Genomic DNA, 72,089 nt, shown 5'->3' with positions numbered 1-72,089 from the left:
GGGCTTACACTGTTGGCAATTCTGTCCTCTGCCATTGTGATGGAAATATGACAACAGAACATGTTCATACTGCACAATTGTGGCTCTCAGTTGCTATTAGGTTGCTGAGAGCCACATGAACTCCTGCCACTCTGCTGATACCTCAAGACGTAAGGGGGGGGGTTCTACTTCTCCCTCCTACTTCTATGTTTTTCTTTTACATTAAATATAGGATAATAATGTGTGTGTTCATTCATGAATGGTTTAATTTAAGCTGAATAGTCTTTAGGTCTCTGGATGATTCCTAACCTACTGGTATGCATTATTGCCCAATCAGAAAACAATTTAGCAGAATGTGTATTATTTAATCACAGGTGCCAACTCACTTTTAGCTAATGCCCATTGTGAAGGCAGGAGCAGGAGGATCAAATGGCAAATTTAATCTTGGGGGGAGACAGAAGGAAAGCTGATTGTGGAGCCTAGGATGGTAGTGAAGGTAGAGAAGGACATGGTCACAGTTGTGGCTTAAGGGTCAATAACTGATAATGGAACATTGGGAAAGCATTTAGAGGAGCACAGGTACAGGAGAGAAAAGATGTAACTGACCACGGAACATTTAGAGATGAAGCAGAATAGTAGCAAATAATAGATGGAAGTCAGATGAAAGGCTGAACAGTAGCTGATTGTGGACTAGGGGGTTGGAGTTGATTATGAACCACTGGGAGAAGAAAGTAGGAGATGACTGTGGTCAAGAAGCAGAGTAGTAGATGATAAAGTGGGTGGAGAGCAGAATCCGAGGGGAGAGAGATGTTGCAGTAGACCATGTACTATTGGGAGAGGTTTCAAAGTGGGAGCTAGCCATTGACTAGGGTTAGGTTTCAGGCTTCGTTCACACAGCTGGAAAGGGGGCATTAAAAAAAAAAACTGATCCGCCTTTTTTTTTCTTCAACAGTTTAGTGTCACTTTAAGGAGAAAGGGGGTAGAGGGGAAGCTCGTTGTATACAGCTTTCCTATTAAAATGACTCCTGACAACAGAATCTTCCAGCAGTGCAAGTGAAATGTTCCAAAGTTTTCATACTATAGAAAAGGCTGGTACTGACCAGTTTATCAGTGATGAGACTTGCATATGCTGGAAGCAGATGATTTGGGTGAAGTGCTAAAATCCAAGCTCTGTTGTGCGATAAGCAAAGGAAACAGGATGTAGATGGATTGAAAACAGCAAGATGCAGTTTGGCTTTATATTACATACTAGTGTGTTTGTTATCTGGAATATTATATACAGTATGCGTTTTTACTGTCTCACTCTTAGGTGGCTGATATCTGTCTCTTTTACAAAGAAGCTGGTGGTTTATTTCCTCAGCATCCAAGTACCTTAGAAGAATGCTTAACAAAACAACTTAACATGCCATTGTCACAGATCTCTTTCTTATCACACTCACAGAGAATTATGAAGGTAAACATAAGCTTCAAATACAATACTAGCTACCACAATATCATAGTATATTGTGCACCAAAAACAATTTTTTTTTTTTACTATTCATTGGGGGACACAGAATCACACCTGAAAATATGCCCTGCCAACAGGACGTGGATAATAAGGAAAGATGTTCTTTCTCTGTTGGTTATACTGTTGCAGAAGGATCTGCATCTTTAGTCTTCAAAAGAGTTGCAAGAAAAATTGAGAAGAATTAAAAAAAAAAAAAAAAAATGTCCTCAAGTAAAATAATAAGGGTGGTATCTGTGTCCCCAAGAAATTCAGCTAATAAATGATTTCATAGTGAGTACAAAATAAATCATACTTATAAGGCTCATTCTTGTATTTTATACCAGTATTTGTCATTACGCTTGATATTCTATCATTGTAACACATGGTTTTGTGTCTTTCAATAAACAGGATACTAATTTTGTGTTCCCAATACCTCCACCTCTGCAGAAAGCTTTGGCTTTGGAGGCATCCTATGTTTTGTCATTGCACACACCCATGATAAATGCCATGATGGCAGATTTTTCTGCTTTGGTCAATAGTTATATCAAGGTGTACACTCAAAGCAATACGAATGTACCAAACTGGACCCAGGTAAGCCAGCAATAACCTCACCTTAACAGTTTGTATATCTGCTTTGTTGACACGAGGATCGCTCCCAGCTTCTAAAGCATCCTTGCAAACCTACCTAGAAAGCAGCAAAGGCAAGCAGACAAATTAAAGCGATAATAAACCCCAAAACAAAAATGTAATATATTGTGGCTAACAGGTCCTTCCATTTAGTGGCTTGGTTTTAGGTTTTTTTTTCCTTTATTTTCACCTGGTGATCCAGCCAGTAACACAATCCCTGTTCCGTTTTGTGGAGAAGCAACAGAGACACTCTTGGACAGCAGCATTGTCAGTCTGGGAAGAGGGTAGTGTTAAGACTAGCAGATTTAGATGAATTTGCATTAACAAATTAAAGCAGAGCTCCAGCTGCCATTGCTTTAACAGATCCCCAAAATTGTTACTTTCAAGGCATGCAATGAATGACGACTGTCAAAGTTGCTTGTGCTCTCAACTGAGCTGTCAAGCCATCAAGTGGCAACTAATGTGCAGTACCATGGCAACTGCAGATCAACCAAGGCTTAAGATGGCAGCTTCCTTGGTGTGAAGGATGGGACGGTATAGTTCAGTTTTAAATGGTTTGTCTTATGCTTCTAATTGCCACCTTTGCTGGACAGGTTGGTTCTTTTACAGCGGAACTAAACTCCCAGAAATTCACACTTTCTCATTCCAGTGATGCAGCAGTTAAATCCCTCTCTAGCAACAGTCATCTTCTCCCTGTCTACTTTCAAGTGTGGAGTTTTCTGCTTCATAATTGGCCGGTCTGGGAATTACATCATCCCATGCATGCTCACGTGAGTCTGTCATTCTGGCACAGTTGGAGTGTGCTGAGAATGCACGCTGAGCTGCACATGCTCAGTTCAGTGTGCATTTGATAGAAGACTGCGAGCAGAAAACAAAGTATTTGTTATTGAAGAAGAGACATAGCATGTGTCTTCTGCAATAGAGATCTGCCTACTTGCATTTGTTCTAATTAGTAAAGTTTAGTTCCACATTAAAGCAGAGCTCCAGTCTCCTCTGAAAACATAAAGGACTTTTAGAAAAACAGCCACTCACCTGTCCTATGATCCAGCAGTGTATTCACACCAGCGGGGTTCACCGGCTGTCCTCTATCCCCTGCACCAGCATCTTAAGTGTAGGCATGTGGCTGTGACATCTTGCGGCTTCTCAGCTGTGTGCTCACTGCGAGTGGTGCTGTGCATTGTGAATGGTCCCATGTCCCAGAAGACTGCAGGGAGGGAGAACTTCCACCTCCGATCACCTAGTCAGAAGAGAAGTGGGAGAGGGAACCTGTCAAAATAGGGTGCCCATATAAACATAAAAAAGACCGAACTTTAACTACTTCCAGTCCGGACACTTTTCCCTTCTTCCTGTCCAGGCCAATTTTCAGTTTTCAGCACTATCGCACTTTGAATGACAATTGCGCGGTCATGCAACACTATACCAATATGAATTTTTTTAGCATTTATTTGAGACAGATAAAGCTTTATTTTGGTGGTATTTATTCACCTCTGGGATTTGTAAATGAAAAAGTCCAAAAATTTTGAAAAAAAGTGTTTTTCTTATAAAATTGTGCAAATAAATAGTATTTCATCATAAATCTTGGCCAAAATGTATTCCGTTATCTTTTTAGTAAAAAAAAAATTAACCCAAATTAGTTTATAACCAAAAATTATAATTTTTAAACTTTTTTTTAAATTGTTTTCCATTTTTTTTTGTTTTCTTTTTTTTACATATTGTCACCCTAGCAGTACAGTGTCACCATGGTGACACTGTACTACTTGTGGGGGGTGATGAAGATTTTTTTTTTTACACTGATTGCTTTTACACCCATAAAGGCTGTAAAAGCAATAATTTCTCATTCTCTCTAGCTGCATTCTTGCAGCCATTGAGAACTACTGTGTGAGCTGTGATTGGTCACAGCTTGTCACATGTTACAAGGCTGTTGTGAATAGCCTTGTACCATGTGTCCTCTGTGATCATTCACAGATTTCACATGTAGTAAAATGATGTCAGAAGTGACATCTTGCTTACTACTCTGCATGTGATCACTGATTGGCCAATCAGTGATCACATGTTCGGGACCTTGCACAGAGGTCCCGTCCAACGATCGGTGTTCCACTGCGTCCGGAGGACACAGCGTGCACCGGATCATGGTGCTGCGCGCTCCTAGGGAGCGCGCACAAGCAGGGTGCGGGGAGGCCGTTTATAAACAGCCACCCAACCCTGCACTGCCATCGTCCGGCCATTTATATACATGGGCCGGATGGGAGGTGGTTAAATAAAAACATATTTTTTACTTTCTGGTATAAAAATTATATAGTAAACTCAAAGTTAGTCATAAATTTAGGCCAAAACGTATTCTGCTACATGTCTTTGGTAAAAAAAAAAAAAAAAATCCTAATTCATGTGTTAATTGGTTTGTCTACAATCTATGGTATACTGTATATATTAGAAATTTACGCAGCTTTCACTTTTTGACTGCCTATCACATATCTTTAGGTGCTAAAATGCCAGGGCAGTACAACCTAATAACCCCCCACCCCCCAAATGACCCTTTTTTGGAAAGTAGACACCCCAAGGAATTTGCTAAGAGGCATGTTGAGTTCATGAAACATTTTATTTTTTTCCACAAATTTTTGGAAAATAACATTTTTTTTTTTTTACACAAAGTTGTCAGTTAAATGATATATTGCTCACGCATGCCATGGGTATATGTGGAATAACACCCCAAAACACGTTCTGCCACTTCTCCAGAGTATGCGGATACCACATGTCAGAGATTTTTTGGCGGCCTAGCCACATACAGGCCCCCAAAATCCGATAATCACCTCCAGGCTTTCAAAGGGCATATTTCCTCATGTCACTTCCTCACTACTTATCAGAGTTTCAGAGGCCCCAAAATGCCAGGATAGTACAGACACTCCCCCATATGACCTTTTTTGGAAAGTAGATACCCCAAGTTTTCTTTCTTTGTTTTTCAAAAACTTGTGACAACAAATGAGATCTGCAAAATACTCGCCATGCCTCTTAGCAAATACCTTGGAGTGTCTACTTTTCCAAAAAGGGGTCATTTTGGGGGGGTGCTTCTACTATCCTATCATTTCAGGGCCAATATTAGAAGCTTATGTCAGACATCACTCACTTTTCTAACTAATTGAAGACCAAGCCTTTTCTGACACTGTTTACTTGGAAAAAAAACTGTTTGCTATAAAATCACTTTGAACCCCCAAACATTATATATTTTTTTAAAGCAGAGGCCCTAGAGAATAAAGCGCTGGGTGTTGACAATTTTTTATGTCACACAGTATTTGTGCAGCGAATTTTCCTAGTTTGTCCTAAATTGCACTAAAACCTGACGGGATTGTAATTCTTCCCTACTCTAGCCCAGAGAAACCTACAGCAAAACAATAAAAAGCTCACAGAGGTTCTAGCCATTTCCTCCTTAAAGCCGGACTTCACTCTGTCAGTTAACATGGACTATTTTTTATCCTTATGCTGCTAGAATTAGTACATAAGTAGGAAAATATATCATTTATTTGTTTTAAACTTTTTTTTGTTTACATTTCTTCAGTTACTTCCTGGTTTCCATCCCTAGGCAAATGATGTCTTACATCCCAGCAGTCTTCAGGAGGTGAGGGAGGGTTCTCAGCTCAGCCTATGCCTGAGCTAGGGGCAGATGGACTCCAGGAACTAAATGCAACATGAATCATCTGCCCTTAAGATAGCCACTCCCAGAAATGCCAGGGGGTGTTTTTCAAAATGATTTTTCAGCAAAATAAACCATGGAGTCATGGATGGATGGGGGGGGGGGGTTTGTTTTAAATATTAAAAATGAATGAAATTGTTTGTTTGTGATGCTCAGATGCAGTTCAGTTCCACTTTAAAGGTTTAGTTCACCTGTATCTAACACCCCCACTTCCTCCCGGTCCCCACTACAGCCATGGTGTGGTGAGTGGTGGAGCGGCTGTGGCAGCCCTAACAGCTGAGGATTGTTGTAGTAAGTAGAGCAGGGACCAAGGGGATGGGGAGGGGGTCTGGAGTTAGACAGTTAAACCAGTTTTTCCGTGAAGGTTAACTAAGCCTTTAAATTAAAAAAGATTTTTTTCTAATGTCTGTTGCTGTTGACTTCCTGACTTCCTTTCTGGTAAAATGGTATCACCAGAACAAGAAGTGAGGGGGAAATCTTTCTAACTGAGCCCCAAATAGCAGCAATCCTTCCCCACACCATTCAAATCTAGAAAACAATTGTTTATAGATAACACTTTAAGTAAAGGAATGTAAATATACTGTATATGCATTTGTGTCCTAAAACATGTAATGTATCATATTTTATAGCTGTCCAATTCCTGGCTTCCTGAAGATTTTCAGATGCTGAAAGACCTGCAAGAAAAACGCAGAGAGAAGGCTCTGAAAAAGTATGTTGTAGGCGAAAGTGGTTTGCTGCTTTCGCCTGGAAACCAACAGGAACTCTATAAATCTCCTGATTACCTTCAAACAAAAGAGAAATCTGTCCACCCCATATCTGATAAGGAGATATCTGCAGCCTGCACAGAGAGAGTGCAAGTCCAAACTGATCTTTCTGTGGATCATGAGCCTGGATTCCAAGCCACCCTTGTTTGGCAAAGGTTTCCTTCTCCTCCAGGTTTGGCCTCTCTTAATTCGAGGGCTTTGTGCTTTCCCACTCTACAAGTACCAAGACCACCGATGCCCGTTACTTCCATTGCACCATTTGCCTTGCCACGTTTTCGCATGTCGGCTCCTCAGCTTGCAACTAATATTTCCAACTGAAGATTTTTATTTTGCCTATTTCAGTTCAATATGGTATTTACATCTGTAATGGCAAAGTACAATACCCCTGCCAGTGTTCCCAGGGAGGAAGTATAATGCTTGGGATTTCTGTTTAACTTTCACTGTTTTAATAATTTAAAAGGAGTTAAACAATGGAGCTCAACAAGAATTAGACTAGCAGCCAGTCAGGTTTTCTTTTATAATGAAAGGCACACGGGGAAATTACTCCTACTTCCTCTTGGTTGCTATAGGCATTGTCTTCTATTTGATAAAGTTTTAAAGTTAACTGAAATAAAAACATGGCCAGATATGACCCTCCACCCGCAGATCTCGAAGTGCATATACAGATCTATGCATGTGCATTGAGCTGCATTTTTTGTAGCACTGGATAGGTTCAGTGGTATAGGTCAGTGTGCATTTCTTTTTGTGTTTTTTTAAATTGATGGTTAGTATGTCCTTTTATATATGTTTTCTTTCTCATCCATTGAAGAACACAGGAGGTCTTCCAGCTTTGTGTCATACTGCTGCCTACAGCAGGATTGGATACTGACAAATAAAAACACTCTAGGTGAGCCCAAGCTATCCCACTCTATTCCCAGCTTGCCTCTGTTTTTTGCTAGTGTCCTTGGCGGAAAGACATATTTTCTTTAGCTCTGCTGGGAAAGGACTAACCTATTTTTCCCTTTATGTGATTTCAGATATAAGATCTTGCATCTTTTTTGTGTCTGTGTTTTTTGTGTGATTGATGTTTTAACTTGACATATAAATATTTTATTGATACTAGAGTGTGGCAGTAATGCCAGTTATTGGACCTCTTACACTACACTCTATTCAAAATATGTAACAGTATGTTTAAATTTATACAAAGTTTTGTTTGTACATCTTTATAATAAAGTTATTTTTATTATTTGTTTGTTTACAAACGGTTTTATTTTTCAAGGGTAGACTGTAGAACAACAGTACAGTTTCAAGTAATGTGTACATTAATAACAAGGCACATTTGAAAAGTACATTTCAGAGGAGTACATATACGTAAAAAAGATAGATAGGGAGGAAAAAGAGAAAAAATTTTAAGTACATGAGGAATGTAAACGATAAAGTGGGTTGAAAGATACATCTGTCAATAGCATATGCCAAATAACCTTCAAACGGAATGCTTTTCAGTCATGTAATGAATGTCTATGAACCCTCCATGTTTCCCATTTTTTATCAAACAAGCGCATCGTGTCCAGCAAAGTATAATGAATATGCTCCATGAGCATCACAGCGTCAACTCTATGTAAAACAGAGGCCAAGGGTACCGTGGTGGATTTCCAATGTAGGGCAATAGCCCATAAAGTGGTAATACAAATGGTATGTATCAATCTCATAACAGCATCAGAGGCCCCCGGGATATGAGTGCCCAGTAAACAGGACTGTATAGTCAGACGTACTGGGGCACCTACCAAGGAAGCAGCTACCTCCGATATCCTATGCCAAACCAACGATATAGTTGGGCAAGCCCAAAACATGTGAACCAATGTACCTGTGAGGCCACAGCCCTGGAAACATAAAGGGGATGTTTGTGGGTACAGTACATGTAGTCTTGACGGGGTATAATACCATCTGGTCAATACCTTGAGGGCAGTCTCATGTACAGAAAGGGATCTCGAACTCTTACATATGTTATCCACCATGGAATCCCACTCCTCCTCTGAGAAAGTGATACCACTATCATCCTCCCATCTTTGTCTATATAAAGGGGGTGTGGGAGAGAAACTGATCAAAAATTGATGATAAAGATCTGAGATAAGACCCCTACCCCTAGGAGAGTCACGGCTAATACGTTCAAAGAATGAGATCGGAGAGGAGGGTATGAGGCCAAAATGTAACTGAAAAAAATGTCTAATCTGTCGATAACGATGGTACTCGAGAAGCGGAACCTCAAAAAGTACTCGCAGCATATCAAAAGTAATATAAGATCCTTCTCTTTGAAAATTAGATAATCTAATAAGAGATCTATCATACCACCAATGAAACGTTTGAGGGGAAGAAAATGCTGTAATAAAGTTTGGATCACCAAAAAATGAAACACCGGAGAAACAGAAGAGACTAGATTTAATTTAAGTGTATATTTGGACCAAAGTGTCAATGAATGGGTAACTATAGAGTTGTGAAAAGTGAACGATCAAGGGGGGATTTTGGACCACAAAATACCCGGTAAATAAAATGGGCGTATAGACTGAGATTCAAATCTAATCCACGGGATCTGAGAATTTACAGTCGCCCATTGTGATAATTGTGCAAAACGGGCTGAGAGGTAATATAGTCAAAAATTGGGAAGACCTAGACCTCCCGTCCGTTGTGAGCGGTACAGAACAGATGTGGTAAAGTGTGGATGTTTATTACACCAGATAAAATTATTAATAACCCGCTGAAAGTGATCCAGAAATGTTTTCGAGACCAGGACTGGAAGTGCTCTAAATAGATAAAGTAGTTTGGGCAAAATATTCATCTTGACCGCCGTGACTCAACCCAGAAAGGAAATGGGGTAACCATGTCAAACCTTCAGTAGAGTAGAAAGGCGCGACACACATGGTGGGTAATTAGCAGCAAATATATCTGAGTATCTGGGAGTGAGATTGTTACCTAAATAGGAAATCCAATCCATGGCCCAACGAAATGGAAAAGAACTACGGAGAGATGCACTTAGGGAATCAGGAATATTAACAGGCATAATCACTTATTTGGTAAAATTAACATTAAGACCTGACACTTTAGCAAAGTCATTCAATACTGCGCATAAATTAGGCAATGAAGTTAACGGGTTAGTGAGAAAAAGCATTACATCATCAGCATACATGCATATTTTGAAATGTGAGACTAATAATAGGTAACCAGAGATACCTGAGTGTGATCTGATTGCAATTGCCAAAGGTTCCAACACCAGTGCAAACAATAGGGGTGAGAGAGGACAACCTTGACGGGTACCTCTACCCAATGTAAAAAAGTCAGTTACAACCGGGAAGCCTTATTCTCGTTTTAGGTGAGTCGTATAGGGCGTGTATACCAGACAAAAACTCATCACTGAAGCCCATTCTCTGCAGCAATGTAAACAAGGCCAAAGGACACTATCAAAGGCCTTATTAATGTCCAGACTTAGCAACAAAACCTCTTTAGAATGCAAATTGACATCTTGAATAACATTTAAAGTGAGGCAAATATCAGTGATAAATCTGTCCGGGATAAAACCTGACTGGTCTGGAGAGACCAAAGAGGAGATGACAGGGGCCAACCTGTCTGCCAAAATGCGACTGAATATTTTCAGATCGTTATTCATTACTGAAATTGGCTTGTAGTTTTGTGGTAGATGGTGGTCTTTCTGTGGTTTGGGTAATAGACATATTAGCCAGCAGCATCTCCTCAGGAAATTTTACCTCCCTGCAACACATCATTAAATAAAGTTATCAGATAGGGAGCCAACGTTGAGGCAAAGTGTTTATAATAATGAGCAGTAAATCCGTCAGGACCCGGTGCAGTGGAGCTTTTTAGCGCGCTAATCGCACGGGTTATTTCCTCCAAGGTACAAGGGGCATTAAGAGAGGCTAACTGAGAAGGTGAGAGAGCAGGGAGGGGTATAGAATCCAGCCACGAGTTGGGTGGTAGAACAGAATTCGACTGTGGAGGGGCTAATAGATTGGAATAAAAATTTTAAAAAATACCCATAACTTCTTGAGGAAGAGACGATACAGCGCCAGAGTTAGTGCGTAACTTATAGATATGTGGGGGGGCGCAAAGAGTGATTCAATTTCCTTGCAAACATAGTAGACGCTGAGTTGCTGTGTAATAAAAATGAGGCCTTCGACCAGCGGAGAGCTTTTTCGGTCTTTTGAGAAAGTAGAGTATTCAATTCTAAACGCTTTTGAGATAATAGCTGTTTATTGAGGAGAGATGGGTTCCCAATGTGACTTCTGTAATGTGCTTCTAATTCTCGGGTAAGTTGTAGAATTTGCTGCCATCATTTTCTATTTCTGGAAGAAGCCATGGAGATTAGGCGGCCACGTAGGACCGCCTTATGTGCTACCCATAGTGTGGCTGGAGATATATCAGGAGTAGAATTAGATTGAAAATATTCTTGAATAGAAGTAACCACCTCTTGGCGAGAGTTAATATCGGTGAGCATAGAGTCATTAAGTCTCCAAGAGTAGGGGATAGGTGCCAACCCTATAGACGTGATAGATAAGGCTATTTTATTGTGATCCGACCAGGGACTCAAGTGAATGCAAGCTGTGCTAGAATTAGCTAGTAAAATGGGGGTACAGTAGATATAATCTAATGTAGCATAAGAGTCATGTGGGTGAGAATAAAATGAATAATCCCTGGCTCCCACATTATGTGCCCTCCAGGTATCAACCAACTGGGGGGCATCCAGTTTTTTAGTGAGGGATTTTGGGAAAGCTTGGGAAGATTGCAAGGGGGAGCTACGGTCCAAAAGCGGGTTTGCTACCAGGTTAAAATCACCACCCACCAATAGATGGGGGGATAAAAACCTATCCAGAATGTTAAACTGAGAAAAAAAGGAAGCTTGTGCCGAATTAGGCGCATAGATATTAGCGATCGTAAGTTCACGACCCGAAAGGGTGCCTTTAAGAATGATAAACCTACTGTCCGGATCACGGTACACATGTTGAACCTCAAACGGGAATGAATTATGCAAAAAAATGGCTACACCTCTGCTTTTAGAGGAATGTAAAGTGTAATATCCCTGCCTATACGATTTATGAAAATATGTCGGGTGTTTTGCGGCTACAAAGTGGGTCTCCTGTAGTAAAATAATTTTAGCCCCTAATCGCTTATATTGAAGAAAGGCTGTTTTGCGCTTGTTTGGTGAATTGAAACCCTGGACATTATGCGAAATACATTGCATAACCATGGCAAATGGAAATAATAGCTATCAGCATAAAAGTACATATTGACAGGACATCCCTTAGAACTATTGGGCTAGACATTAGAATCTGAAGATCCACAACAGACAAAGCAATAATCTGTAGTGACAATTTAAGGAACATCCAGACCCCAGTGTGGGCGCCAGGACATCCACAAATCAGCACAAAACCAATATCGTACCAAAGCTTTATAAAGAGGAAAGATAGAAAGCAATAGAGGTGAGGTTTTAAGAGCTTCTACAATTAAAAGGATAGCTAGAAACCATGGATCAGGTGGGCCTTTTGCCATACCTGAAAAAACAGAAAAATCAAATATCAAAAGGGCCAATCAGGCCCAAACCCTGACGCTGTAAAGCATGGAAACCAGAGCCGCCACCCCACAATCAGGCGGTGACATCTCCGGCCATGCCAAGCGGCAGGGTGGGGTCACGTATCCAAGAGTCTTAAGATCATGAACATACGGGCAGTGTAATATAGGTCCGAAGACCATAGTTAAACACATCCAGATATAAATGCCAAAAACGCAAACATAACATGCCGGGATATAGAGACATCTCAGCAGTGAACAAGAAAAACATCCAAAGGATGTATGAGACACAAACGAGCAAAATCTATCTATAACTGTTCATCCTGGTTCTTGTCTGACTCTCCTCCGTTCTCTTCTTGGAGATGGAGTGTGCCATAGTGGAGATACCTGAGGAGTGGAAGGAGGGCGTCGAGGAGAAGGAGGATCAACCAAGCCCAATTTGGCCAAAATATCCTGGCCCTCAGGGAGAGATGTAGCTGTATATGTGCTTCCAATATGGGGGACTATCAACTTAAAGGGGAAGCCCCATTTATAGTGGATCCGAGCTGAAAAAAGGGTGGACGTAATTTCCTTCATTTTTCTGCGTCTCTCCAACGTAGCCAGAGAGATATCTGGGAATATTTGCAAAGCGGAGCCTTCAAAAGTGATTATTGGGATATTGCGGGCAGCCTTGAGTATATTTTCTTTAATCAGGAAATCCTTCATACAAAGGACAATATCATAAGGTGGTTTATCGTTAGGAGGTTTTGGGCGCAGGGTTTTGTGAATGGCTTGGTCATGGCTTTTGAAAGGTCATTCACAGACTCCGGGACTCCTCTGACTCGCAAATTATTCCTGCGGTTACGATTATCAAGATTCTCAACCTGTGCCTGCAATTGTGCAAAGGCTGTCTGTAAATGATCATGAGCCCTGGAAAGCTCACCATAAGCCAGGCTGAGTTCATCATGTTTGGTTTCCAAGCGGTCGGTTCTGGAGCCCAATGCCACTATTTCCTGGGATAGAACATTCGTGCTCTTGTGGAGTTCTGATTGGAATTTAGCAGCTAGCTTAGTGTACATAGTTTCCAGGCAAGATTACAAGTCCCCCTTGGTAAGTTGCTGTGCACATTCATTGTCCTGAGTTAATGGATGAACTACGGTATCCTGCGTGAGACCGGATGGAGATGCTCGTTCTGTATTATCTTGAGACATGTTGCTTATCTTGTGCGTTTTAAGTAGGTATGTCGTAAGGGACTTTTGAGCTTGTCTCTTCTTTTTCTTGGTGGATGGCATATAGGAAGTCCCTGAAAATTAGATGGCCAAGGAAGATAACCCTAGGAGACCTATAACGCCCTAAGTAGGTACATGATGATCGTTACATGGATGCGGTCAGGCACATCAGCAGGATCGTTATATTGTAAAAATTATTATTAAGCCGCAGAAATGCAGAGTGGACATAGGCTGCAACAGGCTCCCCTAACAAGGCCAAGGATCCAAGAGCTTGCTCCAAATTCCCACCACAGGAGGCCTTTGGGCCCAGCAGGGGTCACATTCACAGGGGGAGGAGCACGCGGACCAGAGAGTGGGAGCCACGGACCACCGAACGTTGGAGGGGAACCAGATAACCAGCACCCGCCCCCCCCTATACTGCTTGTACTCACTGCGATCCAGATGGGACAGGATCAGGGCTGGGCGGAGCAGGCCACACTAGGCCTACGCCGCAGAGGAGGGAAATAAGGTCCAGCGCGCCCCCCCCCCCAGATATAGGGAATGGTCAAGGTGCCTCCGATGCCCCGGATGGGTCCACCTCCACCCGGATGGCCGCGGATTCTGTGCTGGGGCTCCGCAGTCGCACCAGGCCGCGGAACTCTGCGGTCGCAGAGAGGGGTAATTCAGTCTGAACCCTCTCTCCCAAATGCAGAGGATAGTGAGGGAGCCCCCCTGTGCCTCGGATGGGTCCGCGGCCGCCAGATGGCAGCGGAGATGAGGCCGAGGCGCCAAGGCTCCGCAACCGCACTAAGCCGCGGATGTCTGCAATCGCGGAGATGGGCAATACAGCCCAGATCCCCTCCCCCAGATGCAGGGGACAGTACAGCAGCCTCCGGCACCCCGTACGATGCCCCCGCTGCCCGGATGACAGCGGATTACAATCCTGGGCGCCGGAACTCTGGATTAGGCGGCTGCTCCGGTCGCCATCTTGGACACGCCCCTATTTTTATTATTTTAAAGCTTAATAATCTAAAATTACTTGGTCTGGCACTCATACAAGCAGACATTGTTATGGTCTGATAGATGCTGCAGGTATTAAAGTAGAACCAAAGTCAAGGTCATAACCCCTGTGAAATACTTTTATGTAGTGGCTCCTCTTTTTAGAGTTCCTGCTCTTAACCTCCCTGGCGGTAATTCTGAGTGTGGCTCGGGGTTTATTTTCAGTACCAAAAGCGGTAACCCCGAGCCACACTCAGGATTACAATGTAGTGTGTGTGTGTAGTGTAATTTACCTTGTCCTGCGATCCCCCGATATCCTCCCACTGTGTCATCCGGTCGATGCTGACATCCGTCTTCTGGGTTCCCTTCCCTGCGAGTGCCGTGACGCAGGGGGGCGGAACCGGCGGGAGATTAAAAAGAAGTAAAAACATGACATACACAATACATTGTAATCTGATAGGATTACATTACTGTATCAAACCATTTCACCTCAGTTATGTCCCGAGTGCTTTGTCCTGTGCCCTGCCTGTACTTTTACCGTTCTTTCTGCCTGGAAACTTGAGAACATTCATGGCGTCCAAAAAGCGTCCCTTTAGGTCAAAAGTGGTTTTAGACCGGCTAGAAAATAGCGACAGTGAATTAGAATCATTTGCAGAATTGAGTGATAATGATTTGTGGGGAAATTCATCATCAGACATTGAAATTTCCACTCAAAACAATGTACCGCTTTGACATTCAAAAATATTGACATAATCAGACCGCCAGGGAGGTTAAAGAGACACTGTCACCTTGCATGCATACGGCAAATTGACCATATCTCTGCAAACCCCCCACTGATCCCCCACCCTATACTCAACTTACCTGTGTGTCTTTCTTCTCCTCAGATGCCAACAATACCCAGCACATTCCAGTATGGCGGAGTATGCAGCCTCCTTTTTGTGGCAGTGGTCGGATATGGCAGCCAGTCACCAGGCCCAAGCACTGAACAATGGGAGTGATGTCACTGCTCCCCCAGATTGCTGGCACTAGTCATTTTGGTGCCAGCTGAAGCAGGGAAGGAAGGAGCAGTGAGGGATTGCTGGTAATGTGTGTATAGGGGACCGGAGGTTGCTCTTTGTAGTGACACTGTCATTTTTACCTGCATGGGCATGGAGGTTATGTGAAAAAAAAATTGTACATAATACTTCCAGTGCTGAAGGTTCTAGTGTTTTCTTAACATTTCCTGTTTAGGACCTACTCCAGCTTTGTGTACCTTGTATACTTCAGCATCTGTTAGTCATTGATTGTGTATGGTGTCATTAGTTTGGTGCTGCCCTCTTTTGGGAGGTTATGAGGAATGGCCCTCCCCAAACAGGATTTTGTGCTAAACCTGTAGATACATAAGAGAGCCAGAATCTAATCAAAGTAATTGGGAGCAGAGGAACTACTGCAACCAGCATACAACAGTAACTGTAAGTATATACTGTAGATGCACTCCGATATAGAAATAATACAAGTGTTTTATAAGGAAAGATTCAAATAGTACATCCAATGTACAAACAGGTATTATCAGCAAAGGGCCCAACCGTAATTAAGCACCAGGTATATATAGTAACTATTAAAGATACCTCCATATCAATGTTGCAGCTAAGTCACTTAACCACTTGCCTACTGGGCACTTGTACCCCTTTCCTTCCCAGGCCTTCAGCTTTGTTGCACTTTGAATGACAATTGTGCGGTCATGCAACACTGTGTCTATATGACATTTATAACATTTGTTTCACACAAATAGAGCTTTCTTTTGGTGGAATTTAATCACCACTGGGTGTTTTATTTTTTGCACTGTAAATTAAAAAAAGAGTGAAAAGTTTGCAAAGTTTTATAATAGAAACAAAGAAAACCTTCAAACAGGTAATTTTTGTCCTTCATTGATGTGCGTTGATGAGGCTGCACTGATGGGCACTGATGAGGCAGCACTGGTGGGCATTGATGAGGCAGCACTGGTGGGCATTGATGAGGAGGCACTGATGATGCTGCACTGATATGCGGTACTGATGGGGCACTGATAGGTGGCACTAATAGGTAGCACTGAAGGTCACTCACTGGCAGCACTGACTGGCGGCACAGATTGGCAGCACTATTGGGCACTAATAGACAGCACTGTTGGACACTTTTGGGGCTGCACTGATAATCAGTGCCCCGATTATCAGTGCAGATGTCTGCTTTGACAATGTGAGGAAAGTATTGCCAGTAACGAACAAGTGTCGAAGTACTGCTGATAACCGGCAAGTGTATTTACATAGTGGTCAGTCGTGATTGGACACAGCTGATCAAGTGGCAAAAGGCTGCTGTGATTGTCCTTTACCATGTCATGTGATCAGCTGTATCCAAAGAACACAGTAATCACAGATAGTGCCGGGTGCACACCACTGCGGGGGCGGGGGAGGATGTCATATGGCGCCCTCCCAGAACTCAACTACCGCACTGTAGCCATCATTTGGCTGTAGCGCGGTAGTAAAGTGGTTACTTGCTGCCCTTAGGATGCTTGTGAGATAATAACAATATGATAAAGACACGTCTGTCTCAAGGATTTAGATTCATGCTCACAAAGCTATGGGCAGCTGCAGTTAAACTATTAGAACAATGGAATATTGTTAAACTATTAGAATTGGAATATTTGCCTAATAGTCTCTGCTTCTGGCCTGGGTGAAATACATCAGCAACAGCAGCTCCTGTGTCTATAAGGTCATGAGGCTCAGTTCTCTGCACCTTCTTCCTGCAAACTCCCCTTTATATACCATCACAGTCCAATGGGGGTTTTGGACCCAACTAGCAGGGTCAGGAAGCACCTGTCTAACACCTGGTTCACACTGATGTGTTTTATAATGGGGTTCAGATTGCATTAAAGAGTAACTCCACTTTTGTTGAGAAAAAGACATTCCCCTCTGCATGACCAATGTACATTGCAGGGGTTTTACAAACTTTGTTGCAGATTCCTACCTTTTGTTATTCTGAAGAAATGGCTGTTTGTTTATGTCCATGTGCAGAGTTAATCTATATGGGAGTGGTTCTATATTTATCAATCAGCTACTGCACTTGCAAGGCTCTAATGAGGAAATTGGCAGGGTCTGCGTCCCTTTAGATGTGATTTCCCTCTGGCAACATCTCACTTAAAATGACATTTTTGTTGCAGGGAACGCCAAAAATCTGACATATATTAGTGCAGACGTCTGGGAAAATCACACAAACAGGAAATGACATTTTCAGGGGGCTTTCTGTACTCCATCTGTGTACAGAACACCTCCAGGTAGCCATATTGCATTGCATTTATAAAAAAAATGACAGATTAAAACGGAAAGATAATTTTTAATAACATTCAATTACAATATGACTTGAGTCAAAATTGTATACGCTATATTATTATTTTTTTATTTGCTAATTCTAAATTGCATAATTATTTATAACAGTTTCTGAATCCATCTAACAATTTTAAGGGTTAGCATACCTTATCACTAAAAATCAATATCTGCAGCAAGTACATACAAAATTGATGGCAGTTACAATGTGCAAACTCGTTTATTGAATAAAACCTGCTTACCCCTCATTTTCTTATTATTCCATCTCAAGCTTTTGTTCAAAACGTGCCACAGAACCACATTTTCAGCTTTATAAACATTTCCACATTTGTATGTGTTGAATTATGGGACATGTAGTTCCGTGCCCTGTGATCATACCACATGCCAAACAATTCAGTGTGATGGTCCAACAACACATTTGGAAGGGCCAGACGTGTGATGGATTACAGAATGTGTGTTAATCCCTCAACATTCTATTTGCATTAGTCTAATTTAAGGTGCAAGTAAACATTTAGGTACAATTAAAAGAACAACTTTAGGTGCAAGTACACTGGTTGCAGCGTTTATGAAAGGGTGCTGGCTTAGAGGTAGGAGTTTTAAAAGTGAAACATTTTTGTGAACCACAAAATGGTTTGTTATCTGTAAGGGTAAGCAGTACTGGGCCTCTCACAAAGCTGTGTGAAAGGGCAAGGACACCATGTCGTTCACAATTCAGCCATGACAGTTTGTAACAAGGAGATCACATATCCCCACCCCACAAACCCCATCCACATTTCTGTCTATTCCTCTTGGTAGAATCCATATTCCTAGTGTATTTCGTAACTCATGAAATCATAACAGTACAGGCAGAATAAGGACATATTTATCTCCCTTGGCTAATTTGTAACATTTTTAGACCAAACACCGTTACCATAGGAGTACCTGGAGCTGCCCAATTCTCGTAACTGCCATATCTATACTCCTGAAGGCAATTCAATGCTGGACAATAATATGCAGGTTAGCAGACTGTAACTTGTAGGTATTCAAAGATATTAATACCTAGAGAAAATCGTATCTGGGACATGGTCATCAACACCGCGACATCCCAGCAGCCACACCTTAGACCTGGTAATTGGTCGGATCATTTCTCTCATCACCCCCCTCACCAGCAAGAAAAGGGGACTACCCCTTTTTGAAGTTGTCAGCTCTCTTTTAACATCAAACCAAGGAACACCTAACAGGATTGTGAGAGCCGCTGTACTGTCTTGTTTAGTCAATGGACTCTGCAAACCAGGACTTGCAAGTATTTTCATTTTCACCCCTTTTGTCTTGCTGTTGCATTGTTGTCTCTTTGCAATATCTTTTTTGTGAATATTTTATTTGCACCATTTTTTACCATTTCATTATTAAACTGTATTTTGAATACTGTTAAAACTGTCTCTGATACACTAAGGCAAGCTCAAAGAATCTCTGTCTCTTGAAGAGCGTTACTGTTGTGTAAATCTCTGAATATACCTGCCTGTGGTGACAGAGTTGTGGGGCCTAACCTTCAACATGGGCATTATAAAAAAGAATGAATTGTGGTTATATTGGTCCACAGACCCAATTCATCATATGCCCGTGTTCTCTGCTGTTACATACATTTAGGTCCATATACAGTATATTTGGACACAGGCACAATTTTCATACTTTTGGCTCTGTATGCCACCAGAATAAATTAAAATGAAACAATCCAAATGAATTCTAAGTGCAAACTTTCAGCTTTAATTCAAGGGGTTGAACATGGATATCAAGTACAAATTTTAGAAACTGCAACCATTTTTATACACAGTCCCTCCATTTTCAGGGGCTCAAATGTAATTGGACAAATGAATATGATCATAAATAAAATGTTCATTTTTAATATTTTGTTGAGAATCCTTTACTGGCAATGACTGCCTGAAGTCTGGAACCCATGGACATTACCAAAGACTGGGTTTCCTCCTTGATGCTTTGCCAGGCTCTGACTGCATCTCTCTTCAGCTGTTCTTTGTTTGTGGGTCTTTCTGCCTTTAGTTTTGCCTTCAGCAAGTGAAATGCATGCTCACTTGGGTTGAGATCAGGTGACTGACTCGGCCATTGCAGAATATTCCACTTCTTTTCCTTCAAAAGCTCCTGGGTTGCTTTTGCAGTGTGTTTTGGATCATTGTCCATCTGTACTGTGAAGCGTTGTCCAATCAACTTTGCTGCATTTGGCTGAATCTGGGCTGACAGTATATCTCTAAACACTGCAGAATTCATCCGACTGCTGCTGTCTTCTGTCACTTCATCAATAAACACCAATGACCCAGTGCCACTGGAAGCCATACATGCCCATGCCATCACACTGCCTCCACCATGTTTTACAGATCATGTTGCATGCTTTGGATCATGAGCTGTTCCAAGCCTTCTCCACACTTTTTTCTTCCCGTCATTCTGGTACAGATTAATCTTTGTTTCATCCATCCAAAGAATGCTTTTCCAGAACTGGTCTGGCTTTTTTAGATGTTTTTTGGCTAAATCTAACCTGGCTTTTCTATTCTTCAGGCTTATGAATGTTTTGCACCTTGTGATGAACCCTCTGTATTTGATCTCATGAAGTCTTCTCTTGATTGTAGACATTGATAATGATACGCCCACCTCCTGGAGAGTGTCCTTCACTTGTCTGGATGTTGTGAATGGGTTTTTCTTTACCATAGAGAGGATCTTGCTATCATCCATTACTGTTGTCTTCCATGGACGTCCATGCCTTTTTATGTTTCAGAGCTCACTAGTGCGTTCTTATTTCCTCATAATGTACCAAACGGTTTATTTGGCCACTCCTAATGTTGCTGATATCTCTCTGATGGATTTGTTTCGTTTTTGAAGCCTTTCAATGGCTTGTTTCACTTGCATGGACAGCGCCTTTGAACACATGATGTAGGTTCACAGCAATAGATTCCAAATGCAAATACTACACTTAAAATGAACTGCAGAACTTTTACATGCTTAATTGATGAAGAAATAACGAAGCAGTAGCCCACACCTGGCCATGAAACAGCTTTTGATTCAATTGTCCAATTACATGGCTACTCTTAAGAGCTGTAATTCCTAAACCCTTCCTCCATTTTGGATGTACATACCCTCAAATTAAACCTGAGAGTGTACACATCTCCATTATATAACTATAGCTTGAATATGTTTTGGTAAATACCTGAAAAAAACTAAAATTGTGCCTGTGTCCAAATATATATGGACCTAACTGTACAGTTGTGTTCAAAATAATAGCAGTCAGACATCACTAACCTGATCAGTCACTGTTTTTGGTAGAAATGATATTTCTACATGGCAAATAATTTACTTGCAGGTGTAGTAGAGTAACAGAAATCCAACAGACCCAACAGTCATGACATGCATGCTGCTGATTCTGTGTAATTAAATCACTAACTGAAAGGGTCATGTTCAAAATAATAGCAGTGTGGAGTTCTATTAGTGAGGTCATTCATTCTTTGAAAAACAGGTGGCAATTATTGCCCTTATTTAAGGAAGGAAGGCAGCAAATGTTGTACATGCTGGTTACAGTGCATTTCTCTCTGAAATTCTGAGGAAAATGGGTCGATCCAGACATTGTTCAGAAGAACAGCGTACCTTGATTAAAAAGTTGATTGGACAGGGGAAAACATATGAAGAAGTGCAGAAAATGATAGGCGGCTAAAATGATCGCAAATGCTTTAAAATGGCAACCAAAACCTGAAAGACATGGAATAAAAACTTCCATTTGAATGGATAGAAGAATAGCCAAAATGGCAAGGACTCAGCCAACAATCAGCTCCAGATGTTGTTGGCTCCAGCCAGAGACAGTTTGTCAGACGACCCCCAAACACTGAATTCAAGCCACAGTACACTGTGAAGACAGTGAAGCATGGTGGTGCAAGCATCATGATATGGGGATGTTTCTCATACTACGGTGTTGGGCCTATTTATCGCATACCAGGGATCGTGGATCAGTTTGAATACATCAGAATACTTGAAGAGGTCATGCTGCCTTATGCTGAAGAGGAAATGCCCTTGAAATGGGTGTTCCAACAAGACAACGACCCCAAACACACCAGTAAATGTGCAACATCTTGGTTCCAGACCAACAAGATTGACGTTATGGAGTGGCCAGCCCAATCCTCGGATCTTAATCCAATAGAAAACTTGTGGGGTGACATCAAAAATGCCGTTTCTGAGGCAAAACCAAGAAATAGAGAAGAACTGTGGAATGTAGTCCAATCATCCTGGGCTGGAATACCTGTTCACAGGTGCCAGAAGTTGGGTGACTCCATGCAACACAGATGTACAGCAGTTCTCAGAAACAGTGCTTATACAACTAAATATTCATTAAGTGATTCAAAGGAAAGCAAAATCTTCAAACATTTTTCAGTTTATATAGTGAATGTTTGAGTTTGTAAAGAAGAATACAAACACTGCTATATTTTTGAACAGTCTAATATTCACTTTTCTTCAATTTGTTTAGAGGAACAACACAAATTTGATCTATTTTTCTTCATGTTTTGATTTGGAATAGAATGTGTAGTGTTCCCAATGCATTTGTGTGTATGGAAATAAAAGCTATTAGAAGGATTTTGAGCTTTATTCACTTTTTTCAACACACTGCTATTATTGTGAACACAACTGTATATACCATCGTCTGTAGACGCTATAACTGTTACATAAACCAAGGTATTGGGATTTTTTTCTAACCAAAGACATGTAGCAGAATACATTTTGTCCTAAATTTATGACTAACTTTGAATTAACTATATATTTTTTTTTATAACCGAAAGTAAAAAATATTGTTTTTTTTAAAATGTTTAGTCTTTTTTCATTTATATCAGAAAAACTAAAAAACCCAGTGGTGAGCAAATACTCTTTGTGTGAAAAGAATGACAAATTTCATTTGGGTACAGCATTGCACATGGGGGGGCGTGGAACCTAAATGAAGGATGTGTCCCTTCCCACATCACACAGTGGAAGTCTGTGCATCTTCGGCTTGTCATCCACTCCGTTGGTGGTGTGCTCTCCACTCCCTGAAGACTGTGCGGCTTACCCCGGCTATACCTGCTGTGGCCATGGACACCACCAGGGCCAGAACCAGCCCGGCCCACACACCCCGGTCTCCACTCTTTCGGCCCAGCCGTGACCCTGCCGAGCTCTGCGGTCCTCCATTGGATGCTGGTTTTGTGTTTTGTCTGTACTTTCCAATAGATGTGGGTGCAATTTAAACACATCTCATCTTTTAATACTACACTTTGGTGGTGGCGCTTCTCGTGTTCCCCTTTTGTTACAGAGTGTAGATCCAATCCTCGTTGAAGGAGCTGACACCAAGCTATAGAGGCCTTTTTAGTGACATATATATTCCCTTTGTTCACAATTTTGGTTTTTATGGGACTATTTGTAGACTTTGCTATCCCATTACCCCATTCCTGCAACCTTAGTCTACTCAGTGCCATCATTGTGTCATTAATTCGTTCCATAGGGCTGCATTGGTTGTCAAAAGAGCCTGTACAACGTGGAATGTGGAATGTGATTGGTTATTATGGTGCAGTACAGAGCAGTTCGCACTTCACATTAGAAGCAGAACGGCGGCTGCGCAGTCACAGGTAAACACTTGTCTTGGAGCGGCTACCATCGAGTCCGGAAGTTCGCCACGTTGCCGGCCAGAGCGTATCCAGCAGGTTCAGTTCACTTCCGGTCCCGGCGGAGAACCCACGTGTGTGCTGTGCTAGGAGGACTGGGCAGACATGGGGAAGAATAACAAGAAGGGGAAGAAGCCCCTAGCCGGCGCCGCTGCAGTGAAGGTGGGGAAAGCCCGCAGCGAGGTCCGGGACAACCCGTTCGAAGTGAAGGTCAACAAGCAGAAGTTCAATGTGCTGGGCAGGAAGAGCAAGCATGATGTGGGGCTGCCGGGGGTGTCCAAGTCTAAAGCCATCAAGAAGGTGAGCCGGGGCTAGTCTTCTGGTGTGTGGTGATAGAGAATGAATGTGCTTGTATGACGATTACACAGGATTTATACACGACAGGAACACTTTGTGATCACAGTTCAGCATCAAGTCAGTGAATCTCCTGTGATATTGATCTGGTCAGGTAAGTATCAGGGGGGTTGTTAATCAGCTTCAGCTGTTCATGGAATTAACAACAGGTGCACTAGATGGGCAACAATGAGATGACCCCCAAAACAGGAATGGAGGTTTTGGGGGTCAAACAGGTGGAGGCCACTGACATTTTTTTCCTTACTCATCTTTTCTGTTTTTCACTAGTTTTGCATTTGGCTAGGGTCAGTGTCACTACTGGTAGCATGAGGACATAGCTGGACCCTACAGAGGTGGCACAGGCAGTCCAACTCCTCCAGGATGGCACATCAATACGTGTCATTGCCAGAAGGTTTGCTGTGTCTCACAGCACAGTCTCAAGAGCATGGAGGAGATTCCAGGAGACAGGCAGTTACTCTAGGAGAGCTGGACAGGGCTGTAGAAGGTCCTTAACCCATCAGCAGGACCGGGATCTGCTCCTTTGTGCAAGGAGGAACAGGATGAGAACTGCCAGAGCCCTACAAAATGACCTCCAGCAGGCCACTGGTGTGAATGTCTCTGACCAAACAATCAGAAACAGACTTCATGAGGGTGGCCTGAGGTCCTCTAGTGGGCCCTGTGCTCACTGCCCGGCACCATAGAGCTGGATTGGCATTTGCCATTGAACACCAGAATTGGCTGGTCCATCACTGGCTCCTGTGCTTTTCACAGATGAGAGCAGGTTCACCCTGAGCACGTGACATGAAAGGGTCTGGAGAAGCTGTGGAGAACGTTCTACTGCCTGTAACATCGTTCAGCATGACCGTTTTGGTGGTGGGTCAGTGATGGTCTGGGGGGGGGGGGCATATCCATGGAGGGATGCACAGACCTTTACAGGCTAGACAATGGCACCCTGACTGCCATTAGGTATCGGATGAAATCCTTGGAACCTTTGTCAGACCCTACGCTGGTGCAGTATGTCCTGGGTTCCTCTTGGTGCATGACAATGCCCAGCCTCATGTGGGGAGAGTATGCAGGCAGTTTCTGGAGGATGAAGGAATTGATACCATTGAATGGCCCCCACGCTCGCCTGACCTAAATCCAATAGAACACCTCTGGGATATCATGTTTCGGTCCATCCGACGACACCAGGTTGCACCTCAGACTGTCCAGGAACTCAGTGATGCCCTGGTCCAGATCTGGGAGGAAATGCCCCAGGACATCATCCATCTCATTAAGGAGCATGCCCCAACGTTGTCAGGCATGCATAGAAGCACGTGGGGGCCACACAAACTACTGAGCACCATTTTGAGTTGCTGCAATGCATTTCATCAAGATGGACTAGCCTGCTGCTACATTTTTTCACTTTGATTTTCGGGTGTCTTTGAATTCAGTCCTCTGTAGGTTGATCATTTTCATTTCCATCAACTGATGGGGCATCCTTACGTTCCTAACACATTACCCAGTCCATAGCAGTATAGATATCCAGCAGGAGATTTTTCCCCATTGAGATCTGATGTGTTTTCAAAGTGTTCCTTTAATTTTTTTGAGCAGTGTATATAGAACCCTGTCCAGTATCCATGCATGTCTCTGCATTCTGCTCTCATCACAGATTCCAACCTTATTTCATGACTCGGGTGTCCTCTGAACTCATCTCTAGCCAAATATGAAAATCATACCAATATTTCCCTTCAACCAGCTGCAGGCCGAACCATTCCTCTCCTCACAGCAGATGTAAGTGAAGGGGTGGGATGCTGGTGATGTCACTACCTTTTATAGTCACATGCCCATATTAACTGCTTGCAGACCACCTACCACAGATTTACTGCAGGATAGCAGCCGTGCTGCGCAAGATCACATACATGTGCATTTCCAGGTAGGGGGCACACGCCGCCCCTTCTGTGCTGTCATTCGCTACAGTACAAGCCAATCAGCAGCCCCTGGCCAATGATTTATGACCGGGATTTGCTGATTGGCTTAGCGAATGACAGTTCAGAGGCCTGTGTTTACTAACAACTAAGGGAACAGAGATGTGCTTGTTTTTATTTCCTGCAAAGCAGTGGAAAAAAAAAACACAAAGCAGCACACATTACACATTGTTAGGTACACAGTTAACCCTTTGCCCCTGGATGTTAACCCCTTTCCAGACAGTGTCCGTGTATAGTATTATCAGTGATCACCGTATTAGTGTCACAGGTGAGCATCATATCAGCATCATTTAATCAGTTCTCACCAAGCATCAGTTAGTGTCAGATTGCCCACTGCACTATCACAGTCCCACTATAAATTGCTGATCGTCTCCATTACTAGTATGAAAATTCCAGTATATATACCATATTCTGTAGGCGCTGTGACTTTCTCACAAACCCAGGGCTTAACAAATTTGCTTTGAATCTAGGAGCTAAAAAAGTTTTTTTATTTTTAGCGTAGCATGGGTTGTCAGCACTCGGGGAAAGGTAAGTAGTTTGCGAGTAATTTGTGAAGTGCAAGGTGCAGAATGCAGCACATGAAATGCAGAGAAAGGGTACAGTGTGCAGAATGCAGGACATGGGGTGCAGGTCACCCCAGAACATGGGGTGCAGGAGAAGAGTGCAGAACGCAGAGCATGGGGTGTAGGGTACTGGAAAAGGGTGTAGGTCACCAAAGATTCTGGGGGACAAAACACAGGACATGGGATGCAGGGTGTTGGACAGTAATGCAATCCCCCACTCCCCGTGTCCTCCTGCATGTCTTGTGCATCCTCCCCAGCAGTGGATGCAGAGGTCAACCTGTGTGCATAAAACATGTCCTTCCTGGCTGGCTCCTTAGCTGGCTGCTTTTGCAGGCTTGCCCTGATCACTACTGTAAGGACACTGTAGTCCTTTTTCACAGCACTTTGTGGGGTTCTCTGTGGCATTGCCAAGGTGGCGCCATGTTTGAGAGTCGGTCCTGCTCCTTCTTCTCTGTTCTGCTGGAGGGCTCTGCAGGGACACAGGCAGCTACGTGTGGATGCAGGAGCCAACGTTGACGGTAATGCAGCCGCAAAAAAAGAATTGGGCTCCATGCACACTGGCTTAAAAATCGTTGCTTCTACAGGAGTTTTGCCAGTAGAAGCAGCTCAGTCTTTTTCTATGTGTCCATTCACATTAGGATGATTAGAGACATATTGTAAGCTCGACAATTAGAGGCAGGAAATAACTTCTGGTTTGCGTGTTTCATTGGTGCTTTTTGGCAGAAAAACACCAATCTCTCCTAAACTGTATATAAAAACGCTCTGTTTCAGCGTTTCTTTAAGCCCAGTGCGCATGGAGCTTTTGAAAGGTCGGCAGTGGAAGCTCAGTGAGGTGAGTCCTCTCATGCCACTCTTGGCTGCTGTCCTGCCCCCAGCCCAGTCTACCCCTGACTTCACTGGTCGGGTGCCACCTAGGGTTCTCACCTCATCTTTTTAAAACCGAACACATATTAATTCTGAGGCTAATTTAAGGCAGATAAGGCACTAAGTGAGTTGAACCACTTGGTAACTGCACTATAGCCAAATGTGGGCTACAGCGCGGTTACCCAGTTCTGGGAGGGCGCCATATGACTTCCTCCCAGATTGTACCCTCCCGTGCGTCCCCCAGGGGCGTGCACCTGGCGTTCTCCATGATCACTGTGTCTTACGGACACAGCTGATCATGTAATGAGGTAAAAGGCCAATCACAGCTGCCTTTTACCACGTGATCAGCCGTGTCCAATGACACAGGAGATCACAAAGTAAATACAGTTGCCGGTTATCAGCAGCACTTTCCTCATGCTGTCACAGAGGAGATCGACACTGATCATCAGGGCCCTTCATTTGTGGCAAAAAAATAAAATGTTCCATGGACTCAGAATTCCTCTCACCAAATTCCTTGGGGTAATTACGTCCTAAAAAGGGGTCTTGGGGTAATTACGTCATTTGGGGGGTCTTTGTACTGTCCTGGCATATTAGCACCTCAAGAAATGTGATGGGCAGTCAGAAAGTAAAAGCTACATAAATTCTAATATATATACCATTGTTTGTAGACACTATAATTTTCACAAAAACCAATAAATATACACGTATTGGGATTTTTTTTTTTTTTTTTTTTACCAAAGACGTGTAGCAGAATACATTTTGGCCTAAATTTGTGAAGAAATTTGATTTTTACATTTTTTTTATTGGATATGTTTTACAGCAGAAAGTAAAAAATAAATATTTTTAAAAAAAATGTAGGTCTTTTTTCATTTATATAATAAAAAACCCAGTGGCGATCATATACCACAAAAATCTCCAAAATGTGTGAAATAAATTATATAAATTCCATTTGCTTACAGTGTTGCATGACCGCACAATTGGCAGTTAAAGTAGCGCAATGCCAAATAGCCAAAAAATGGCCTGGTCATGAAGGAGGTCAAGTCTTCTGGAGCTTAATTGGTTAAGTCATTGGGTAAAGATGGGCATATGTCCATATAAGGGCACTTAGGACCCCAGCATCCTGCCCCTTTGTTTATGTTTGCTACGGGGTGGGAAATGACCATGCCTGAATCTGATTGGAGGTAAAAGAAAAAGTGCAATTTTGATGTTCCCATAGAGAAGTGCAGAGGACGCCCAGGTTCATGTCTGGGCATGACCAGCGATGAGCACAGGAGTGTTTGGACACGAGCTGGATCCCACCTGAGCTGTCCCAGCCAGTCAGAGCCAGCAGAGGTATTCCCCGCCCTGCAACTGCGCAATGTATACGTGCCTCAGCTTCTTATGATTGGCAGTCTGCAATGACAGCATCCTGACCGCTTAGCTCAGGTGGGTTCGGACAACGATCCGAACATGCCTGAGCTCAGCACTGCACCCCCAGCATGCATGCCTGTCTATGCATTCTGTTCTTAGATTCCAACCTTTTTGAGCTACTCTGACCATATCTGTATCTGAACATCAATATCACTCTTTTTTTTTTTTTCCCCCTTCAGCTGCAAGCCAGGTTATTTCCCACCCTGCAGCACACGTAAACAAAGGGGTGGGATGCTGGTGACATTGGTATGCTTATATAGACACATACCCATCTTTTCCAATGGCAATATCTAAAGGTGGGTATGTGACCATGTAAGGGCACTTAGGTTCCCAGCAGCCTGACCCTTTGTTTCTGTTTGCTGTGGGATGTGAAATGACCCTGCTGCTTGGAAAAAAAAGTGAATTTGATAGAGGTGAGTTCAGAGGATGCCCAAGCCCATGTGTGATCATAACCAGTGTATAAGCTCAGATGTGTTTGTAAATGAGTCTGAAACCGCTTGAGCTATCCTGCTGGGAAGCTGTCAAAACTGGCAGCCAATTATAGACAACAGAGGCATACATGTGGCTGCAGGGTGGGACACCTGACATTGTGCTACAGCAGGGTGAATGGGGACTGAGGATGAATTAATGGAGAAAGTAGGCAGGGTAAGCTTCCCTGAAGAGACGAGATTTTAGAGATCAGCTAAAGGAGGACAGAGTAGGAGATAGCCAAATAGATTGGGGTAGGGAGTTCCAGAAGATGGGAGTGGCTCTGGAAAAGTCCTGGAAGTGAACATGAGGAAGACAGCAAGAGGTCTTGGGGAAGAGTTCAGAGGATGGTGTGGGCGATATGTTGAGATGAGGTTGTTGATGTAGCTGGGGGCAGAATTGTGGATGGTATCGTGTGTTGTTGATGGTATTTTTAATGTTATACACTGGGCTCGCAGGGGCCAGCAGAGGGATTGGCAGACACTGAGTGGTTTGTTAGCAGGCATCAGCACAGGTGTGTTTGTATTCTAGTACAAACTCACCTGAGTGATCCTGCCAGAAAACTACCACTGCACTTTGGCCAATCCTAAGTGGTTGAGGCATTCCCTGCTTTGCAGCTGCATGTATATATGCCACACATCAGCTGCTTATGATTGGCCAAATACAGTGGCAGCTTCCTGGTGGAATCCCTCAGGTTGTTTCAGTCTAGGTTCTGATCACGCCTGAGCTCATCCCTATTGCTAATGTTGGAGGAGCAGCCTACAGCCATTCATCACCTGTTGGCATCTCTTATGGTTTAGTCATTTCAGTCATGCCATTTCTCCATTCTAATTCCTAGTTCTGTTCTTATCCAGCAGTCTCACTCCTCCTTCCTCTTTTTACTCCAAGGTGGCTTTTACTCCTCCTCCTCTTACATTCTTTTGAATATAAATTCAATGAAGAAGACAAGTGTGGCAGATATACATAGGTCACGTTCCGTGAGAACATAAACACCAGTATGTATGATAAGCTGAAAGGTCATTTTTGGGTGGACTGATTCTTTGAGGGTTGCCTGAGATTCTGACTGTGGTGGTTGCATGACTGTGAGCTGTGTTCTTTGTAAAGCACTGTGGAACTTCCCAGTTCTCCATAATAGATGTAATATGAATAAAATAAATGTAACATTTTGTTGTATTGTAGCGCAAGGAAACACTCCTGAAAGAATACCAGCAGAGGGGGAAGGCCAGCATATTTATGGATAAGCGATTTGGGGAATATGACACCAAACTCACTCCGGAGGAGAAGATGATGAAGAGATTTGCAATGGAGCGACAGGTAAGAGAAGACCGTGGAGGAATGTTGTTTGCGGTTTCATGTGTCTAAGTGTTACATAGCAGAGTAAAGGATGTCTCACCTGAACATCTCCAAGTAGAATCATCAGTGGACCTCAGAGCCCCATAGGAAACACTGTATGGGCCTGTGTCTGTGGGCTAATGCAGCTTGTTTTCAGACTGATTCTGCTGTGTTGCAGACATAAAATAAAACATATTTATTGTCTGATGTTGTTTATGATATATGATGTGGTTAAGGAAAACATCCTGTAAGTGTCTATTCCCCAATGGAATATGCTGTCTGAATGCATCTAGACAATATTTCTCTATATCTGAGAGAGAGGTGTGGATGGAAGTATGCGCTGCACCTTTAATTTTTAAAACTTTGTTTAAGCAAAGAATCAGAAGTCAGGGTTTACATACTACAGATACAGTCACAGCCAGTTAGCATTTGGTGAGGTTACATCCATTCCATGCAGACAAGTACATTCATACAAATGAGATAGTAACATAGAAATGGTGGGCCCTAAGTGAGAAAATGGGATGTAAGGTGTGTAATGGGACTCAGGTTCCCTAAAGACCACCTACATGTAAATAGATGGTAGGTTGTGACTAGGTATATGAAGATTTGGGGGTGGGAGGGGATAAGAGAAATCGTATTTGGGAAAGAAATTAGTATTTGGATTACCAGTGCCTCTAACAGTCATTACATGTTAAAAACATTCCTGTGAGAATTATGGAGTGTAGGGGTGATGTCAGATCCCCACTCCTCATTTGCATATCTTTTTATTGTTGTAGATGATTTAACATGTTTTATTCTTATAGAGAAATGTTGACAAGAAGACTATATACAACCTTAATGAAGAGGAGGAATTGACTCACTATGGACAGTCTCTGGCTTTGCTGGAAAAGCTGAATGACCCTGTGGATAGTGACAGTGATACAGATGAAAGGGGGGCGCTATCTGGTGAGTAACGACATTGAAAGATTGATAAAACCCTTCCATGAATAATTAATGTGAAAATCAGCACAAGGAACATAACTTACAGTCAATAGGATGTGTCTCTTGTGCTGATTCCTCTTCTGTTAGTGAAAATGTTCCTCTGTCCTGTCACTCTCACCACATGCAGTGTCGCTGTAATCTTCCAAATACAACTAAGTTGCTGTCTAGGGCTCTCATCAAGAGAGCCTGACTACGCCTGCCCTTTCTACCTAGCAGCTCCATTCATAGAAGCTATACTACAATTTCAATGAATAAAAGACGAACTATGAGTGGAGGAGGCAGACGTATCAGTCATCTGATTGTCCTCCATTTTGAGATTGTGTTTTATTCACAGAAGCTGTTGTACATATTCACAGTGTGAAAGTAATCTAGGTATTTAGATTATGGCTATTCTAAGTATTAAAGTGGAGTTCCAGCCGTTTTTGTATTTATTAAAAGTCAGCAGCTACAAAAACTGTAGCTGCTGACTTTTAATATACACACACTTACCTGTCCTGGGGTCCAGTGATGTACTCACCTGCGCAGTCCCTTCTCTCCTGTCCTGCACAGCGCTGGCATCTCTACTGTGGGCACCAGGCTGTGACAGCTTGCAGCTTCACAGTCTGGTTCCCACTGCGTATGTGTGAGTCGCGCCGTGCCTCCTGATTGGTCCGGCAGTTTACTGGGACCTGTGAAAGGTCCCAGGAGACTGTGGGAGCAAGGAGGGGGCCGAACTTCCAGCTCACTTTGCCACGACGAACTGAGCCGAAGGTGGGTGCAGGATTCCTGTCAAAACCAGGTACCTGCTCTCCCCTTCCCCTCAAAAGGTGCCACATATGGCAGTGGAGGGGGGAGGCAAATAAGCGGAGCTTCCACTTTTGAGTGGAACTCCGCTTTAAGGTTTAGACTTGGGTTAAGCTGTAAAGAGCAATGCCGTCTTTGCTGAGAATATAAAAGCAGACCTCTACATGTCCGTTATATATTTTGCAAAGATTTAAGCAATTGCGGATTCTTATTGCTGTCAGAAAAAGCATGTGCGCTTTCCACTTGCTTTCTCCTTACAGGCTGTCTCCTACAGTCACATGAATAGATGTTGAAAGCAATTAGCCAAATTCATAAAATATCTGGTAGCCTTACACACCAATATCAAATGTGTATAGAGGCCCACCATTTGCATTATTTATAAGTAATGGAAATCTAATATGTTATTTGGTTCCTTTTTGGTGGTTTTAGAAAACAGTCGATTTTATTTTGAATCAGAAATTTACATTTCTAAATTTCCAGTGGCTTTTTCAGCAGTTTTATATAATTATCAATCTGTGTAGAAAAAGTGAAACCAAAGGAGGTTATGAATTAGCATTTAACTGGCTGGTAACATTATCATTGTGACATACCAGCTCTTATCCAGCAAAAATTCATGCTCTCCTACAGACCCCTGAAGAAGGGAGGGAGGTCATTTCTCCTGAAATATACTGACTGTATCTGAAGCTTGTAACGAATATATGTTCTGAAAGAATTTTAGGGAGATGAACTTTTGTACTAGGCGCTTCCTACCACATATTCAGAAGACATAATTTTTTTTTTATTTTATATTACAGCTGCGCTGACAGCTTCTCATTTTGGTGGAGGAGGGCTGCTCAGGAAGAAAGCTCCTTCTGAACAGAAAGAGGAGGAGCCAGAAAAAACAAAAACCCGTAAAGAGCTAATTGAAGAGCTGATCGCTAAATCAAAATCTGAGAAGGTTTGTGCTGTTTGAGGCGGAATATATCTTTATCCACATTAAATTAACAAAAAAAAGCTGTACTTTATCTCTTGAAGTGGCCTTGTTACTACAGAAAAAACTGATCCGTCCTGTAAAATAAGTTGTTTTCTACATGCAGTGTGCTCAATCTACGTTCTGCTGAAGACCTGCATGCCACACTCCTTACTGACAATTCCGGCTGTCTCAAACACCAAATTCCCTACTGTGCCCTGTGGTTCTGCCCACCAGAACTTCTCTGTCACTACAAAACACAATAGTGATGTAGCAGCTGGCAGGAGAAACTACAGCTCCCTGCAGGGGGCACAGGCATCCATCACACCCAGGAGTGTTGATTAGCAGCACACTCCTAGTTCTTTTAAGAGCGTGAAGATTTAACACAACACCCACTTTAAACCAAAGTATAAATGTTCTTCTTTTACAGGATGGCTCAATTACTTTATCATATTTCTATTTAAACCATGCATACAGATACAGACTTACAGCATAGTTTTCACATCTACAAACCTCTGAGGGCTTCACTGTGAAGCCCTCAGAGGTTTGTTAGAAAACATTAGTGAACAAACAGCACCATGAAGGCCAAGGAACAAACCAGACTGGTCAGGGATAAAATTGTGGAGAAATTTAAAGCAGGTTAGGTTATAAAAAAATATCCAAGGGAAAAGTAGATCAAGTGCAATCTAGGAGTAGTATTAAAAACAATGTTTTAATAGTCACAACTTGATGCACTCACAAAGGAAGATCTAAATCCAATTGGGAATCTGTGGCAAGACTTGAAAATTGCTGTTCACAGACGTTCTCCATCCAATCTGACAGAGCTTGAGCTATTTTGCAAAGAAGAATGGGCAAAAATGTCCCTCTCTAGATGTGCAAAGCTTGTAGAGACATCTCCAAAAAGACTTGCAGCTGTAACTGCAGCGAAATGTGGATCTACAAAGTATTGACTCCGGAGGGCTGAATACAAATGCACGCCACACTTGGTTGTAACATGGCAAAATGTGGAAAATTTCAAAGGGTATGAATACTTTTTGAAGGCACTGTACTTGGAGTCTTGGTAAAGTGCATAGTGCTCCAACCTGCAGCAGTGGAAGATGATTTCTCACTGCTTGCTATAGGTGACCATACTTTGCACATTGCTTTTTGTCTTAATAAGGTAGAATTGAAGGCAAAACCTCTTTTTTTCTTTACCTACAAGTTGAACTTTAACCTCTTAAAATCTGTCAGGGTTTTAGTGCCTTTTTCTGTTCTTGAAGGTTTCTTATTGCTGAAAAAGAAGTAATCAGAATCTCTACCACAGGAACTCAGACAGCATGGAATGCACTTCTATAAGTAGAATGGGAAAAGAAAACACTGTAAGGTTTGCGTCATCTGTTGCGGAGATGTCCTTACTTTCTAATGTGTTGCAAGGACAGGAAGTAAGGAGAAATTTATAGCAAATGGATATGGGCAGCGATAAAACCTAAAGGTGGATCTAGCCCTTTAGTATTTTATCCATAACCAAATTGCTAGTGCAAGGTAGGCAATATGAAAGTTTTCCTATGTGTAGGAAAAGAATGGATCTATCACTAGTAAAACAAAAATTCTAGTTTTTTTTAAATTTAAGGTAATACAGGGTCAGAACCTCAGTCACATCTTTATTACTGTCCATGTTTGTCCTGTTTGGGAGATGTTCCCTCACTTCCTGCTCTGCTCTAGGGTGTCAGTGGGACAGGAAATGACCTGAATGAGTTTTTTTCTATATATTCCCATTGTGTATACAGTAGAAGGTTACAGGTACAAGAATATTATACCCTCTAGTGCAGGGGTGTCAAACTCCATTTGATCGCTGGCTGCATCAGCATTATGGTTGCCCTCAAAGGGCCGGTATTATCTGTAAGACTAGATGTCCAGAGCACCCCACCCCCCATTACATCAGATGTCAAGAATCCCACACCCTCTCTAACATCACCGTGCACCCTCTTTGGGGGCAGAACTGGAAAGCAGAAAGTGCAGGGTCTTGAGGAGCACCAGAGGAGGAGTGGAGTCAGTTACCAGAGTCTGCTGAATGCTGAGACCAGGGGAGGCAGCTGCACTGAGAGGTGCAGGATTTGGCAGTGGAGTTCTATTCTCTTTGCTGCCGACTGCTTAGACAAGGTGAAATGGCCTGGAGGGCCAGATTTGGCCCACGGGCCTTGTGTTTGGCACCTCTGCTCTATTGGATTCTCCTAAGCAAAATATGGAGGATTTTCAGGCAGATGAAACAAGTAGTTCAGCCTTGCCAGGGTTGGAACTGATCACCCTGCTGCTAAGCTTCCTTTGGACTTCCTCTGTAGAAATCTGTGGGGGTAATTTTGCTTCACAAAAATTTTAGGAATTTCTTGCTTTGATGTTTTTACTTTTCTGCTGTTTTAATATTTTCTGTTTTAACAGAGAGAGAGGCAGAGTCAAAGAGAGAAGGCCATGGAGCTGACCGAAAAACTAGACACTGACTGGAAAGCTATACAGACGTTGCTTGCTCATAAGACTCCTAAATCTGAGAGGAAGGCTGAAGCTGAAAAACCAAAGGTGAGCTGTGGTGTGCTAGATGGTACCGCAATGACTTTTTAACAAGAGATGTAAATTCATGTGTAAAAAGATCTGTTTTTAGTCCTTCATGAAGTAATTTTTAGTTCCCGGCAATATTCAGAAGGTCATTTAAAGCGAATCTCCACCCAAAAGGGGAAGTTCCGCTTTAAGGACTGGTCCCCAGCTCCCCATTAAGGATTGGCATCTTTGGGAAGCGTGTACCCGAAATTGACAAGTACCCACTTCCGCAGTGATTACCTAGGCGATCAGAAATGGAAGTTTTCCTCCAACCCCCCCCCCCCCCCCCCCCGTAGTCTTCTGGGACATGTGACAGGACCCAAAAGACTATGCGACCATTCAGAAAGCACAGCGCTACTTGCGCATACGCAGTGGGCACCCGTGGAGCCGCAAGCTGTCGCAGCCAGGTGCCCACACTGAAGATGCCGACATCTGGAACACATAGTTGACGGTGAAACGGGCTGCAGGGAGGACACCGCAGGATCAAGGGACAGGTGAGTGGCTGTTTTTTTAAAGTCAGCAGCAGTGACTTTTTTTTTTTTTTTTCACTGGAACACCTCTTTAAGGCACTAAATGTACAGATCCTATGAGTATGTGTAATTCGATATGATTAATATAGTCTTTGTGCAGCTAATCTTTCCCTGCTGGTTTTTCATGCTTTGTTCTGCACTGTGCTGTATGTGGATGTAGCCATCTTGGTAGAGGAGAAGGCTTTGCTTCCTCATGTCAGAGCTGTCTTGCTGGTGGCAGCACTGAAGTTCAGAACTGAAGGTGAGACAGTTTGGGCTGAGATGATAGAAGTGTCACTGTAAGCACAATGTGTACGCAGTGTCACTTAGTGGGCAAAAGTGGACAGTTACAGTTCTCATGCTGGGTGACCTACATTACATTATCTTCTTGTTTATGCCTATTACATCTATCCTTTTAACGTTTATGTTACCCAAAATAGAAGATAGTCATTTGTATTTCTGTTAAATGGAATTGTATTGCAGTTTTTTTTCTTTTGTTTTAACATTTTGTATAGCAATTTTTTGTTCTGTTTATGGAGTGTGTTTTGGGTTTTCACAGCCTGATGACTATGACAAGATTGTTCGAGAGCTTGGATTTGAGATGAAGGCTCAGCCCTCAGACAGGATGAAATCGGAAGAGGAGATTGCTAAGGAAGAACAGGAGAGACTTCAGAAACTAGAGGTATGGTAATTGTACTCCTGCTTACCTGTAAAGTTGTGCATTCCAGTTCTAAAAGATGGCATATGCTTGTTTATGGTTATGTTATTGTCAATAATGTCACATGTAGTAACTTCCTTTTCAGCTGCTCACTCCCCTTTCTCTGTTATTAACCACTTACCCTCCACCCTATAGCAGTTCTACTGCTACAGGGTGTCATTCCTGTTTAGAATCACATAAATGTCATTTTGCACTTTTGCCACATGGGGGGGGGGGGGGGGGGTTACGCGCTGCCAGAGGAAGTTCTCTACTGTAAACTGTGCAAGCCCCGGCAAGCAGTTGCTCGCTGGCATCGGCGGTCAGGGAAGAACAGAGCTATCTGCAGAGTTGAGAACACGATCCATCACTGCCCATAGTAAAAGCACCACGTAGTGTACACCAAGCACATAGCTAGGCACACACTTAACCCTTTGATCACCTTAGATGTTGACCCCTTCCCAGCCAGTGTCGTTAGTACAGTGTCCATTCATATTTGTAGCACTGATCCCTGTATTCATATCACTGGTTCCTGCAAAGTGTCAGTGTAAAAATGTCCGCCGCATTATCACAGTCTTGCTATAAGTCGCTGATCGCCGCCGTTACTAGTATAAAAAACGCTATAAGTTTTGAGCAAATTAATCAATATATAATTATTGGGATTTTTTGTTTACCAAAAATATGTAGTATAATACATTTTGGTCTAAATTTATGAAGAAATCTGATTTTTAAGATTTTTTTTTTATTGGATATGTTTTATAACAGAAAATAAAAAAAGACCGACAATTTTGGAAAAAAAAAACCAATATTTTTTGTTTGTAGCGCAAAAAGGAAAAAATGCAGAGGGGATCAAATACCATCAAAAGAAAGCTCTATTTTTGGGAAAAAAGGACATAAATTTCATTTGAGTACAGCATTGCATGTCTGTCCAATTGTCATTTAAAGCGACGCAGCACCGTATTGCAAAAAATGGAATGGTCAGGAAGGGGGGGAAATCTTTTGGAGGTCAAGTGGTTAATTGAAAATGATTTCCTCTTTACCTTCTCATGCTTTGGTCTTTGCAAGTGAAGCTGCAGTGAGCTCTGAGAGGGTGGAGAGTATCCGCAGATGAACACACCTGCCTGCATTTCGACAGGCTTAACTTAAAGTCCTTTTTGGAAGTTATGCATACTAACTTAAAAGATTTAGCTAGCTAGGATGTGTCTCCTGACTGACTTTGAATTGCAATTCTTGGTTTTGAACTGTTGTATGCTTTTAAATGCAGGCTGAGAGGCTACGCCGAATGCGAGGGGAGGATGGTAAGTCTAAGAAGAAGCCCAAACACATCTCTGCAGATGATTTAATGGATGGGTTCGTACTGGATAAAGACGATCGCCTCATGCTTTCCTATAAGGTAAGCTTTAGCAAATGTATGCATAGCCTATACAATAACCAGTAGGGATATTTAAAGTATGTCTTTATACTAATTTTATAATGGAACAGCTTTTGGAACATCCATGCTGAGAATCTTCTCCCAATGGCTAAAAAATATTTATTTTCTGTTTTTATGCACACAGGAGATTTTCCACTATCCTGTTTATAGCTTTTTTTTATTTTTGTGAACTCTAGCCACGAAACCGAAAGTGATGAAATGCTCATTGCTTTTGGTTTCTTAGACCATAGAGATGGTCAGAGCTGACTTGTCTCTGATCAGCCAGTGGAACTGTCAGCTGCGTTCTCTAGTTACTCGGTGGGATAGGCGATCCCAAGAGAGTCATGGGAGGGGGGTGGCGTCCCCTTTCGCTGCTTGTAAAAGCAATCCAGTGACTAATTAGCTGCTAGGATTGCTTGTACAAGAAAGCTGACCACTGGCTGAAAAAAACAATAATGGGATTGATGCCTGCAGCTGCACTCATCATCCTGATACAATCACTCAGTCCAGCAACGTATGGGTACGTTGCTGGTCCACAAGTGGTTAACATTGTGTGCACCCATAACACACAATTCAAAGATCATTATTGGCATTATAAAGATAGAACACCACTGGAGCAGTTTTCATTACAACTGTAAACTGTGGTTGAATGCACTCCCTTCAGTCATACCCTCTTAGACGCTTGCTGTGCACACAGGCCTTTCTCCGTTACATTGCAAGAGCTGTAACATGGGCATAATGAGATTTATCCTTACAGTCAATCTGTCATTTGAAGTCAGATGATTATCTCTTCGTCCCAAGGCGCATTACAAAAAGCAATAATACGCTTCAGCCGTCACTTAAAAAATAAATGTCTAGAGGTGCCTGTGCATACCTGTGGCAGGTTTAATTGCATCCTTTATCCTTGATTCTGGGCTGTTATGAACCAGCAAAGCTTCTGCACCCCATTGTTATGACAGAACTTGCCTGTCCCCTTCTTCCTTCCATACATTCAATTTGGAACAGTGAGACAGTCCAGCATAGTGGTGGTCCAATTGCATTGTGGGAAGGCAGAAGGGAACGGACAAGGTCCAGCAATTCTCGGAGCTGTCAGAGCTTTGCCCATTCAGACCGTGCATAAGCATGCAGTAAGCAATTAAAGTAGCTTTAGAATGTGCATGCCCCTCCAGATTTCTCCTTGAAATTGTTTTTGACAATTTAGTTGATACACGCACCTTCACCGACTTTCCTCTAGTCTTCATACATCTGACCCACTGTGCCAGCTTCATTTGGATACAATAAGGCTTGATAACTGTCTTAGTGTCATTTTTTGTTTTTGTTTTATTTTTTTTTTGCATTCATAGGATGGGAAGATGAATCTACCAAAGTCAGAAGAGGCTGATGAAAAAAATGGAGACACAGATAAAAAGGAGGAGGAGGAACCAGGTACTGGGAATGAGGGTAGTGAGGCAGATGAAGATGCAGAAGATGGAAGTGAAAAGGAGGAAGATGATGACAATGAAGAGGAAGATGATGAAGGCAGTGATGCTTCAGATAATTTCTCTGACTTGGAATCTAATGCAGAGAGTGCTGAGGAGGAAGGGGAAGAAGAAGTAAAACCAAAAAAGGGAAAAGACAAACCCAAAGAAAAAAAAGCCATGGAGGCAAGTTCTGATTTGCCATTCACATTTGATGGTAAGTTCTTATTTAACAAGGACTTGGCTCAACTTACAGCTTTTATTAAGCTAATGTATTGTAACTACATGCTGAGGTTTAACATGTGGTTTCTCAGTGGGACAGGGATGCACTATTCTTAGTGCCCGATGCCCAGGACATGCAGTTATGGGCGCTGGGCAGGTAGTTCTTTATTAAATTTAGCCCTGCAGGCAAGTAGCAAAATTTACTTTTTTTTCCCCTTAACGGAGAGGACACCGATGTAGCATGAAGATCTGTATCCTGTAACAAGCGGTAGCTGCAGGAGATGCATATCTTTATGCTATACCTAGAACGGTGGGCAGCAGCAGGGCCAGGCTGTGGCCGCTTTCCTGAAGGACCTGGTGACAATGCAGACAGACCTACTGCTGGCACTGCATGAGGGGGAAGTCCTGAAGAAGCCGCCAGTGTCATGTGGAGTTGGGCTGTCTGCCCTCTTGAAACTGTGTGACCAGATGGCTGAAAAGCGTGACCGGGAGGGGGGTGTGGGGGTATTGGTTTTTAGCCGCCTACACCGGGACATTGCCGAGAGGATGGAGACCGGAGACCATTGGGGGGGGGGGGGTGCATTACCCACACTCCACCTGGCCATACATTCAGGGGGGTCATATCTGTCTTCTTATAGGAGGTGTGGGGGGAGATGTCTGTCCTCTTATAGGATGGGGGTGTCAAGCCTGTTCTCTTATAGGAGGGAAGGGGGGGTCATGTCTGTCCTTTTGTAGGAGGGGGGTTATGTCTGTTCTCTTATAGGGGAGAGGAGGTCATGTCTGTACTGTTATGGGGAGGGCGGGTGTCATGTCTGTTTTTTTTATAGCGGGGTCATATCTGTCCTTGTAGGAGAGGGGGAGAGTCATTCCTGTCCTCTTGTGGGGGGGGGGTCATGCCTATCCTCCTATAGGGGGAGTCATGTCTGTACTTTTATAGGGGATCATGTCTGTCCTCTTGTAGGAAAGGGGAGGGTCATTCCTGTCCTCTTGTAAAAGAAAAAAAAAGGGGGGGGTCATGTCTGTCCTTTTGTAGGAGGGAGGACATGTCTGTACTCTTATTGGGGGAGGGGGGTAATGCCTGTCCTTTTATGGGGGGGTCATATCTGTCCTCTTGTGGGGGAAGGGGTCATGCCTATCCTTTTATAGGGGGGTCATGTCTGCCCTCTTGTAGGAGAGGGGAGGGTCATTCTGGTCCTCTTATAAAAAAAAAAAGGAGGGGGGGGGGGGTCATGCTTGTCCTCTTATACAGGGGGGTCATGCCTATCCTTCTATAGGAGTGGGGTCATGCCTGTCCTCTTATAGGGGGAGGTATGCCTATGCTCTTATTGGGGGGGGGTCATGCCTATCCTCTTATGAGGGGGGGAGGGTCAAGCCTGTCCTCTTATAGGGGGGCATACCTGTCCTCTTATGAGGGGGGGAGGGTCATGCCTGTCCTGGTATTGGGGGGGGTCATGCCTGTACTCTTGGCCTCTGATTAGTCCATGACATTGGCACTGTAGTATATATCGGACACCACTGTAGCATGAAGATCTGTATCTTCTGCAGCAACTGCACATGCACTAAAATCAGGGAAAACAAGCCAAGCTAAGTCACTTAACTCCTTACATGCCGGACTACAACCCAGGCATGTTACTGATCGGGATTCAGTAGCTCAGGCACCCTGATAACCAAGCGGGGACACAGACTCTGGTCATCAATATTAACAGTGCTGATCCCCAGGGATATACGGGGTGATATAGGATTTCACAGCGGCTGTAGCACCGTGTGCCTGTGTTGTAGTCCGGCATGTAAGGAGCTAAGTGACTTTAGGTACCTCTCCGGCTTTAGCTCAGCGCTTGGCTTGTTTTCCCTGATTCTGGCACATGCACAGTTGCAGCAGGGGATATAGTCTTCAAAGGATACAAATCTTGATGATACATCGGAGCTTGATTTGGCTGCTCAGCATACACTTGTACTACCTGACAGAATAAAGTTTTTTTTTCTCTCACTGGAGCCGGTACATCTTTTACTTGCTCAGTAGAAGCACTTCTGCTGAACGTTAAAAGAGCCCGACGTTCCCCTTTCCTGACAATCGCCCTTCAAGGTCTCCCTCCTCTCTTCTAGTCCACGGGTGAGGGGCTGGATTCAAGCAGGGAGGTGTTAAAATTATTATTTTTGTTTATTAGGATAAGTGGATTGTCCTGAGGGACAAGTAGATTGGGACCCCGATTTAGTCCCTTGGACAAGTAGTTTTTAAAAAAATTTCCACACCCCTGGTGGGAACATAGAGGGGACTAAACCTCTCGCCTAGGAGGCAGGGCACAACATTTTCTATAACCTTTCTCCATAGTCTTTCATTTTAGAGCCTTGTCTAGGAGATGAGACCGAGCCCTAGTTATGTATGTTTAATATCTTTTACTATGTGTCTTCCTTTTCTGTGGCCATAAACTGTACATAGTTATATTAGCTCTTTGCTGTCACAGGAAGTTAAAATTTTGCTGAATTTCTTGAGAGTAGAAGATAACTCAGGAAATGAAGATGTGTTTTTTTTTTTTTTTTTTGCATAATTAACTTATATTTACAGTATCTTACACTTAAAGTGGTTCTAAAGCCTTAAGGTTTTTCACCTTAATGCATTCTATGTATTGGGAAGAAATACCTTCTGTGCTGCAGGATGCCCCCCCCAGCCCCCCAATATACTTACCTGAGCCTGATTCGATCCAGTGATGTGTATCAGAGCAGCAGCTCTCTCCACTGTCTCCCTCCTCCCTGGGCAGATTGATAGCAGTGGGAGCCAATGGCTGTCAATCAAATGCTTTGCCGAGTCAGCTTTCCATTCCTTTTGAAAGCCATTTGTACACTATCAAATCTGAATACTCGACACAATCGTTGAGTCAAACATCTGTGTATGGCCAGAAAATCTTAGACCATTCTCGTTTCTTGATATCCAGTGTATATTACCATATGATTGGTAATTAGCCAATTATTTAGCTAGCCCCACCTCATAAAAGTGTTAAAGAAAAGCGCTATGGAAATTGAAACCCAAAAATAAATAAGTTGTCCCATGTGTTGCTTAAAGACTTTTATATACAAATCTATCTCTCAACCCCCCACCTCACCCCCTCGGTCTCCGCCCGAATCACACACCTACTGAGCGACATATCAGACTGGATGTCGCTCCACTTCCTTAAACTGAACCTCTCCAAAACCGAGTTTCTTGTCTTCCCCCCAGCCCGGACACCACCCCCCATTGACTTCTCCATCACATCCAACAATGCCACTATCAGGCCCGCCCCGCAGGCCAGAGTACTTGGTGTCATTCTGGACTCCAACCTATCCTTCCAGCCCCAAGTCCAATCTTTAACAAACTCATGCAGACTCCACCTCTGCAACATCGCCAAAATCCGCACGTTCCTAACCCCAGAAACCACTAAACAGCTCATCCACTCCCTCATCATATCACGACTCGACTACTGCAACTCCCTCCTCACTGGCCTGCCTCGCCGCTGGCTATCCCCGCTTCAGTCGATCCTGAATACGGCTGCCAGACTCATTCACCTTACCAACCGCTCCGTTTCCGCCACCCCCCTCTGCCAATCCCTCCACTGGCTTCCGATTGCGCAACGGATCAAATTCAAAATCCTAACACTGATGTACAAAGCTGTCCACCATACTGCCCCGAAGTACATCACTGACCTAATATCCAAGTACCGCCCAGCACGCACACTCCGCTCCTCACAAGACCTCCTTCTCTCTAGTTCCCTGGTCTCCTCCTCCCATGCCCGCCTCCAGGACTTCTCCAGGGTGTCACCCATCCTCTGGAACTCCCTGCCCCAACCCATCAGATTATCACCTACTCTCCTCTCCTTTAGGCGCACACTGAAAACCCATCTCTTCAGGGAAGCCTACCCCACCCCCTGCTAACTTGCCGACCTCCTCCACTCTTCCTACCACTCCATCCCCCACAGCTATCTCCTCCTGTGCCACCATCCCCTCCCTCCTAGATTGTAAGCTCGAAAGAGCAGGGCCCTCAATCTCCTCATGTTTTGCATTGTATTGGTATTGTTCTGTCACATGTTCTGTCCCCCTTTGTAATGTACAGCGCTGAGTGAACTATTGGCGCTTTATAAATACTGTATAATAATAATAATAAGTAAATCTGCATTGTAGTATAGATATATGGACTGACATTGCTTTATGTAAACTGAATCTTTTACTGTATCAAAATCCACTAACCCAGTCAGATTGAATCTTTTCATCTGTTTGAAGCAGTCAGAGTGCATTGCTATTGCTTTAATAAACATTCCCAATTCTGAGGTCACTCTGTATGAGAATTCCCATTCCATTTTATGTCAGGAATTCTTATTTAATATACAGTATGAATTGTCTACATCCTCCTGAATGGAGCTCAAGCTGGTCTCAAGCTGTCATTGTCCATGGTTTGTCCAGATTGGTTGCTTTTGGGCCTAACATTTTTTTTTTTTTTTGACATTTTGGTGAGACCTTTGGTTCTTAGTTGTATGATGTAAGTTGTAGGGGATAATATCTTGGTAAAAGCTCTGAAATTTGGTGTCCTAGTTATTGGTTCATCTCTTTGTATTTATGGCATTATCAGTTCCCGAATCACAGGAGAGTTTCCAGTCTCTGCTGAGAGAGAAGACTACAGAACAGCAGCTGGTCATACTGGAGAGGATTCAGAAGTGTAACCACCCGAGCCTTGCTGATGGGAATAAGGCCAAGCTAGAGGTGAGATGAGAACTGTTGGCCCGTTTTAGATCTTTCAGTAAGAATCCTCTAAGACCCTTCTGTATGTGGGTATTGTTGGCACCATAGCATCCAATATTAAGAAGCGTAAAGGAGACCATAGAAATGAGAGAGCGACCCTTCACTGAACAATTTCTGGAGTGGAGGGAGAATCAGACACTTTAATTTTAGGTGACCATCACATGGAAATATTAGTTCATTTTCACACAGTTTCGGGGGGTTAATCCTTTCAAGCATGGTTAGTTGATTAGAGAATGTGTTAAACTTTGGTAGGTTTTATTTTTTATGTTTTTGCCATTTGTGCCAGATTTTAGGTGTTTCCCTTCACTTCCTGTTCTGTAGACACAGCTAGTAATCACCAAAGCAAGCTCAATCCCCTTTTAGACAGTTGTCATTGAAACAAGGATTACATTGGAAGATTTCCACAATTCAAAATTGTGATCTTCTCGGTCACCATGAAAATTAGAGTGAATCCCCCCCTGAGGCACACAGACAAAAAATAAAAACCTGACCGATGATCTAACTGTTTTCCCACTCTATACATAACTAATCTAAAAACTGATAAAATAGGATATTTACACTTCATCTACTTTATATGTATGTATATATGTAAAAGGATTACTGTTCCCCTTAAAGGGCCACCACATCATTTAACTAGTGTGGAAGTTTGTAGACAGTCTAGTGTTGCCTTTCCCCAACTTTTGCTCTGTATTGCTGGACTGATTACTGATCTGTATAAAGTTTTTTATTTTTTTTTTGTGTGTGAAGTTTTCTTTGTCATTATTTTACAGAAATTGTTTGGTTTCCTCTTGGATTATATTATTGACTTGGCTGAGCAGGAAACGCCAGATCTGAAAACTGTTGACAAATTAATTCTGTAAGTGATTCATTTCATGGGGGATGTGTAGTAACTTTGTACATATTGGCTTTCTTTATTACAGTCAGGAAAAAAGATATCTGTCAGGTACAGTAAGTCCTCTATATACGAATGAGTTCCATTCCGAGAACCTGTTCATAAATCCAACAAAGTACCCAACAAACCCAATCGGCCCAATAAATGACTGTAATAGTTTTATAACAAATTCACACAAATAATACAACCACTCGAAGAGGATGCTTGCATAAGAATGAATGTTAGAAATACAAACTAACTGATACGATTGGACATACAAACACATTTTGTATCTTTGAAAGTTTGTGTGTAGGGGACAAACTAATTATGAGAAATTGGATATGCAGTATGTTATCCAAACAGCAGGAGGCGCTCTCGCTCTCTTGTGTTTCTCATTACCACGTTTAGTAGAAATCTGCCTCTTGATTTCAGGCAAGAATTATGCAGTTTGAAATTTTAAGCAACCCTTTCATTCATCAAAAGGTGTGTAATTTACCTATCCAATGGCCTGCACTTTAAATCTGTGCAGTATTGATTATCTCTGGCTGCTGCAGGTAGTAGACACTCAGTGTGTGGAATACCTGCAACCTTGCTGTGCGTTATTATTATTATTATTATTATACAGTATTTATAAAGCGCCAATAGTTCACTCAGCGCTGTACATTACAAAGGGGGACAGAACAATACCAATACAATGCAAAACATGAGGGGATCGAGGGCCCTGCTCTTTCGAGCTTACAATCTAGAAGGGATGGGATAGTGGTACAGGAGGAGATAGCTGTGGGGGATGGAGTGGTAGGAAGAGTGGAGGAGGTCAGCAAGTTAGCAGGGGGTGAGGTAGGCTTCCCTGAAGAGATGGGTTTTCAGGGTGCGCCTAAAGGAGAGGAGAGTAGGTGATAATCTGATGGGTTGGGGCAGGGAGTTCCAGAGGATGGGTGACACCCTGGAGAAGTCCTGGAGGCGGGCATGGGAGGAGGAGACCAGGGAGCTAGAGAGAAGGAGGTCTTGTGAGGAGCGGAGTGTGCGTGCTGGGTGGTACTTGGATATTAGGTCAGTGATGTAGTTCGGGGCAGTATGGTGGACAGCTTTGTACGTCAGTGTTAGGATTTTAAATTTGATCCGTTGCGCAATCGGAAGCCAGTGGAGGGATTGGCAGGGGGGGGTGGCGGAAACGGAGCGTTTGGAAAGGTGAATGAGTCTGGCAGCCGTATTCAGGATCGACTGAAGCGGGGATAGCCAGCGGCGAGGCAGGCCAGTGAGGAGGGAGTTGCAGTAGTCGAGTCGTGATATGATGAGGGAGTGGATGAGCTGTTTAGTGGTTTCTGGGGTTAGGAACGTGCGGATTTTGGCGATGTTGCGGAGGTGGAGTCTGCACGAGTTTGTTAAAGATTGGACTTGGGGCTGGAAGGATAGGTTGGAGTCCAGAATGACACCAAATACTCTGGCCTGCAGAGCGGGTTTGATATTGGCGTTGTTGGATGTGATGTAGAAGTCATTGGGGGGTGGGGTTCGGGCTGGGGGGAAGACAAGGAGCTCGGTTTTGGAGAGATTCAGTTTAAGGAAGTGGAGCGACATCCATTCTGATATGTCGCTCAGTAGGTGTGTGATTTGGGCAGAGACCGAGGGGGTGAGGTGGGGGGTTGAGAGATAGATTTGTGTGTCGTCGGCATAGAGGTGGTAGTTGAAGCCGTGAGAGTGTATGAGTTGGCCAAGGGAGGAGGTGTAGATGGAGAAGAGAAGGGGCCCAAGGACAGAGCCTTGAGGGACCCCAACAGAGAGGGGGAGTGAGGGGGAGGTGGTAGCATTATAGGTAACGCTGAAAGAGCGTTGTGACAGGTAGGATGAGAGCCAGGAGAGAGCAGAATCTCTGAGGCCGAGGGAGTGTAGTATATTGAGGAGGAGGGGGTGGTCAACTGTGTCGAAGGCCGCAGAGAGGTCAAGGAGTAGGAGCACTGAATAGTGGCCATTAGCTTTGGCGGTTAGAAGGTCGTTGGAGAGTTTGAGTAAGGCGGTTTCGGTGGAGTGTAGGGGGCGGAAGCCAGACTGTAGGGGATCGAGGAGGTTGTTGTCGTTGAGGTGAGAGCATAGGCGGGTGTAGACGAGGCGCTCGAGGAGTTTAGATGTAAGTGGGAGCAGGGAGATGGGTCTGAGGTTGTTCGGGTCATTGGGGTCCAGGGAGGGCTTTTTAAGTATGGGGGTGATGTGTGCATGCTTCAGTGGGGAGGGGAAAGTGCCGGAGGAGAGGGAGAGATTAAAGATGTGGGTGAGGGAGCGTAGGATGGAGGGGGAGGGAGGTCGTAGGAATTGTGAGGGGATAGGGTCGAGGGGGCAGGTGGTGAGGCGGGCATCAGAGAGGATCTTGGAGACTTCCTCGATGGTAGTAAGGTCAAAGGTGCGGAGTGTTGGGGGAGCTTCAGTATGAGGAATGTAGGGTGGGGTGGGAGAGGAGGTCAGAGCAGTGGTGAGGCCGTGGGAGAGGGGTGAAGAGGGGGTAGCTAAGTGAGGGGGAAGGGGGTTGGAGGGAGTTTGAGCAGCGACGAAGTCCCTGCGGGTAATGTCGAGGGGGAGGGGGGATGATGGGGTAGCTGTGTGAGAGGGGACGGGTTGAGAGGGCGTGTGAGTTGCGGCAATGTCCTTGCGAATTGTGTCAATCTTGTTTTTGAAGTGATTGGCAATCTCAAGGGCGGTGAGTGAGGTGCTGGGTGGAGGTGGGGGTGGAGAGAGTAGAGAGTTGAAGGTGGAGAAGAGTCGGCGAGGATTGGAGGAGAGGGCCTTGATGAGGGTCAGGAAGTAGGCTTGTTTGGCTGCGTGGAGGGAGGAGGTGTAGGTGCGGAAGGCAGATTGCGTTGTGGTTTTTCATTCCAGCTCTGATGTGGGTACAAGACTTGGGGGCTGGTGAGAAGAACCACAACACATGGCAGGGGAGAAGGTATTCGACACATCCAAAAGTGGCGAATAACAGAGGCAGCTGAAGATCTGCAGTGTGGCAGCGTTTTAACACACAGGCCATTAAAAAGGTAACATTCTGTTTTAGGGTGGTTTTACGTTACTATCCTTGCATGCACTGACCACACTCACACCACTTCTTTCTATTACTCATCTGTAATCACACAGCTGAGACTGATGTTTCAATAAAAGCACTTGAGTTTGAATGGGAGTTAGGCTGGCCATACACTATACAATTTTCTTACCGTTTTCTGCCCAATTTCCTTTAGATTTACCTTCAACTATGTAGTACAAGGACCTGAATAATTGGATACAGTTGAAAGTGTTGTTAAGGTTTGACCTCATACTATATGGTTTTTGGTGAATTTAAAGCAAAATTCTCAAGAAAATTGTATAATGTATGATCAGCCTTACTTTTCCTGTGTTGTCTTTTTGGTTTAACCCGTATTGTTTTTGGAATCCTTTATCATGTAATAAATAACTTAATTTTTCTGTTTCAATATTTTTATTAAGAAAGTTTTGTTTTTAAGACTATAACAAGCTCAAAATACACCCTCACAGGGACAGAGCAGAACGATAACATATAAACCGAGACATCCTGCTGACTTGTATTAGTCAAATAACGAAATGTCCAATGACCTCAAGAAGGGATGGCAAAAGCCGAGCCAAATAGCAGCAGTAATCCAACATAATATCAAAAAGGGAATCAGAAAGAAAACATGAAAGAAGGGAAACTAGAGGGATCACGGATCCGGGGCCAGCATAGGCAGCGACTATAGGAGATAACTGTTAATGTTTATAGTGTGTGTGTGGTTTAAAATCTGGGCAAAATACAAAACAATGCGCTTGCCTCTGATAGGAAAACTTGCAGGGATTTATAAGGATAACTATGTTAACTGATCTATGGCATGTTGTAATTAGCAGCTGTAGGCAGAGAACTACAATATGCCATGATGTACTAAAGAATAACATTTAAAGAGATATTAAATGCTGTTTTTATTTATTAAAATAAAAACATGTTTTACTTACCTGCTCTTTGCACAGAACGGTCTCTTACCTCTTCTTCTGCAGTCTCCAGACAGCATTGTCCTCTCCTTCTTCTGAGTGCCCCCTCAGCAAGCTGTATGCTGAGGAGGCACCCATGCAGGTGCTCCGCTGAGCTTGGCTGTGTGCGCCCATAGACACACACAACATGGCTTGATTAATTGCCCATTTATGTCCAGGGAACTGCAAAAAGCATTTTGACTTACGTGATCCTTTGCTCTTGCAGGTTCTTTCAGGCTGTAAAGCTGGCCAAATTTCGATCCATGTATGAGCACTGTGGTTTTAGAGAAGTCAATCTGCCGATTGACTTCTGTACAACCACCCTGTTGGATTTTCCCCACTTTATCAGTGCCGCAGGCTGTAGCTTGCAGCGCTGATCAATGATTTCTGACGGTGGGGATATCTTCCTGTTGTTAGAATACAATAGCACAGAGGGGGGGGATTTCCCCATCCACCTCAAATGTGTGGATAAGAGATTCGGGTCAGTTATTTTTTTTCGCTCAACCCTACAGTTGAACAAAAAAACTGACCAACGTATTGGCTGATTAAGACCGATCCCCTGTGCTACCAACAGTCTAATGTCCTCTGATATCATCAGGTCCACTGCAGTGCCCTGCAATGGACACGAGGACACCGGTGGATAATCCATAGCTGGACGGGAGAGGAAGAGCTGCCTAGTAAGCCTGAGGATTAGGACAGTAAAACTGCTTTTTGTGGACCTCTAGACATAATCAAGCATTTAACCCTTGCAATGTGGCGGAAGCCCCACTGAAAGGAAAGATTTGTTCCTTTTCCTGGATATGCGCTTTAAAAAAAATCTTCAAATATATTTCAAATTTAGAGAGCTAAACATTTCTGCCATTGTAAACTATAAATACCTTTTTGCTTAGAGTTGAGTCCTCTATTAACTGCTCAAGCCCTAAACTTGTAGTTGATACAGTTATATAATAATATTATTAGGCATGAGTTGCCAGCTCTTCAGGTCTGTGAAGCTGGTAGGGATGAGCATTAACCATTTGCCCTCCTGAGAATTTACCCCCTTCCTTACCAGGATATTTTTTGCAATACGGTGCTGCATTACTTTAACTGTCAGTTGCGCGGTCATGCAGTGCTGCACCCAAATTAAATTTACGTCCTTTTTTTTCCCACAAATAGAGCTTTCTTTCAGTGATATTTGATCGCCTCTGTGTTTTTGTTTTTTTTTGCGCTATAAACAAAAAAGACAAACAATTTTTTGTAAAAAGCCCAATATTTTTGACTTTTTGCTATTAAACATTTCCAGTAAAAACATTTTTAAAAAATCAAGTTTTTTCATAAATTTAGACCAAATTGTATTCTGTTACATGTCTTTGCTGAAAAAAAAAAATCCCAATACACGGAAATTAATTGGTTTACGTGAAAGTTATGTCTGCAAATGGCGGTATATATATATACTGGAATTTTTTTTTCTATACTAGTAATGGCGGCGATCGGCGACTTATAGCGGAACTGCAGTGGGCATTCTGATACTAACTGCCACTGAGATCCCCAGTGACACTAACACAGTGATCAGTGCTATTAAAAAGTACTGACACTGTACTAATGGCACTGTGCAGGAAGTGGTTAACATCTGGGGTGATCAAAGGGTTAACTGTGTGCTGTGTGTGTTTTACCTTGTAATAGCAGAGAGATACACAGGAGCATGCTGGAGCTGACGGGAGAGATCTGTATTGTTTACATACAGACCTCTCCCCTGTCAGTGTTCCTAGGCGATCACCAGGTGCCGGCAGAGAATCTCCGGCCGGCACTCGGTGATCGACACCTGTAGCTGCCAATGACGGCGCATGTAGGGTGGCGCATGTGCGCCCCTTACTGGGAAATACTAAATCATTTGCATATATACGTGATTTTGCGCAGCCCTGCCACCCTGTAGCAGTAGTTCTGCTATAGGGCGGACGGGAAGCGGTTAAAGTCAAGGTGAGAAACTGACAAAAGAAATAGACACAAGATGAGAAACATCCTGTTGTTTTCTCTCTGCAGGTTTCTCTTTCCTAAAAATGATAATGTTATCCACTATTTAACCTCTAAGATTGCAGCAGATACGTTTTAGAATAAAAAAGAAAGTGGCTTTGAAAACTTCCAGAAGAATATGATTTTCCAGAGCGTCATTGTTTAGAACATTTCTGTTTTCTTTTTTTATTTCAGGCCCCTGTACAGCTTGTGCCAGATGTTCCCAGAAACAGCAGCGGAGTGTGTGAGAGAGGCCCTACAGGATATCGCTCATACTTTGGATGAAGCAATAGAATCTAAAGGCCGGGCTACATTCCCCGCTTTACACGTAGTATGTAGTATTCATCCCTTGACTAAGTCCCAGTAGTTCTTTCTTTTGATTCATCACTGTAGTGGATGTGATTGTGCCCCATATAAACTGTATAGCCACATGTATCAGTCTGATCTGGAAAAAAGCTGTATTTGCTTTCGGTGGCTTTGGTGTAATTGTACTGCATTTCACTGTGTATAGTATGGAAATAAGCGCAACAAAGAATCTTGGGAGGATAGCACTATGATCAGATTTAAAGATTGATTCCTTGTTTATCTTTGGTAATTTTGATATATTCCCTCTTATTTCCTCTATTTTTTATTTTTAGGATCCCCTCATGTATGAGCCAGAATAAGATGATTAGAAACCAGAAATGTCTGTGTAGCTTCATATGCCCAGTGTGCTTAAACCTTTATTTTTTATACAAGGGTACCTAGGGGAATGGAATGGTTGGGTGTTGGTTTATCTCACTGATTGGCTGCTTTTGTGTTACAGATTGTTAGTGCCACTTTCAGATTACAAACTATGAACAGTTTTAGGCAAAAGTGCAGAGGGGTGAGCTCCAGTGTTTTCCAGCGCTGACAGATCTACTTTGCTGTCACCTCTCTGTTATCATCTTCTGGTTATGGTGTCCTCCCTTTGTGTTTGTTAGGCAGCCACTGATGAGGTAAATTCTCTACAAACATACCTTTTTTATTTACCATTGATACTCCAGCTTATCCCTGCCATAAGATGGAGTGTCCGTAGTGTAATTTAGAGGACAGCTAGGCTGTAGTCAGCCTATGCTCTGATTATTATTGCCTCTGTGTTTGTTAGGGTTCTCCTAAGTTCAGGATTTTCTTGGCTTCTTCCTGTTACCGGAGAATGTTTCCAGAAGATAAGAGTTAGAAGAAACTGTGTTACGAGTTATAAATCTTTGTTTCTCTCTGGCCAATCGCTAGGAGGTTTATTGCCAGTGCTATAGACTGGAGGCAGAAATAAATATTGAGGAAAACCCTTCTAGTAGAGAGTGGATGCCAGAAAAGATGGGTCTTTGCCTCCCAGGCCTTCTGCATGGAGAGGGGATGGCAAAGAGAAGGGCTCCAGTCTGATCCCAAGGAAGCAAAAGTTGGCCTGTGTCTTGGAGCTTAAAGTATTGTTGTTGTTTTACTGGAGGGTACATCCAGAGGTTGCAGAGAAAAAAAAGCTGTATGGAACAACTTAGATGGAGGCTTCTGTGCTGAAGAGTGTTCTGGAGAGCTGGGTATAAGCTGCCTCCAGGGAACATTGCAAAATGTCCTCATTGCTCATCCATGAAAATACCTGTGATTGATCACGTAGAGTCTGAGTTGTGCTTGGTTGTTAATAAAGGGCCAAATACCTGCACTACTAAAAGCGAAGTCTAGAGTAGTGCCTGGTTTTGGGTAGCCAGTGTCCTAATCCTGTCCTGAGTTACTGAACTAAATAAACCTGTAAAACACGAGAACAAGTGACGAGAACAAAGGACGTCTGATCGGCTGCACTCCAAACAGTCCACTTTATTGAACCAAGATAAAACCAATACAGACAGTGGAAATACAGTGGGGTACTAGCAGGTAAACGTGTTTCACGCTAAAGACATCGCTTAGTCATTACCACATGCTAAGGTGACGGTTGCCAAATTTCCCCAAGAACCCCCCCTCCAGAAATGAATTGCTAGCCTGCCTCGCTATTTAGGGGGTCATCCCCACCCACCCCAGATGGGAAGAGTGGTGCTTTGTCTTTATTAACCAAGAAAAATTACTCGTAAAATAGTTTCACATTAGTAAGGGACTGACTTCCCTGAACTGTTATCTGCATTGTGAAGAGCTGCACAGGCTCTGCATCGTGGTCCATGCACCCATTCCTGCGTGAGGAAAGAACAAACAGGGCGCACAGGCCTAGTGCATTACCATAAAATATGTTTAATAAGAAATAAAGTAGGTGTTGTACTCACAAACGACAATAAAGTCAAGCCACTCTGGCTCTGAGGAAAAGGCAAGCCCTCGGAATGCGTCAGCCTACTGGATGTCTACACTCCCTATTGTGGACTGTTACTCAGTGCGGTGTTGACCCAGCTGTTCTTTATGATGTGCCTTGACTATATTGTTGTTTGTGAGTACAACACCTACTTTATTTCTTATTAAACATTTTTTATGGTAATGCACTAGGCCTGTGCACCCTGTCTGTTCTTTCCTCATTCAGTATATTTGGATTCCCCCGGTCTATTGGCAGCAAGGTGTGCATGTCCCAGGACATTCTTAATGTGGTTGTAGCCTGCATCGAGTCCATCCCCAAGCGCAGGAGCATTTGTGTTTGCTGACCCATTCCTGCATAACTGTCAAGCTCTGCTGTGCAGGTGAGTCTGTACAGCCAAATCCATTATATATGGGCTGCCTGCTCGCAGATAAGTTCTAGTACATGAGATAAACCAACAGCTCTTCACATGGCATGGGACTGAACGCCTGTGTGACTGAGCCCTAAAGAATCTGTCATTGGACAAAGGAGCAGCAGTCTGCTGGGCTTATTTAAGTTTGGGAAAGGAAACTAGTTTCAAAGAGGCACAGAGAGATGGTTTTTCTGGTCAACAAAAGAACTAGCAGGCATCTCCTGTTGTCTCTTCTTAGACAGGTCTTTTACTTTTCTAAATATGAGAAAATAGCTGACATGTTCACTAGGGCCCTTTCACACCAATGCCCTTTTGTGCAGCTTAACCTCCTCGGCGGTATGATTCTTTCCGATTTTGTGTGCTGAAAGCGGTACCATTTTTTTGCATGGAAATATGTAGTTTTTTATTGTAGGCTGTAATTTTTAGGAATAACTCACTGAAATCTGTCCGAACAAGAGTCTAGTAAACACCCCGGGTATGATAAAACTTGAAACACGAAATCATAAATTATAATTTAATAAATAATCATAAAAAATAATAATACAATAATAATAAATGTAATTAATATAATCAAACCAAAAACAAATTTGAAATACAGAGGCAAATTCGCACATCGCTGAGCAAAGTCACAAAATCGTTTTCAGTGTCTGATGACTAATTTCCCCACGAATCATTATCACTCAATTCTGCAAGTGGTTCTGATTTACTATCGCTGTTCTAAAACTGCTTTTTGGACGTCATGGACTTTTCTAAGTTTCCAGGCAGAAAGAACAGTCAAAATGTAGGCAGGGCACAGGACAAAGCAGTAGGGACAAAATATATGTGAAATGCATTGAAACAGCAATGACAGCAAAAATGACATTTTTAAAAAATTTCAAATTTCCCGCTGGTTCCGGCGCCCATACGTCCCGACGTCACAGGGACCGGAACACGGAAGCCGGCATCGGCCGGAGGAGATGGCCGGGGATGCTGCAGGAGACACATCGCGGGAGCGAAGGACAAGGTAAGTGCTGCAGGGACCCCCTGAGCAACGCCGCATGGTAAGCCCGAGTGTACCTCTGGGTTACCGCTCTTGGTATTGAAATTTTACCCCGAGCTACACCCGGGAAAACCGCTAAGGAGGTTAAGGGTATTTTCACGCTAATGTGCTTTTGATGTGATTCCATTGACTTCTGAAAAACTGTACCAAAGATGCAGCATGCATGACTTTTCAAAGTGCGGCGCACCTGCAGTGTGAGGAGTTACTTAGCATTTAATGAGGAATAGTTTTCATACGCTTTTGTCGCCCTGAAAAAGTATGGCGAAAGTGCAAGTGTGAAAGGGGCCTAAGAATCGCTGTAGGGTGTTTGTACTTAGATGTACCTGGGAAGATGTAATTGCAGCTATTTTTCTCTTTTCAGCTTTTTTACTTCAAGATCATTGCAATTTTATTTCCTACTTCTGATTTCTGGCACCCTGTCATCACTCCAGCTGTCACTGTGATGAGCCAGCTCTTGACGAAGGTAAGAACGCACTTCCTGTTCTGTATTTCTTGTGAAAATGTCCCAGCTGACATGGCTGCATCATGGCTATCTGGGTGTTGCTTTATGAATATTTAAAGGAAAAAAAAAATATTGATGCCAAGAAGGGCAATATGCTTTCCATAAATACCAGATCTCTAGTAAAAAGTGCAACTTTCCTTTCAGTGCCCCGTGTCTTCACTGGAAGATGTGGCTGCAGGTCTCTTCATCTGTTGTATGTTCCTTGAATACGTGTCCTTGTCACAGAGGTTCGTTCCAGAGGTCATTAACTTCCTTCTGGGGGTCCTACACTTGGCCACAGCACGGAGACCTTCTATTGGTATGTACTCACATTGATCAAAGACAGCATTAGAGCCTGCTGATAACACGCTGGGGCAAGGCAATATACAGAAAATGGAGCAGTTGGTCACAGCAACTTTGTTTAATTTTCCAGTGAATAAAATATTATACCTGGTTGGTCATTATAAACAGGTACTGCAGTTTTTAGGGCTTTGACTTTCTTGAGTATTTAGCTACCCACCCCTTAACGTTAAAGCCAAAGAAAAATTAATGCAGCTCTATAATGATCAATATATGATTGTTGTTTATTTTTGTTTTGTTTTATTTTAACCACTTCAAGTCCGGACACTTTTACCCCCTTCCTGTTCAGGCCAATTTTCAGCTTTCAGCGCTGTCACACGCTGAATGACAATTGCACAGTCATGCAACACTGTACCCATATGAATATTTTAGCATTTTTTGAGACAGATAAACTTTATTTTGGTGCTATTTATTCACCACTGAGATTTTTTTTTTTTTTTTTTTTGCTATATACATGAAAAAGTCCAAAAATTTTGAAAAGTGTTTTTCTTATAAAATTTTGTAAATAAATAATCTTTCTTCATAAATCTTGGCCAAAATTTTATTCAGTTATCTTTTTAGTAAAAATAAATAACCCAAAGTAGTTTATAACCAAAAATTATAATTTTTCAAAAGAAATTTTTTTTACATTTTTATTTTATTTTTTGACATTATTATTTGTTTTTTTTTAACATACTGTCACCCTAGCAGTACAGTGCCACCATAGTGACACTGTACTACTTGTAGGGGGTGATGATTTTTTTTTTTTTACACTGATTGCTTTTACACCCATAACGGCTATAAAAGCAATAATTTCTCCTTCTCTCTGGCTGCATTCTTGCAGCCATTCAGAAATACTGTGTGAGCTGTGATTGGTCACAGCTTGTCATATGGTACAAGGCTGTTGTGAATAGCCTTGTACCATGTGACCTCTGTGATCATTCACAGATTTCACATGTAGTAAGCAATGATGTCACAAGTGACATCTTACTTACACCTATTCATGTGATCACTGATTGACCAACTTGACAGTATTGACACAGAGGTCCCGTTCAGCGATCGGTGTTCCAGATCGTGGTGCTGCGTGCTCCCAGGGAGCACGCACAATCCAAAATGGCGGGCGCCATTTATGAACAGCAACCCGCCCCTTCACTGCCACCATCCGGCCGTTTATATACAGCGGCCGGGCAGGAAATGGTTAAACACAAACAATGTAAGTACCTGAATTTGACTTTGTATCAGCCTCATGCAGTCGCTGAACAGTAGAGCTGGAGTGAAAAAAGAAGCAGTGCAAGGTCCAGTTAGCTCCTGTGCTGACAAGAAGAGTGCTGAGAGGAGAGCGCAGAGTGACACAGGGATAAGCTCATCACCATCAACGCAGTATTATTTCTATTTGAGACTTCCATCATATGAACTATGGCAGTGTCCTGCAATTACAAGCCCTAGTTGAGTGTGCAGTTTTATCTGGCCAGTCAATATCAGTTGAAATCCCCCATAATAATATTATTGCCCTGCTTCTGTGTCATTTCTGTGAAAGGAGATGTATCCCCTCCTCATACTTGAGGTTAGGGGGCCTATAGCATGCCCCCACAATTCATTTGTACTGGCAAGAAGGGGATAACTTTTAGTTCTGTGTACGCTGGCCTGTGCATTATATACCCCTGCCCTCTGCGTTATGACCTCCTGAACACTGTGCTTGTGTGTTGCACACATCTGACCCATGCACTATATACATTTCATTTTCATGTTACATTTCATACTCTTGACCATTGCGCTCACGGTACATCTTATACTCTTGACTCTCGCACTCGTTATGCTGTATAAAATATTACATATTCCTACCAAAGTGCATTGTCCCAGCACTTGCTATGTAGTCCCTGACTATTTTAATGACATTCTTCTTTAACCACTTGCCTTGTGGATGATTTACCCCTCTTCCTGACGCCCTTCCTTCCTTTACCCCCCTTCCTTTTGCGGTACAATAAAAAAAAAAAAGACTTAACAATTTCACAGCAGAAGCGATCCTCTAGCGGTGCATGCGCCCCCATGTGGCAGAAGTGCAAAATCACGTATATAGTCGTGATTTTGCACAGCAATGCCGCCCTGTAGCATTAAAACCGGTACAGGGAAGTTAAGGGTTTTTTTGTGCTAAAAGGTGTATGTAATCAGATTTTTTTTAACTGCTTATGCTGAGGGTTGTATATGTCTTTTTGTTAGACTCACTCTTGTGACACAGTAATTAACCGCTTCCCCACCACTCTATAGCAGAAGTACTCGTACAGGATTGCACATAATCGTGTATATATCTGTGATTTAGCATTTCTGGGTAGTTGGTGTGCGCGTCGCCCTACCCACGCCACCATTGGCGGCTACAGATGTCGATCACCGGGTCCCGGCCGAAGATTCCCCGCTGGCACCCGGCGATCACCAAGGAACACTGACAGGGAAGAGACCTGTATGTAAACAACACAGGTCTCTCTCCTGCCAGCACACACAGCAGCATGTGTATCTAGTAAAACACACACGGCACATACAGTAATACAGCACACAGTTAACCCTTTGATCACTCCAGATGTTAACCCCTTCCTGCTCAGTATCATTAGTACAGTGTCAGTGCTTTTTTATTAGCACTGATCACTGTCTTAGTGTCACTGGGGATGTCGGTGGCAGTTAGTCAGTTTCCCCCAGTGTCAGAATGCCCGCCGCAGTCCCGCAATAAGTCGATGATCACCGCCATTACTAGCATAAAAGAAAAAAAATTCCAGTATATATACACCACCATTTGTAGACTCTATAACTTTCACGTAAACCAATTAATTAACATGTATTGGGTTTTTTTTTTTTTTTAGTAAAGACATGTAACGTAATACATTTTTTTTTTTCTGGATTTCTTCTAAGTGTAGGCAAACAGCTAAATTCACAGTAGACATTCATATGTATAAACTTTCCTGGCTGGCAAAATATTTGTAATTCTATTTACTTTACATCTGATAATTTATTATCTTAATTGTAGGACAATCTAAAATCAGGTATTCAACTTGCCCACAACACTGCTCTGTGGTTCTATATCTGAACAAGCCACACATGTGAGCAGGGTTAGGATACTAAATAAATAGAGGCTGTTCACTCAGCAAATTGAACTTTCACTTCGCTAAAAAAAAAAGTCAATCTGAAGGAATATCTAAACCCGAGATCTTACTAGTCCTTAGATGTGGTGGCTGCAATTATTTTTTTCTTTTCTCAGTCCAGGGACATTTTCTGCACATAAGAAAGATACAGTTGCAAGAAAAAGTATGTGAACCCCTTGGGATTACGTGGAGTTTTGCATGAATTGGGCATAAAATGTGCTCTGAACGTCATCTAAGTAACAACAATAGAAGAACACAGTCTGCTGAACATAATACTACACAAACATTAGATGTTGCCATGGTTTAATTGCACATAACATGTAAACATTCACAGTTCAGGGAGGAAAAAGTATGTGAAACTTTGGACTTAATAACTGGTTGACCCTCCTTTGGCAGCAATAACCTCAACCAAACGTTTCCTGTAGTTGCAGATCAGACCTGCACAACGATCTGCAGGAATTTTGGACCACTCCTCTTCACAAAACTGTTTCAGTGTAGCAATATTCTTGGGATGTCTGGTGTGAATCGCTCTCTTAAGGTCATGCCACAGCATTTCAATCGGATTGAGGTCAGGACTCTGACTGGGCCACTCCCGAAGGCATATTCTGTGCTGTTGCATCCATTGTTTTGTTGAATTACTTGTATGCTTTGGGTCATTGTCCTGTTGCATCACCCATCCTCTGCGGAGCTTCAGTTGGCAGACAGATGGTCGTACGTTTTCCTCCAAAATGTCTTGATAAACTCTGCAATTAATTTTCCCATCAATGACAACAATCCGTCCAAGCCCTGAGGCAGCAAAGCAGCCCCAAACCATGATGCTCCCTCCGCCATGTTTTACAGTGGGGATGAGGTTTTGATGTTGGTGTGCTGTGCCTTTTTTTCTCCACACATAGTGTTGTGTGTTTTTCCCAAACAACTCAATCTTGGTTTCATCTGTCCACAGTATATTTTGCCAGTAGTGCTGTGGAACATCCAGGTGCTCTTTTGCACACTTCAAACGTGCTGCAATCTTCTTTTTGGACAGCAATGGCTTCCTCCGTGGTGTCCTCCCATGTACTCCATTCTTGTTTAATGTTTTCCTTATTGTAGATGTGTCAACAAAAATGTTAGCATGTGCCAGAGATTTCTGTAGGTCTTTAGCTGACACTCTGGGATTCTTCTTTACCTCATGCAGCATTCTGCGCTGTGCTCTTGCAGTCATTTTTACAGGACGACCACGCCTAGGGAGAGTAGCAACAGTGCTAAACTTTCTCCATTTGTAGAGAGTCTGTCTTACCATGGACACATGAACATCAAGGCTTTTGGAGATACTTTTGTAACCCTTTCCAGCTTCATGCAAGTCAACAATTCTTGATCGTAGGTCTTCTGAGAGCTCTTTTCTGCGAGGCATAGTTCACATCAGACAGTGCTTCTTGAAACCAGTAAACCCAAAACAGGTGTGTGTTTTTTAAGGGCAGAACAGCTGTCAGCAACACATCCAATATCATCACACTGATTGGAGTCAAGGTTGGCTCACTCCTGGCTCCAATTAGCTCTGGGAGAAGTCATTAAGCTAGGGCCTCACATACTTTTTCCTCCCTGCACTGTGAATGTTTACATGTTATGTGCAATTAAACCATGGCAATATCTAATGTTTGTGTAGTGTTATGTTCAGCAGACTGTGTTCTTCTATTTTTGTGACTTAGATGACGTTCAGACCACATTTTATGCCCAATTCATGCAAAACTCCACGTAATCCCAAGGGGTTCACATACTTTTTCTTGCAACTGTACCTGTTGACTTTGCCATAAGGGCTGTTTCACATCAGAACGCTGTACGGCAGAGGCATGTTCAGTGAGCGTTTCCTGCACCACGCTGAAAACGCATTGCCTTTGCAATCTGCTGCGGGTGCCAATATAATGTTAACAGCACCCCAAATGCAGACCACAAAGCAGTGTGTTTGCATGGTACTGCAGTACGATTTGTTGTGGCTCGTTTTTAGAAGTAGTGCATGCACTATGTTTTCCACGTTCTGGTGCAATTTCAGCCCATTCACATTAATAGACTGCAAAATTGCACCACATGGGAATGCGCAGGAAAGTGTGACGCGTTCTTTTGCGATCCCGGTGTAAATGCAGCCGGTGTAACTTACAGAGCTATAGTTGTGATGTATCAGGCCTCTGCAGGAAGACCACTGCTTTCATACAGAAAGCAAGGGTCTTATTTTGCAACTGCTAGCTGAGGACATGTTTTTCTGCTCAGGCTGTGACTGCTTTAGAAAGAAAACAAATTGTAAAAAATTGAACACCTTTTTGTTTTGGTGCACCTGGAATTGATTTATTGGATTTAAATCGAGAAGTTTAAAAAGGGAAAAACAACTGGCACACATTATAGGAATGTGAGAGAGAAGAAAAGCAGTCACATGCCAAGGGTGTCCTGGAAAAGATAGACTGAGTGTAACATGCTGGGAGTTAATTCTTTTCTTTTTTTTCCTTTAGGAATTCTGATTTCAATAAATGTTTGTATTACATAGCAGGAGGTAGCAGTTTTTCCTCATACTGATGTCTTGTCTCACACTTGGCTGTATTATGACAGGTTACTCCGTTGTTCCTCCATTTAAACACCACGGAAAGTCATCTGGACTTCTCCTGACAGATAGTGATGATGACATTAATTCTTGGAAGAAGACACACATGCCGCTGACAGCAATCAATGGACTGAACACAGAGGACAAAACTGAGATCAATCATTTTAGGTGAGTATGTCATATATTGACACTCTGGTGTCCAGTACCAGATTGCAGTGTAAGGCTCGCAAAAAAACGCTGGATGAAAAACACTGATAATAGCGTTTTTGTGCTGGCTTGTAGTAGCATTTTATTAGCGTTTTTTAAAGTACATTAATTAAAAAGGAGCTTAACAAAAGATGTTCGGAGCGTTCTGTGTTTTTTGGGGGTTTTTTGCCTGGACAACACTCCCAAAAGCTTTACAAAACCATTTTTTTCCTAAACACGCTTGAACAACGCTCCCAGCATGAAATAGTGTGCATGGACAAATAGGATAACACGGTTCGCTTCTAGGAGCAGAAAATAAAAATGCTCAAAGCTTCTATGAGCTTAAAAAAATGCTAGTGTGCATGGAGGCTAAAGGAAATACCTGGATTAAATATGCCAAGTGAATTTGTTTAGCTTGTTGCCAATAATTGTATCAACATGATTATTTTAAAAATTGTGGGGAGAATTAACAAGTGGTGCAAGCATGGTTTCGTAATACTTCCTCAAATCCATAATAAAAAATGACACGATTTTGCCTCTTTTTTTTAAGAGTAACCTCAGGGGCTGAGATCACATCGAGGCCACAGGGATGTGGATAAGCCTCAGGCAATACCCCTCTAATAAAAAAGGAGAGCCTCATGAATGTTGTTTAGAGGGAGAATGAACCAATGCTGTGTGAGACGATGAACTATCTCCTCTTTTTCCTATGGCAGTGCTTGCGAGCACAGTGCTTACAGTAATAAAAGTATTATAAAATGATGACGTACCAAGTAAAGTGTCATCATTTTATGATAATACTTTTATTACTGTAAGCAATTCAAAGCAATATGATTAAACCCTACAGATACAGCGTGTCACTGATTTAAAAGACATTTCCCATGGTCATCACTAAGATATTTAAGGTCCCACTGCAGTTCTGAAATATTATATCTTTTAAATGTGATAGTTGTGACCTCCAGTATACAAGAATTTTACAGTTTATGCATTGTAGAAACAAAAGTATTTCATATACAGTGTTGTCGCTAATACAGCTATATCACAATCCTACAGGCTGACGTGTGTTGCAGTGAGCTTAGACTTGGTAAAAAGATGTGTGAACATGTATGGATCTTTACCAGCTTTCTGTGAGATTTTCAAACCAATTTTCCTGCTTATCCATGAACACCTTCCACGAAGCACATATCCAAAGGAGATCCAGGTAAGATGTCCAGAAATATATGTCAGGGGCTATGTCAATGGGCAAATGCAGCATGGTTTTAGGTGCAATGAGACCTTGCAGTTGTGATCAGTTAGGCCCCATGTACATGGGGCACTTCTGAACGATGGAAACTGCTGGAAAATGTAGGTTAAAAAACGTCTGTTTAGCCGCGTTTGCGTTTAGAAGCGTTTTTTAAAGATAAGCACAGGAGAACCTCCCAAATGCCCAGAATGCACTGAAAAGTGGTCAATTATTAACTATTTCAGACTGTTACAGAGTAGAAGCAGAGATAGCAGTATGTGTTTAGATAATTAGGTGTGAGTCGCTCATTAACATTTCTTTTGTTTCCAAGGGTGGGAAAGGTGTCTGGTGGAGTGAGTCATTAAGGTCACCTGGCAGGGGGTCTCCATGAGGAATTTGAGGTGTGAATGTGCATTAACATATATTTTGTTTCCAAGGGTGCGAGAGGTCTGAGGTGTGAATTGGTCATTACAATATGTGACAAGCTTGGTAGGAATATCCTGTGTTCAGTGTTTTGTCCATCTGATTACCTTGAAAACGCTTTGCATGCATTTTTCATGATGAAAAAGCTCTGGACACCATCGGGAACTGGAAGAGTTAAAAAATAAATTTGAGACGCAAATGCTTATAAACACGATTTGCCACGTTTAGCCGTGTTTACAAGTGTTTTGCGTTTGAAACGCTGATAAAATCGACTGCTGAACGCATGTTTTCTGCGTTCAAAAAAACAACTGTAAACTCAAATGCCTGTAAACGAAGATGCCTGTAAACGAAGATGTGTACATGGACATATAGGAAAACATTAGGGAGAGTTCAGGGGCTGCTGAAAAAAATGCTGAACAGCTCCTGAATGTGAGTTTATCAGCTGCAGTGTACATGAGCCCTTAGAGGTGCTTTTGAGATCATTTGCCGTTCATTGATGGTGTATTTGACTTGCTTCTGAGTTGCATCATCCTGCTTCAAGCTAATGCGTTCCTGTTGACTCTCCTTGTATATACAGGCAGTTGTCCACACAGGTAGTAGCAAACTATTTCATATAGAGTTTAGTGATCTGCTCACAAATAATCATCGTACACCCCTAATAAAGAGCTTAAGAAAAGCAACCAAAAGGTCAAAGGATTCCCCAGGGGACTTTAGAGGCAGAAGATCTGAAACATGAAATATATTAAAAAACAGTAATCAATCTTTATTATTAATTCCAAAAAAATGGCCAATGGGACAAAGGTAAAATACAATATGATACACCAAATCATTAAGCCAGCATATACCCAAGTATATTTAGAAATACAACAATATAGATACATGTTTTGCTTAGCGATAATAAAATCTTCCCATAATTCCCAACATGTTTCAGAACGGAGTTCCTTCTTCAGGGAAAATTACTGGTATAATGATGAATTGGTAGGTGTATCTGTGTAGATTGATTCGAAAATCGGCATCCTCAAAGCAGAGGCAGTCTAGCCAAAATCAGCGTAAGATCTTTAAATTCACATCTCCAGCTCTGAAGGGGTTAATGCAAGGTTCCCAGTGGGGCACCACCCGAAGGAAAGGCTAATCTGGTCATAGCAGTCACAGCAGAGGTATGCTCAGCAGTTGTGCAAACAAAGATTGATTACTTGTTTTGTAATTTCTTGCTAAGGTGGTTGTAACTTTTATAAAGTGACCTTTTTTTTTGTTCTTTCAGGATATGTGCCAAAAAATTTTAGATGATATTGAAAGACTTGGAAAGAAAACCTACAAACAGCTCATGTTTGAGAAACAGGCACCTGTGGCAATGAAAATGTTCACACCAAAAGTTATGCCTGTGTGAGTATAGAAATGAAGTCACAAATGGGGAGGGGGAGGATAATGAACATTGATCAAAAAGATTGTGCAGAGGGAGAGCAGCAGGTCAAGTCTGCTATTAAAGCGGTATGAAACTCCACTTTTTAAAATAATTGGCTCCGCAGGAGGTACAGTGGATATAAAACGTCTACTACATGTTAAAATGTCAGGTTTCTGTGATGTAAAAAAATGAGACAAAGAAATCATTTCAGTACTTTTTCCACCTTTATTGTAACCTATAAACAGTACAACTAAAACAATATGGTTGCATAAGTGTACACACCCTTAAACTAATATTTTGTTGAAGCACCTTTTGATTTGATTCCAGCACTCAGTCTTTTTGGGTATGAGTCTATCAGCATGGCACATCTTGACTTGGCAATATTTGCCCGCTTTTCCTTGCAAAAACACTCCAAATCTGTCAGATTGTGAGGGCATCTCCTGTGCACAGCCCTCTTCAGATCACCCCACAGATTTTCGATCAGATTCTGGTCTGGGCTCTGGCTGGGCCATTCCAAAACTTGCATCTTCTTCTGGTGAAGCCATTCCTTTGTTGATTTGGATGTATGCTTTGGGTCGTTGTCATGCTGAAAGATGAAGGTCCTCTTCATGTTCAGCTTTCTAGCAGAAGCCAGAAGGTTTTGTGCCAATATTGATTGGTATTTGGAGCTGTTCATAATTCCCTCTACCTTGACTAAGTTGAAGAAACAGCCCCAAAGCATGATGCTGCCACCACCATTCTTCACTGTGGGTATGGTGTTCTTTTGGTGATGTGCAGTGTTGTTTTTGCGCCAAACATATCTTTTGGAATTATGGCCAAAAAGTTCAACCTTGGTTTCATCAGACCATAACACTATAAATACATCAGTGGTTCATATAGTGAACTCGGTGTAGAGTTATTCACCCTGAGGTCATCACAGAGGACAAGGGGGCACTCTTTACGTCTGGAGGAAAGGATATTTAATCTCCAAGGTTTCTTCACAGTGAGAGCTGTGAAAATATTGGATACACAGAATATAACTGGATACTAACATTTATAGGATCCAGGGAATATCCAATTGCCTCTTGGGGGATCAGGAAGGAATTTTTTCCCCTGCAGGAGCAAATTGGATCATGCTTTGCTGGGGTTTTTTTGCCTTCCTCTGGATCAACTGTGGGTGTAGGATTATAATTTTTTTTTTTTAATTGTTGAACTGGATGGAATTTTGTCTTTTTTCAGCCAAACTAACTACCGTATGTAAGTCATATGTGACATATCTAGACAGTCAATCTCTGTGCTGGCATCTTACATGTTTCTCTCTTTGGGTCAGGCTGGAATTTGGCAGAAAGCAGGGCTGTAATAAGGTGGAACGAGAACGAAAGAAACTTATTCACAAACACAAGCGGGAACTTAAAGGAGCTGTGCGAGAAATCCGAAGGGACAATCAGTTTTTGGCAAGAGTAAAGCTTTCAGAGACCATGGAGAGGTGAGTGAACCAAAACTAATGTCTTCTTTATTATCCATTTATATACAGATTATTCAGAAATACACTTATGGCCCAGCTAACCACTGCTGCAGTCTACATGAAGCATTGCTTGTAGGGATGCATGCTATGCAGAGTAACATGAAAAGAAAATAAAGCCTTGTCTAGATCAGGGGTTCTTAAATCTGAAGTTTACTTTTAAAAAGTAGCTTTAGCCACAACACTTTACTGTAATGAAGGATGTCTCATGTTGTGCAGGTAGCTGTACCCTGGAGAGATCTTCACTGCAGGGATGCCTGTCCTCGTCCTCTTTCTGAGCTTCTGGTGCTGCATTGGTCAACAGCTTTCCGGCTTCAGGCAGAACGGTAGTACAGATGGTACGATGGGAACACACCTTTTTCTCCATTATCCTCCATTTAGAAAAGTTCTTTCATTGACTACACTGCTTCTAACACAATCTGGGAATGGGAAAAGAATCCCCTGACTGATCAAACTGCCCCTATTCAATTGTTTTTGTTGCAAGTGCACTAATAGGGCTACAATTACCCCCCATTTACAAATCATGCTACAAGCAGTGTAATCAATGAAATGACTTTTCTCAATGGAGGAGGAATGGGGATGGGGATTTAGAGCCAGGAAGAAGACAGGCATACCTGCAGTGAAGATTTCTCCAGGATTCAGCTCAGCAAACAACTTGAGACATTGTTCAATAAAGGTAAGTGATGTGACTAAAGCTGTAGGGATTTTTTTTTTTTTTTTGTAATTAACGTTCAGCTTTAAAGCTGAAGTTTAGCAATTTTGGGGGGATAAGCACCCTTGTAATGGTGTGTATCCTATGTTCCACAGGTTGCTGCTTCATTTAAAATCCTTCCTTCCTGCTACCAGATACTGACCAGAGTGGTCTTCCTGTGCTGCAGGGGTTAACAGCAGTGGCTGCGAATGTGTGAAACTCGTGCTGCCCACCTTCCCCCTTCTGCTCCCTCCACCAGTAATAACATAACTCCTACTAATATTGTCCCACAATGCAACACATTCTGTGAATAGACGGTGAGAACCTGTCATTTATCTGCTCTTCCTCCATTCAAAAATCACATTGCACTTTGGGACATATTTTGTGCTTAGACACAGTTAAGTGGTGAGCCATCTCAGACAAATCCACAACACTGTTTGGGACCCATAGAAAAAACACTGGTCTAGATGCATTGTCAAAGTCTTTCTTCAACTGGCTGCAAGGAATCATGAGAATATTATATATGATGAAAGAATTACATAAACAGAAGCTACCTTCTGTGCAAATCACATCAAAACAATCAGAAGATCCAAAGATGCCGGCTCTATCTTCCCCCCTCCCACACCGTATTGGTCCTTCAGTAGATGGATATATTGGTCAGGTAAAAGCCTCAGGGGCTATAAGGGGGGGGGGGGGGGGTCCTATGTCTCTGGATCTACTGATTGTTCTGTTGCTTGGTTGTTGCTTATGTTTTGTTTATGACCACCCTGTCACTGCTCTATCACTGCTTGGATAACTGACTGTTTATTGATTTTTAGTTGTTACCATTGCTTAACATCTACATTTCAATTGCCAGGGATGCGGAGAGGAAGAGGAAGGTAAAGGAACTCTTCAACAGTCTGTCAACACAGGAGGGAGAATGGAAAGCCTTGAAAAGAAGAAAGATGAAGGGGAAGTAACATGGACTTACTGTGCCTATAACATGGAGGGATCTGCAGAAAACATTACCTACTACCTGTCCTTTTATGAGGACAGCTTTTATCTTTTTTCCATTTTATGGAAACCGTGTTTGATATGAAATCTATAATGAATATTACATGTGGACACATGAAGCCATGATTGACTTTTGGACTTGGTCAAGCCTTTGTTTACTGGAAAGGAAGTGTAATGTAAATTTCCAATTTATGGAATACATCACAATTACAAATATATATTTCATGTTCTAACATTTGTGTTTCTGTTTTTCACATGTATTTTCCTACAATCAGCATATTATCATGCCAGGTTTTCCTAGGCTGTGCAGATGTATAGCTGCAACTTGGAATAGATGATGGTGTTGCTGGTGAGATATTTGATCCTGAATTCCCTGAACTGCCAGAGAGATAGGAGGAGGGTCAGGTCGGGTCCTGGTCAAATGCATTGCTTTGGCCAATCACCAAGCACTGTCAGAGCACAGTGCATTGTGGGGCTTGGGCAAACAGCCCGCCGAAACACCCTTCCCATTCACGTGTTCACCAAATACACGAATAGCCGTTGTTTGATTCGGACTTACATTTGACTCGAACATCAATCATGAGCTTTCGTTCGGTGGTATTTGATCGCCTGTGCGGCTTTTATTTTTTGCGCTATAAAAAAAAAAGGCTGACAATTTTGAGGAAAAAAACTATATTTTGGACTTTTTGCTATAAAACATGTCCAGTAAAAAAAAATTAAAAATCAAATTTAGTCATAAATTTCTGCCAAAATGCATTCTGCGACGTCTTTGCTATAAAAAAAAACCCAATACGTGTAAATTAATTGGTTTACGTGAAAGTTATAGCGTTTACAAATGGCGGGAAAGATACTGGGATTTTTAGGGTTTTTTTATACTAATAATGGCGGCGATAGGTGACTTATGGCGGGACTGCCGGCGGACATTCTGACATTGGGGGGTACTGACTTGGGGTCACTGACATCCCCAGTGACACCAATACAGTGATCAGTGCAAAAAAAAAACACTGACACTGTACTAATGGCACTGGGGCGGAAGGGGTTAAGTTTATTATTCAGGGAAAGGGTAACTGTGTGAGGGGAGTGTTTTACTAGGGGGCGGGGGTGTGTACTGCAGGGAACACTGCTGATCGGGAGAGAGAAACTCTTCTGTCCCGATCAGCATGTCCTGGAGCTGTCAGGGAACTGACAGAAAGCACAGCTACTGCAGCTGTGCTCTCTGTCAGCGATTGCCGCCGATCGCCGGGACATAGCCGGTAACGACTGGCTGTGACCCGGCAACTGACATCCGCGGCTGTGATCGGCGGGACAGGTAGGGCGGCGGCACGCCTCCTACCTGTTTACAAAACACATGTTTTAAAACGTGCTTTTGCCCAGCCGTGCCGCCCTGCCACCGTATTTATACAGTGGCTGGGCGACATGTGGTTAAAGTGACTCTGTCCTTGGATGTTTGATCAGACTTTTCTTTTCAGAAAATATTCCCTTTCCAGCAAGTACTGGATCAGATCAGTGATCGGTGGGCACCCGAAAGACAGGAGGAGCCAGGTGAGCCTGCAGGGGACCCGAGAAGAGGAGGATCCAGGCTGCTCTGTACAAAATCACTGCCCACAGCCGGTAAGTATAACATTTTTGTTATTTTACAAAATAGAAAAAAAATGAACCTTTAGAATCACTTAAAGCTTAGTTAGGTTTTGACTGAACTCAAACTTCACTTCTCATTATTACATTATTGCACTGGCAGATACATAGAATGGACTGGTAATCTCCCACTGATCACATCTATATTACTGGCATTCTGTACACATAGAAATGGCAGGTGAAGTGCACTGATGTGAATGGAGCTGAAAACAAAGCAGAAGTCTATAATCAGACAGATCATGGGGATGACGTCACTGAGTATACACAATTCTAACGGAGGAATTCAAATGCCGCATGAGGATACAGATGAGGGTTGTGCAATAAGGAAGATAAAGAACGTAAACACACACAGAGACCCAACCAACCAAAACGTGACGGCAGCAGATCAACTCCAGGAGAGACACGGATGGCACAATGTTCCTCGCTGCTGTGCGGGGGAGGGGCTGTTATTTTATGAAATATGACAAACAATGCAACAAACGCTGCGACCACACACAGAGGAGTCCCTAAGGTTGGTGTCACCCGGTATGGTAACATTTGGTGACACCCCCTCTGACGATCCCCGTAGGATGGATCAGAACTGCGGATTGAGCATAATGGATCAGACTCTGATCCATTATGCTCCCCAATCCGCAGATCCGATCCATCCTGCGGGGATCATCGGCTTTCTTTACAACTTACCTTTTCTTCTAGCGGGTCCGCTGTCACCCTGTATAGGTTGTATACCCACACTCCCCACACCTACCTCGGGACACCACTGATCACACATCACACACTCACTGAAGGGATGGATCTTCCAGCGATCAGAGAGAACATTCCCACAATACACTCACAGCTCAGCACTGATAAGCCACAAGGACCTTACAGGAACCAGGGACTGCCCGACACATCCTCTTCCACAATACAACTTGTCCTGGAAAGGGAGAATCAGTCCCCGCAGACACACACGCAGTCCCTGATGTCTTCTGGCCGTCAGTTCCCACAGACACACAGTCCCTGACGTCTTCTGGCCGTCAGTTCCAGCAGACACACATACAGTCCCAGACATCTACTGGCCATCAGTCCCCACAGACAGATAAAGTACCTGATGTCTTCTGGCCATCAGTCCCCCCACACACACACAGTCTTTGGCCTCTTCTGGCTATCAGTCCCTGATTTCTTCTGGCCTTCAGTTCCCTCACACAGAGTTCAGGCTGTATGTGGCCACAGCGCACAGTCCCCAAAGACACACACAATATGTGACCTCTTTGCGTATGAAGTGGTCATTTACATGCACAGTCCCCAATCCTCTTGCAGTCAGTGCCCACAGACACACACAGTCCCAGGTCTCCCCCAGCTAGTCTCCGATCGTTTCTTGCTTTCAGCCCTCACAGGTGCATAAAGTCCCCAAACTTGTTTGGCTGCCAGACTCCAGTTATCTGTCCCCAATGACTGAAAACCCGTCTCCTGTGCCTATTAAAGGATAAGTTCACCTTCAGGAACATGTTACACGCACATTTAGGGTGTGAAATGTAACATATTACTAAAGGAGTGCCCCACCCCACTGATCCAGATTGTGACAGCATGCCTGGGGCATTTTCCCCATTAAAAAAACAAAAACAAACCAAAAACCACATGGGGGAAGGGGGGTCGGGGGCTCTGCCCACTCATCAGCATCATTGATTCACAGAGTTCTATGAATGGGAAAACTACAAAGGCTGCAAAGGCAGATGGCTTGTAGTTCTCCCTCCAGGTAGTCCATTGATTCTATCGTGTAACTGCCGGTCCTTACAAGGTATGAGCAGACAGCTACACAGACTGCAGGAGCCCTGAACTGCGCTCGTGATCTACTGATCGAAGGTGCAATGCTTTACAGGCTCATAGATAGGAAAACATTATAAATTACCATTTTTTTTACCAAAAAAAAGTTTGTGCCTCAAAACCACTTTAAACAGCACGTTGATTTGGTGGGCAGTTCAGTTGCCAACTGTGAATAATGTAATTCAATGGGGCCTCCCTGAACAAACCCCCCCAAATTTCAGTGTACTCTTCAGTGCTGCTCAGCATTGGATGTCAATGTCCAGATAGCACACTGGGGAGAACTGACAGACGCACAATCAAGGTGACCGCTACAATGTAACATCCAGACCGCTGTCACTAGGCCTTCTGCTAAATAGGTTCAAGTGGTTCTAAAGGTTATTTTCTATTATTTAACTGCCTCCCGCCATGTAAGGAAATGACAGCGCAACGCGGTTTTCTCATTCTGGGAGGACGTCATATGACATCCTCCCACTGTAACTGCGCGTGCGCAACCCCGGGGGCATGCAGTGCTGCGATCGGTGGTAAATAAGGAAATGCCGGTTATCGGCATTTCTCTCCTCATGAGCTGTCACGCTGACAGAAGAGAAGAGACCCGG

The 72,089-nt window shown here is 42.9% G+C and overlaps 2 protein-coding genes across 2 annotated transcripts in view; both read left to right on the top strand.

Moving 5' to 3' along the window:
- The window catches only part of LOC149450705 (piRNA biogenesis protein EXD1-like), a 98,989-nt gene extending 91,223 nt beyond the window's left edge, over window positions 1–7,766 (top strand). Inside the window, exons 10-12 of the mRNA XM_089691558.1 lie at window positions 1,289–1,432; window positions 1,874–2,056; window positions 6,407–7,766. Of these exons, the coding sequence (XP_089547684.1) occupies window positions 1,289–1,432; window positions 1,874–2,056; window positions 6,407–6,859 (780 nt within the window). The 3' untranslated portion in view covers window positions 6,860–7,766. The remainder of the gene's footprint in view (window positions 1–1,288; window positions 1,433–1,873; window positions 2,057–6,406) is intronic.
- Window positions 7,767–23,305: 15,539 nt separating this feature from the next.
- NOP14 (NOP14 nucleolar protein) lies at window positions 23,306–68,291 on the top strand. The gene is made up of 18 exons (XM_089691555.1): window positions 23,306–23,569; window positions 30,054–30,188; window positions 31,010–31,151; window positions 32,765–32,907; window positions 35,335–35,469; window positions 36,556–36,678; window positions 37,955–38,083; window positions 39,445–39,775; window positions 44,375–44,505; window positions 45,315–45,400; window positions 51,590–51,725; window positions 55,491–55,592; window positions 55,776–55,929; window positions 61,652–61,811; window positions 62,880–63,027; window positions 64,733–64,854; window positions 66,183–66,338; window positions 67,922–68,291. The coding sequence occupies exons 1-18, from the start codon at window positions 23,375–23,377 to the stop codon at window positions 68,022–68,024; spliced, it is 2,631 nt and encodes an 876-aa protein (XP_089547681.1). The 5' UTR covers window positions 23,306–23,374; the 3' UTR covers window positions 68,025–68,291.
- Window positions 68,292–72,089: the final 3,798 nt, after the last annotated feature.

The sequence above is a fragment of the Staurois parvus genome, unplaced genomic scaffold (genome assembly GCF_062004578.1).
Source record: "Staurois parvus isolate SC_StPar_1 unplaced genomic scaffold, SC_StPar_1.0 ptg000564l, whole genome shotgun sequence".
NCBI lineage: Eukaryota > Metazoa > Chordata > Amphibia > Anura > Ranidae > Staurois > Staurois parvus.
This window is presented reverse-complemented; position numbering and strand designations above follow the sequence as displayed.

Bases quoted from the DNA above. Each gene is read 5' to 3' on its own strand.
- NOP14 (XM_089691555.1), top strand. From the start codon at position 23,375: ATGGGGAAGAATAACAAGAAGGGGAAGAAGCCCCTAGCCGGCGCCGCT. The intron at 51,726-55,490 runs GTATGTAGTATT...TTCTCTTTTCAG, and splicing joins CATTCCCCGCTTTACACGTA to CTTTTTTACTTCAAGATCAT. The intron at 61,812-62,879 runs GTGAGTATGTCA...ACAATCCTACAG, and splicing joins ACTGAGATCAATCATTTTAG to GCTGACGTGTGTTGCAGTGA.